This window comes from Styela clava, chromosome 10 (genome assembly GCF_964204865.1).
Source record: "Styela clava chromosome 10, kaStyClav1.hap1.2, whole genome shotgun sequence".
Lineage (NCBI taxonomy): Eukaryota > Metazoa > Chordata > Ascidiacea > Stolidobranchia > Styelidae > Styela > Styela clava.
The window spans coordinates 3,039,247-3,109,427 of NC_135259.1; the positions used below are offsets into that span (position 1 = coordinate 3,039,247).

Here is a 70,181-nt window from a genome sequence, read left to right on the forward strand (position 1 = left end):
ATATTAGAGGGAGGGACAGCGAAGATTCCGTTTTACATAGAGAAAACATGAACAGAATTCAAAGTAAATTACTGTATATATATTTGACTGTTTGGTTGATATTGAGTTATGTGGCTCAGTAAACAAGGCCAATGAAGGTTATCGATGCTCGTGAGCCACATTTTTCAAAGAAAACATTCAGCCATTCACGTTTGGAAGATTATAGATTAAATATGTTTATTATTCGTACCAATATTGTTTTTTTTCTCACTCAGTCTGAACAAAACAGTATAATGGACTGACTACCTTACAGTATTTGTAACGATCAAGAACGGAAATCTTTTTCATGGCGGGGTATGTTGTACGGAAAATCGCCGTACTGGTGCCATCGCATCTTTATTTAAGATAGCCTTTCTAGTAGTCGCAGGCCCAAAAAAATTGTTTCTTTTTGTTATTGATTTTTCGGCATTGTTAGGTGTCCGTGCAGAAATGGTGAGTTAAAACGCATGAATTTCTAGAGAAAACTGCTATTCAAATTTATTGTCACACCGACTTTAAACGAATTCTGTGAGAAACGTTTTTATAACATGGTGTATTTTGCAACATGATTTGCTAGCTAGTTTTGCTAATATGACAGTGGCACTCAGGTACTGGTATAGGGTTTGCAACGCAAAGGGATTGGAATTGCTCCCACGTACCAGATTCACTGAACTAAAAACTCGTTTCGCGGGCACACCATCCAAAATTGGCACTTTTCCGCGGGCCGCACAATTTTTCCTTGTGGGCCGCAGTTTGCACACCCCTGCCCTAAGCTATGTCATTTGCGAGGGTATTTAATAATGACATCATGAAATTTCAACTGTTTTTAAAATATATTTTGAAGTCATAAATAGATTTAGACTGTTCACCTACGCTAAGTATAGATTAGATAGAATTTTGTAATTAAAAATAGTTTTAGAAACTGAAGGCTGTAATGAAACGTCACGGCACCAGAAACCCCGAAGTCATAATACCTGTTTCTATCGCTGCCTGCCTAAATGACGGTTTAAAAATTTTCTTGGTCGGGCAACGTCGGGCAACTTTATGGGCATGTATTACAAACATAATGAGGCGATAGTTTGAAGCCTAACCTGCTCAAATCAAAGATCGTCAGCATAAACGAGCATGCATAATGAGTACGCGCCAACGATGCATTTTATGCGGTGACGGTACATCGTACACCGCAACGTATTTTGCTGAATAACTAGCTTTGTGGTGATGCAAATTCGAGAATGCTTGACTTTTAGAACGAGGAGATCATGAAGTGAATATAGTATGCCAAGAAATTAAGTTGTATGAGCTCAGTTTTATTCGAAACTTTATTTAACAAAAAAATTGTTAACCGATTAATAAGTTACACAGAGTTGATTAAATATTTTATCAATTAATACACATTTAATCTGCTGCGTATACGTATGAAATTGGAAACACTCCTGAAATAGGCGCGATCCAACTTCTCATTTATTCATGCCAAAGCGAAATTTCAGATGAATAAAATTAAATCACATCTTCAGTAGTTTTGCCTTCGGTGGTATTACTTGAATTTAAATCATTTCCTTGTTGTCTTCCGCCATGACATTTGCGAAGTGCAAAACATGGCAACATTCTGGTCTGCCAGTCTTCGAAACAAAAGAGCAGACACCATAAGCTAAAAGCTATATTCACATAATAAACCACCGATAATCCAGATAAAGATAACACAACAAATGCAATAATGTCGCTAAGAATTGCTATAGGAGTAATTATCATCGATCTTTTTAATAACTTGATGGAGTTTCCTTGTAAACTTTGACCTCTGAAAGATTTACGCAACGTTCTTCTGTGACGGAATAACGGAATTATGAACAGTGTAAGAGTGGATATTTCGGTTTCAATTTGATAAAGAAGAAAAGATATTGTCATCCATTTTGGAAAGCAAGTCAGTCTTACTACGCTTTTACGAATGCCTTCATATCCAATCGCAATACTCAGAAAAACATTGAAAAATAACATAAAATACCCTTGAAACCGACTGAAATTATGCAACGCTTCCGACGAGAGATGTCTCAGTGATTGTTCGCTGTGAAACATTGTCTGACGGAGCCACAGTATGATATACTGTAACATGAATACCCATTGTGACAAAAGCACGTCAGCTACGTAGATTGCACTATTTATATTTCGATGAAACAGGAACACAACAACCATTTTCGCTAAAGTGACAATGCCGGTGAAAACAAGTGTCAAATTCATTACAGATCGAAGGTTCGACGCCATCAAAAGGTCCGTACATTTTTCCATTCGGAGCTCAAACAATCTCTTTGAAATAAGAACGTAAATCTGACAGAACGTTATATATATCAAAACTATTGCAACAACTATATCCACGTAAAATTTCTCGTCAAGTATATGCTCCAAGGACTCAACGAAGGTGTGAGAATTTTTGTTCGAACAGTTCATACTGGATGGAGTTGTGATTCTGTCCTATAATATTGTGATAAAATCCTGATTTCAGCAGCGAATCTCTATTTTGACTGATAGTTATAATGCAGCAATCTGTTAAAACAAATAGAATAAGTATTGGATTTTGATGCCATGTAGGCGAATATCAAATAATAGTAGAACTCAACTGAATATGGCTTCTTATCTTAAGTCCTGTGCTAAGAAAGTGCGGTGAGACATTTTCTAAAAACCATTAGATACCTATATTAATTATGATTAAAACACATAATATTTTTCTAAACACGATGATATTTACAAAAATTTTCGGTTCTTGCCCCTCTGTACTCTACATGTATACACAGTGTAGAATCTCAAATAAATATTGGAAATATTATATTCCGATTCATATAGATCTTTATGCAAATTCTAATTTGCTTAACTCATTTATTGAACACACACTTCAAATAACTTCCTTGTCTTTTTCGCCAATAGAATTCGTGCATTGGACAAGCCTACCTCAAGCTTCTAGGCAGAAAAGTATTTTTGTTCAATTGTAAGCGAATTCGGTACTTCCATCATATGACATGATCATTTTCTTCGTTATCATTGCCATATATATATATATATATTCGCAAAGGAACCCAAACGCATATTAAAGAAAAATGAATCACAAAAGGACTTGCTATTTATTGAAACATCCCATTGAAGTCTAAACTTTTCAATTTTGTAATGTAACATTTATGTTATGCATTGTCTCTGCATCGATAGTTGCATCGCAAAAGATATATCGCCGACCTTTGACCCTAGAAAATTTTGCAATTTTCACCTGATTTGTGTGTTTTCACTCAACTACCTAATCTCGAATATTTGAAAGTAACAAATTGTATCAAAATACCCAATCTAATCGTTTTTGGTACCATTCTTTTGATTTTAAGTGACGGTAAACCAAAAACCATCTTACAATATGTGTGATTAAAAGTGTATGAGCGACCTGTGAACAATGGATCAAAATAACCATTGTTTTATCATTGTTATGATACAGATGGTAAACGCGTGACTGACCTTCTGTTCCGACGCTTTTCTTGTCGGAGAACGCTTAGGAATTTTTTCCTTTCCAGCGTTTTGTCCCGCCGTCCCGATAAGTCAGCCAAAAGTACCGCTTTTCCAGCATAATACACAAACATGTTCTCGGTACTGTTGTTTCTGTGTAGCGCAGCGCTAGCCTACTTACTGAAGGTGAATGCGTTCGTTTCCCGCTGATTCCCATTAATGGCAGACGTATCGCATGTAAAACCAATACTAATTAGTCTAAATTCGAATTATTTGTACCGGTATATTTGACGTCAATTTCTCCCTATTTTTCGAACTGAACCCGATATTTGCCTTTATTTGGATAGAGAATATGCGCATGAAATTTCGATAACAATATGGTCAATAAAGACAGCCGGGACAGCTTATTAGGAATGTAGGCCTATGTAGTAAAATCGGAAAATGTGAAGTTACAAAATCACAGCTAAGGAAGGGGTCGTTGTCTTTTGTGGCGTCCCGATTTGAGGTCACAAAAATATGGTAACCTACTAACCTTACATGTAACGGATTCTGGAACATTACGCCACACGTGAAACGAGCCGAACTTTCGAATGGATAAGGATTTTTCTGTTATGTAAAATTTACACGCCGATGCGAGCATTTTAGGAATCTTATCATATTAATTTAATTGTCGCGTTTGCGTCAACTTACGACAAAATAAAATCATAAGTACTTTAAATTACTGCAGCACTCTGCGGTCCTAAACTGTGTGTATAATGCCCGATTATAACAAGTTTTGATGATATTGACTGCCACTTGTGATTAGTTTCAAGATATCGCTGTTAATCCCAAGATCTGCGATAAAATCTCAAAATTTATTTTGGTACAAATAAAAAACCGCTTGAACATACCTTACATTGATTAGTTTATATATCAACATAATCAGGCCGCAGCCAGGCTTTTTGAAAATCGCCCGAAAATACACATTCAACGCCTTTAAATCCCCGCGGAACGACTTTTTAAACATCCTCGCGATTACACCACTCGCTAAAAGAGTTTGGTTACGTCAAATTAAGGACATAACTATAAAATGTCACGGCCGTAAGAAAGCGTGGCAAACTGTTCCATTACATTTGAACCCACGTACAACCTACGACAATTGCACCTGCATACTATTGCACCTATGGAAATTTGCACCCACGGATATTTGAGCCCATACTAATCCATGGATTTTATTGAACCCGCGGATATACGGGTGGAAATGTATGGGATCAAATGTGCTGTCACCGTTCCATTATATCTAGTTTTTATTCGCATTTTTGCGATGTTGTGAATACTACAAATCTGATCTGTTCTTGCAACACTGATTCCGCTCTAACACGACGCTGTCTCTCCGATTGTTTTTAAGATATCAACGGTAGAAATATCCCTAGGTCTGCGATAAAATATCGAAGACTACAATTGATTTTGGTACAATATAAATTGATTGAATGTGCATTACACATTATCGGTGGTTCCGAACTTTTTTCTCAAGCGACTCAAATTTTTCGAAAAACAGATTTTGTAAAATGCTATATATATATATGCTCAAATACTAGGTGGTATGTAATGTGTATTAACTGAATAATATTAATCAATCATTTTTGAGTAAAATTTATTTCCCCAAAATTGAGTCAAAGTGAAAAAGGTGCGCTTACTTGCCTGCCATAGCCAGTTTTTGAAATCGTGGCATAGGTTTACTTACTTAAAACAGCAGCTATCAAGTTTTTACGCCGTGATACTTCCCACATACATAATTACTATTGAGAAACACTTCGAAACAAATATCGAATAAATTAGAAAATAAAACCAGTATCTTTTCGGTTTTTGTTGAACAAACGAGCGACCCAAGAAAATTTTTCAATTTTGGGTCGCGACTCTTAGGTTGGGGAAAAGTGAGTGTTATATATCACAATGACCAAGGTAAAAGTTGCTTGCGGTTTAAAAGGTCTATCGAGCGCATAATTGAATGTGTGCTCAAATTCAGTGGCTATGGTATAGATATAGATCCCAAAGGCAATTTACCATAATGTGTGCCGTATTTTGCGATTTGAAATGTCTGAAAAGCGTTTTTAATTTGTTGTGGGCCCCCTAAAAAACTAATTTTTCCTCATTATTTTATGTATTCGATAATGCAGTAAAAAAAAGTTGGCAGGGGGAAATTAGGCGAGAATAAATGACGATGTAAAGGTGTTTACGGCCCAACGTTGCGGCTCACACTGAATTCGATCGGCGAATACAACAAAATACAATCGCACGCCTTTCAGACCTTTTCACAATCCACACAAATTGAACGGAAGCCACCCTCTAATCGCATATCACGCCTTGAATTTAATGTAGGATGCCACGCATATGCTCGCTCTTGTGACAAATTATAAATCTGTCCGAATACACCACATAACTTTTATTTTAACAATGTATATATTATATACGGACGTATAAACATATTTGTATTAAAATTTAACGATATAATACTAAATATTACGAGATTTGAGGCTTTTAATTCCACGCGATTCCGCCATACGAAAAGCATTGTTTGAGCGCCGCAGAATGTGATTATACAGAAAGCCACTCAAGCGTTCAACGTCTGCGGCGATGACAATGAGTTTTCCATCCATCGATCGATTACTTGGAAGTTGGAACGGAATTTACAATCACTAAAAGCGACTAACTGTTGCGTAGTTCAAGTTGGCTATATTGCTATCGTTTAATTCAAGTATATTTTGACTTCATTAGCAGCGTAAAGGACGATAAAATCGCGGAAACGGCATGACACAAAGAGACGACAAAGGTCGGTTGGATGAGTTGCATCTAATACAATGGTTCTTAATTACAGTGACACATTATATTTCAAAGATATTTATGGGTGGGACGGATATAACGGTACGTACTGTATATATCTCGGACTGAAACGGTGACTGGTGACGCGGTGTTTGACACGAAGGCGTCCCATGTACATTTAAGTGTCGTTGTTGGGTAGAGCAATACCCCTTTGCATTAAATGAGAAGAAGAGAGTAGCGATTGAATTTATTACTTGCATGCAGTTGCTTTTTGTGAAACAAGTTGATATATACACCAATGGTCGGAGCCAACATCGATTAAACATCTAAATTACCCCACAACTGTAAGTGACTCAGCAGTTTTTCAACATGTTTGTCCACCGACATTTAGGTCTCAAATCTTGCATCCTATTCAAAGTTAAACATTTATTTGAAACTCCATCTGAACATTCTAATATATCATGGGACTTATTACAACCCTTAGGCACAAGTTTAACTTCAGATAGTTGTTAAAAATTTAATATTTTTTAGGTTCAAGGGATGAGAAGATTGAAGAAATTAAAACAAGAATCAGAGAGTATCCAGACTTTCCTAAACCTGGCATCACATTCAGAGATGTCTTTCCACTGTTCCATCATCCTTCATTGCAACATACAATAGTGGAACTACTTAAAGGCCAAATCGACGAGAAATATTCAAATAGAAAAATTGATATGATTGTTGGCATAGATTCTAGAGGGTTTTTATTTGGACCCGAGCTTGCTAATGCACTGGGCTGTAATTTCATTCCTGCGCGGAAAAAGGGAAAACTACCTGGTGCAACCGTGACACAATCTTACCAATTGGAATATGGATCAGATACATTGGAGATGCAAAAAGAATATGTAGTTGCTGGAAAATGTGCTATAATCGTTGATGATTTGATTGCTACTGGAGGGACAATGGCCGCAGCATATAACCTTTTAACAAACTCTGGTGTTGAGGTACTAGAATGTCAATGTCTTGTTGAACTTCCAGAGTTGCATGGGAGAGATAAGCTACCAAAACAATGTCCAGTTTTTTGTTTAGTAGAATATGGAGGTTGCTAGATCAGGACATTTTTAACTTGAAAATCATGTCTAATTTCTTATCTGTTCAATTCATTTTCCTTAATTAAGCTTATTTTTACCATCCTGTTTTACCACTTGATTATTTTTAATTAAAATCTCATGAACGAAGCTGCTGTAATGGAAGGAAATTAATAAATAAGTGAAGACCCAATTAGAATGGATTTGAATACTCTGGTCCATAAATCATATTAGTGAAAATGCAATATCACATTACAAAGGGTTTATTCAGGTTTTTAAATCCAGACATTCATATACCTGTATATAACAACTTTACCAGGGATGGATTCTTTTGATGGCGACAGCATATATTATATCTCAAAAGAAGTTCTATATGTGGCGGCCAGAAATCATCTGTTATTTCCAGATAAGGGTTTTCAGGAGTTTGTATACTCAAGTTTATCAACTTTTTTACTAAGAAATTCAGCGATTTATAAGTTTCTCTATTTTTCTTAGAATTTGTGCTGGAAGGAAACCATTGATCTAAGAATCCATTCATTTTTTGTTGAAATTTCTTACGTCCTTTTGTATATGTTATTCGTTTCATTGTCAGCTGCTCCAAATATTCCTCCGTAAATTGCTCATCTGTTTGACCAATACTTTTGTGCTTTTCACTCATTTGTTTCAGTTTATTTTGTATTCCTTGGGATATTTGGCGTTGCTCTATCATCACACTGCTTTTGTCTTCCAATTTGGCTTCCATAGCCAACACAGATTTTTGCAACATTTCTAATGTTTCATCAGATTCTTTAATGGTGTTTTCAAGGTCTTTATCAAAGTTAGTGGCAACTAACAAAGAATTGTTTATTACTTTAAACGGTTCCCTTGCCTTCAAAGTTATTTCTTCATTTCCCAGAATTCTCAAGTTTTGTTTGGCAATGTCCTCTGCAGATTTAGGTGCAGTTTGTGAAAGGGAAATATTTTGAACTTCAGTTTTCAATGAATTCAACTTTTCTGCAAGCTGATGACACATGTCAAACAACTGAGTTTCACTCTCTTCAAGGGAAGAAGCCATCAGATTTATAGGTACCTGTATCTGTATTTACATTACACAAAATACAATATCAGTATGTATAAGTTTTTAAGACGTTGAGAATGCATTATTAGGTAGTCCCAGTTGCATCACAAATGGCACATACACAATCTAGGTAAATGCTCATGTCAGATGGTCATAGAATATAGTTCAAAACGAGAAGAACAATACCAGACATTTTATATATATCTAGTTGTGTTACTTGAAATTGATTGTATGGAAACATGCAAAGTAGTGTGCATTGTGATGAAATAGGCCTAGGACTACAAAGTACAAAACCTCAAATACTAAATTTACAGCATTATTAGTTTGTATCAAACTTGACCAGCCAAACGATAAATAATAAATCAATTTTTTGCGATTGATCCAACATCAAAATTTTAGTGTACTGTCCAACAAACAAATTTCAAAGAATGTTTCAAACAGTAACCAGAATATTCATATAATCATTTCAAGTTCTCTTGCATAATCAATAACCTGAGATGCCAGTTCTGAAGATGGTAGTGTGGTTTCCACCTCTTGTTGGTTTTTAGCATTGAACCTATATCTTTTATCAGGCCCTGATTGCCAACCCCTTTTTGTAGCATATTCGGCAAAATCAGATTCCGTTTCAAAGTACAACATGTGTAAAGCATCTTGAACCGCGATGTTAGGATATGCTTTCTCAATACAGCCTGCGATTTCATCCCTAATGGTGCCAAGTAAAATGTCTATAAAGAAGTTATAACTGGCAGCAGGTACGTTCCCTTTGGCCAAAAACAATTTATTGTAGCTCCCTTCCATTAAATACTGCTCCATTGAAATTGGGTGATGAATATAGATGTTGTTTTGAATGTCCGATGCTGGTAACCGCTCCAATTCTGTATGAAACTCTGCAACTCTATTTTGTGAAAGAAGGCAAAGTAAATTGAGCCCTAAAAGTTGGTGCTTATATGGAGATTCTGGTGCGTTCGTACCCTTGTCATCCAAATAATAACATTTCAACTGTGACATGTAACGCTCGAATCCTGGAATATCTTCTTTCATTATGCACAGCTGAGCTCCTGTTTCTAGAACATCTCTTGCTAACACAAATTCTTGTATATTTGGAGTCGCATCAGCGGGTAAAAACGACAATTCTGTCAAAGCAATTTTAATCGTTTTCAACAAGTCAGTGCATTTACCCAGATCAGGCTTCTTTTTATTGAATTGTTTAGTCAGATTCTGATATAGACCAGCGGCTTCTTTAAAAGTGGTCATTTTATACTTTTATTGATACACCACAAGAATACAGTATAATTATAATTTAGACTGTCGAAGATATTGTATATTAGCAATTCAACAAAATATTAAATACATATACAGATATACTAAAACAACCTGCGATGGTGAAAGTTTTCCTAACGCTCAACATGCAATAACAGCAGGTCTACCCACAGACATAAGGCCTATCGCTACGCCTACTATAAACAAACAGTGGGCAAACCGCGGCTCGCCAGAGTTTTCATGCGGCTCTTCTCGCTAGCAATAATTATTATCCACAAGTCAAAGCAATAGCCCTATTCGTTACCCCAGTACGTTGGGGCACAGTTCACCAATTTCAAGATGTACGGTACATACATTTGGTTCAATAAAACAAACACTCTGTTTTTCTCTGAAACGAGGGCGTCTGGCAAAACAGTAGACTGGTCCATATTTATCCCGGGGAGAGAAAAGAAAAACAAGGCGACTTAAACACATGGCACACCAAAGCCCTTTGACCTTGCACAGTTAACAGTCCATGGGATTAGTTAGCCAGTTGTTTCGGATGCATGGACTTGAGAAACTTCAAAAGGTCAATAAACAAGTGTTATTACAGTAGAGTGCCGATATAACAATATAGCCCTATACTAATGTAGACCTCAGCTCTAAAATCAGAACACCCACCTTCCAACAAAAATTAATCCATTTAGCCACTTTGTACAATAGCGTAAGTTATAACCTAGACCAGTAGGGTAGTGTTCACGCCACAAAGCTGTTAGGAGTCGCATAATTTGCTGACTAATTCAGATTCGTTCGAAAAGTGATGACCTAATTTTCGTCGATTTAGCACTGGAGGTCGTAGTTGCAGTCGCTTTTGGGAATAATTTTGTCCTCGCCCGGCTATGGACCTTTCCCCGAGCATCGTTTTCCTTGTTTACTTCGTGACATTGGTCAATCAGCAAGATGCAAAAAATGACGTAACAATGCCCCCTTTTCGCATCCGCTCAGACACTTTTCTCACTCAGACAGATTTTCAAGTGTGGTTGTAAACATTACCTCGTTTTCGCGTTTTTGAACTTTATTAGTTAGTTTTCAGTTGTGTTTCGGAAACTTAAATATAAATCAGACGATTCAATGATCACTCTGTCTTCTTAGGAGTTTTAATTTGATTGCAGTAATAAAAATTAGTGTAGAAATAGCTGTGATAGACTAGCCTGAAATTCTTTACCGGAACTTTCAAAAAACAGATTGTTGTAATCATAATCATGGTTTGAAACACACACCCCATTTTACAGGCGCCAACTCGCAAAAGCACTCTTAAAATAACCCCGAAAATTTTGCAATGGTAAAGTATAGGAAAAATTTTTCAGGGGTCAAAGGTCGGGGAAAGGTCCATACTGTTCTATATCTAGATTGATTTTATAGTTGATGCTATAAGTATAAGTTTACTTCGACTCCATAATCAGCATAACAATAAAATGATTGGTTAAAAAATTAGATAAAAACTGATTATGAAATCAGGAGAGCAAACAAAACCTTAGATAAGATTTAAAACGTACAGAATGTATACAAGATGGAAGGTTTTGCCAAGAAGAAGTGGTACGTGTTCACTCACCTAAAATAATGGAAATATTTTACACACGCTCACACGCACCCACACACACAACCATACAGAAGTTAAAAATTACATAGGGGTAGTTAAAAAAAAATAAATAAAAATTACTTGCCACACCATATTAATAAATTTATAACGTTTGTCACTGCCGAATTGATAGATTTTATAAATGGGAGTGAACAGTAGAAATAAACTTTTATGAAAAATATATTGCCAAGCTGATTATAGTTGGAGTCAATTGCCAAAAATAAGGTATAAGTTTATTTCGACTCCATAATCAGCATAACAATACATTTGACAGATAAAAACAAATAAATAAAAACTGATTATGAAATCAGGGGAGCAAACGAAATCTTAGATAAGGTTTATAACGTACAAAATATAAGATGGAAGGTTTTGCCAAGAGGAAGTGGTAGGCTACGTGTTTACTCACCAAACATTATCAAGTGATTTCACACACGCTCACATGCACCCACCAGCCACACACACACACACACACACCACTGAGAAGTTATTTAAGTGGCTTCTATTGAAAGTGTCTTCGATTTCAGGGGCCGTCAGTGTTTTTATGGTGTGTATTGCTTTCTCATATTTTACTGCCTGCCTTTCCGTTGCTTTGGAGTATTTGGTTGTGCTGGGATTGATGAATTACTTAGAATAGCATGGGTTGGGGTGAATGTTGAGAGGAAACTTGACGTCAGACCATATTGAAAGATATTCTGAACTTGGATAATTATTTCATAGACTGCCGGTACGCTACATTATGTTGCTTGGGTGGCGTTTCTTTTTTCACCTTTTGTTTTATTGGATCTCTTAGCAACTAAGAGGAAATGCTGTTCTGCTAATCACGTGAAACAACAACCAATGTGCTCAATACTGATGCCTCGTATTTCGACTGAAATGGGAGAACCTTGTGGGGATTTGCAATTTGCATTGATGGTACCCCTAAAATGCCTGTCAAATCGAGGTTGTTTGCCACACTTCGCCAGAATACGGATTCTGATCATGAAACTTTGCTGTTTCACACGGCTCTTAAATAGTTGTAGAAAACGATAGCTCGTGTTTACGAGATGGGTGCGGAGGTAAAGCTATTCCTCAGGGAAAACAGGATATTCTGTTGCCATTCTCGTCGGAGAGTTTTCAACTGGTGTTGGCATACCTCGTTGACATTTTTGGAGCTCTAAATCATATCAAGAATACAAGAGCCCGTAGACAAACGCAGACCAAAGAGTTTAAGAACCCTTGATTTTAGACAATAAGTTGCAACAGATTTTACAAAAACTGCAATCAGACGATGAACGCTTGTGTAAGTGAACAGCCGAAGAAGAGGAAGATCGAACTGGGAGCCGTTCAACATCGTTGTCAAAAAAATCACGCGAAGGAGAAAATTCAAGATGACAAAGTTTACCAAGCGAAAGCCGTTGAATTTGCAAAGAAAAACCAACGATAACCTGAATGAAATTTCACAGCAGAGAAAAAGCAAAAATTTTGAATAAAATTTATATCGTCAACTAAAACCAGAACTGAAAGGAAATTAACTGGACACAAATAAACTATCCGGCCTAATGTCAGTAGAGGAATTTATGAAAAAAATGGATTTTAATGGGCAGGAAATTATACCAAAAAAATTAACTCAAATGTATATTGCTGACGATTTCCTTCTCTAAATGGCGTAACTTTAAAAACTATATCGATTTTAACACGCAATCCATATACGAACAACAAAACGCATTGACTTTATCTATGAATGCGTGCAGTTGTTGCAGCACAATTGAATGTTGCTGTTAAATGAAAACTATAAACAATGCATATGAAAACAATTATCAACGGCAATCAAATATATAATCTCCGTATGTTACTTACCCAATTGAACCACGATTTCTTTTTTCTTATGTCAAAAATGCGTTAGGCGTAGAGGATATTAAAAAAATTCCAACTGCTTACGATAGAGAAAAGTCCATCATGAACGCCATTTCAAAACAAACTTATCTGACAAAAATTTTCTGTTTAATCAATTTATACGCGATGTCGAAGGGCGTCGCTGAGCGAACTGAAGAACGAGCGGACGGCACTGCCTTGATTCTATATAAAATAATGGAAAATTTTGAATATCATTTTGATCGTGCATAAATGAGAATGGGCACCATCGACTAAAGCCAGGACTGAAAAGAAATAAACTATCCGGCCGGATGTCAGTAGAAAAATTTATGAAAAAAGTAAACAGGAAAATGTAGTTCAGGGAGCAGGAAATTATACCAAAAAGATCAACTCGAATGTATATTGCTGAAGACTGCCAATCTGTAAATAGAGTAACGTTCAAAAGTATATCGAGGACATTTATCACGGAAGCCATATACGGACAACAAAACGCATTGACTTTATCTATGAATGCGTGCAGTTGTTCCAGCACAACTGAATGTTGCTGTTAAATGAAAACTATAAACAAAACAGAAAGAATCGAAGAGAGAGACTTTCACTATCAGAACTAAAAAAGACAACGAGGTAAGACAGAAAAATATGGAAGAAAAGTCAGACAAAAATATCACAGTTACTATGTTACACCGGCTCCTATTTCTTTGGGTATTCATGCGAAGAAACATATATCAATTTTTCACACTGAACGGTCGCCAAATTCAAATGTATAAATATTGCATTCTACTCTAATGAATGAGTATTCATATCTAGATGCAAATGGCCCAAAGTGTAAGGATAAATAGGTTCTTAAACTAAAAGAATTCTGGATTACTGCGGACAACTGGGAACAGAAACTAGTGGCCCTGCAAAGCGAATATTGACGGGACAGCTCTCGAGAAACATTCAAATCTCGAGAGTGGATTGATGACAGATGAAATAATATAGCTTTGGAGCAAACTATAATGACCTGCATAGCAAGTTTTACTCGTGCCTACTATTCTGCTAAGTTCATAACGAGAAGCGAGGCAATAAACCTCGAAATTTTAATTTTTGTGCTAAACAAGTCGCAATTGCAAAATTGCTCGAAAAGAAACTATTGCTGATTGACTCACTATTAGTTTAAAAAAAAACCGGAAGTTTGTTCAATTATTGTATATCGGTTATTGTATCTGCATATGTCGCTGCCGATAACAAAGTAATGGTACAGATTGCGGTGTTTACGTGATTGTTGGACTCCAGTCATACATCCAGTCAAAATTAGCTATCTAAATATCACACGCATTCTCAGATAATAAAGATGCAGTACAAGTAACAAGTATGTCTGTCTGGGCATTGGTTCAAATAATGTAAATAGAACAATCCTTGCTAAACGCCAAAAATCTTCAAAACACAATTCAAAAAGTCCGACTCCCGGCGTAGTTTTAATGACATGTCAAAATCATGGTTTGCTATTATATAGACTACCAAGGTCATTCATCGGGTTATGAAGACTCAGCCAATGTTAACAGTAAAAATCTCTATAAGTTGTTTTTCCGCCGGAAATCGAACTAAACAATGACACAAAGACACACTATGTCTAAATAAAATTAAATAAAAAAAAATTGCCCACTGGTACAATGGCAATAGATCGACCAAGGGACGAAAACGGGTAGAAAACGTTGCTTACAGGAAAACATGACAAAAATACTGTAAATATAACACAATTGTTATTATACGATACAACATTTGAAATGGAAAACAATGAATGATTATAATGTTTCATATTGGTTATGAAGAAAACAAAATTTGGTATGTTATTAACTCAATTATAGTTTAATTTATAATTACAGTTATAGTTATCACAGTTTGCTCTTTCCTCATGTCAAAAATGCGTGGAGAATGTTGAAAGAATTCCAATTGCTTTCAATAGAGAAAAGTCCATCATGAAAGCCATTTCAAAACAAACTTATATGACAAAAATTGTTCGTTTTAATCAAATTCTACGTGATGTCGAAAGGCGCCGCTAAGCGAATTGAAAAACGAGCGGACGACATTGCCTTGATTCTATATAAAATAAAGAAAATTGTTGAATGTAATTTTGATCGTGCAAAAATGGGAATAGGCACCATCAACTAAATAAAACCAGGACTGAAAATAAATAAACTGGACCTACCTAAATAAACTATCCGGCCCGAGTCAGTAGAGAAATTTAAAAAAAAATTAGACAGGAAAAATGGAATTCATGGAGCAAGAAATTATTCCAAATAGATCAATTCAAATGTATATTGCTGAAGATTGCCAATCTGTAGTTCAAAAGTATATTGGAATCCATATAACGGACAACAAAACGCATTGGTTTTCCAACACAACTGATTGTTGACTGTTAAATGAAAACGATAAACAAAACAGAAACAATCGAAGAAAGACTTTCACTATCTGAACAAAAACAAGACGGGGTAAAGCAGGAAAATATGGAAGAAAAGTCAGACAAAAAGATCACAGTTACTATGTTACACCAGCTCCTAATTCTTTTGGTATTCCTGCGAAGAAACATATATCAATTTTTGACACTGAACTGTCGCCTTGTTCAAGTGTATAAATATTGAATTCTACTGTAATAAATGATTATTCATATCTAGATGCAAATGGCCCAGAGTGTGAGGATAAACAGGCCCATAAACTAAAGGAAGTCTACTGAGGACAGAGACTTGTGACTCTGCAAAGCAAAAATTGACTGAACAGCTCTCGAGAAACATTCAAATCTGGAGAGTGGATTGATGACAGAGAAATTAATTTAGCTATGGAGAAAATTATAATCGACCTGCATCTTGTCGAGCAAGATTTACTCGTGCCAAATACTATGCTTATCTGGGCCGATGGGGATATGGGTGACTGGGTGTATTGGCTGAGTTCATTACGAAAAGCGAGGCAATAAAGCTCGACATTTTTATTTTTGTGCTCAACAAGTTGCAACTATTCGCAATTGCAAAATTGCTCGGAAAGAAACTATTGCTTATTGCCTCATTATTAGTATTGAACAGTTTCAAAAGAAAAACAGAAAGTTTGTTCAATTTTTGTCTATCGGTGATTGGATCTGTATAGCCGCTGCTGATATACTATGGATAAATATAGAAATAATGGGAAACTGTGATATAGAGTCGTCCCCGCAACAAAGTAATGGTACAGATTGCAATGTTTATTTGATTGTTGGAATACAGTGCATACAGAATGCAAGTTTTTTTGTTGCTGTCAAATGACGTCTGTCCAAGATGGTGCGACTACTTATATCTAAAAACGATCAGCGAACACTGCAAAACCTTAATGCGGAAAATTAAACATAACTGCGACGACTAAAATATTGAATAAAAAAATAATGAACAGCCATAAGGAACTCAAATGAGACTGTAAACATTGTAGGCTACTGCAGACCAAACCGAGTCATTTGCCGAGCGGAATGTGTTTAGGCGACGTTGCTAGCGAATTTTCCTCCTTGTGAACCATGTGTTTGCAGTTGGCATGAATTAATGTATAAACAATTGATTTATGAAAACATATTACAGCAAGACCTGGTAAGTTAAAACGGATAATAAAATAATTCACGTCTTCGAGAAGAGAAAAGCACAAGTTGATGCTTTACAATTCACAAATAGTTTTTGCAAAAGCACGAGTAATACAAATATATATTTTATACCTACTTGTGGCTGTATATATCGATATTAACATTTCATGAAAAAAAAACAGAGAGTGAAGCTGTTTGTTTCATACAAAATTTGACTTGCTACAATAGTAGGGAAACAGCATGTAAAAGGAAAAGATAAAAATTATTTAAAAAAAATATATGACAACCCCCATGGCGAAAACCTAGAAATCAGTCACTTGCTAAATTTGACACCTCTCCACCAGTCAAAATCTTTTTTTTTTTTACCAAAAAGGAGCAAATTCAATCATACAAAATGTATATATTTGGTTTTTCTTTTTGCGGGCTTTTAAAATTCTAGCCCGCACAACTGGAGATGAAATTTATAATGTAACAGAAATGTTTTTCTAGTAAGAAGAGCTGGAACGGAAAACTGCACGAGCGTGTGGAAAGGAAAAAATTGGACACAGGTCTATATTTTTTGGTACCACGATTCGTGTGAAAATGTAACAAAAGAGAAATACTGGGAATGCCAAATTTGTATTCAGTGAGTCCGTATAAAAAACTGTAAGTATTTCGTTCGTAATCTATTCTGATGCTCGTATGCGACATGAAGAAACGATACGCCCTCCAATTAACAGTATGAAAAGATACACTCTGCTTTTTCCTAACCATCTTCAATTTCAGAGCCGACCGCAGTACAATTTAACGTTCTTTAGCGAGAAAAAAAACACAGAGGTTAATATGAGCACACAATAGATGGTGATGCCAAAGGTTCGTATATTGTGAAATTGCACAATCGAATTGATCCAAATAGATAACGAAAAAATAGATAAATAAAATAGATATTACACTTCAAACCTTAAAGCAAGTATATATATATATGTGATGAAACCAAATTTCTGACTAACAGATAACGTTTAAACAAAGACGAGCAACACTTAAGCGAGGGTGAGAAATACGACATCAACTATTTGGCATGAAACGTTGCACTGAAATACCATAAAGGAAATAAATTGGGGCAACGATCTCGTTTCAGGAAACACAAAGTCAAATTACGAATATGTTGTAATCTAAATCCTCTTAGGGCTATATACTTATGGCCATTAAAATAATGACGGAGTTCCACAGAGCGATAAAGTTTATCGAGCCACTACAACAGTGGTTCCCAAACTTTTTTGCGATATCAACAATCAAAGTTGATGACATACAAGTCATACATAGGCTTACCATAAATCTGAAACAAAAAAACGGGACGGTGCGATTTGGCAAACATTCGGTCGATTGCCAGTCTTTGTAATATTGAAACGTCTCCATGCCATTGCGGGTATATACGGCTGTAAATCTCTACTGATCATTGAATTAGAAAAAAAAACACAAAAAACTAGTTTGTATTATTTATTTAGACCAAAAGTATTTGTTCATTAGTATTATCTTTTTCCAAAATTAAAATATTTTGTTGAAGTAAGTGAGCTGGCGAAGGCCACATTTCAAGTGAAGTTCGTACGCTGGAACATTTAGCATAGGACTATAAGGACTTCTTTTTTGAGAATTCGCGAACTTATCAAGCTTTCAAACATTTCCGTAATCCTTTGCAAAGCAGGTAATAAAGAGAGAAACCGAGTGTTGCCATGCTGTAATAGCCGTTGATATTCAATATCAACGAAGTCGCAGAATGGTTTCGGCTCTGTTACTCGGACAGTGTAAATGTAAAAATATTTTTTTACATATTTATACAACTCCAAAGTTGGTGTTGCAGTTATCCGCACAGAATCCAACAACTTTTCCCTGATGATTTTGATCGAGAACAGAGAGCAAGTATTCAGTAAACGTTTTGGCGGTTTCCCCGGGTAGAGATTTGAATTCTAATAGTTTTATCTTCACACCAACATCAGGTAAAAAATAACGAACCACAACTGGAACAAGCCCTATATGATATATCTTTTCTGTTTGAGGCATCGAGGGTTACTGATATAAAACTGGTTTAAAGTAAATCATCATTGGGTTCAGAGGAAAAAAGCGGAGCAATGCAATTAAAAATCACCGACTCTCATTTATTTCTGGGTAAACGTGCAAAATCAGCGAATTATCTTATCAGACAGTAAACATCAGAAATTCTAACTGTGTATATTTACAAGTTGATGCAAATTTAGGCTAAAAAAATTTTAAATCAATTTAGAGGTGCAGTCAAAACAGCAGTGTGATAGGCAAATGTCGACTGCCAACGACAAAGAATCATCCGAATTTGTTATCGCAAAGAAATTGGTCAGTCGAGTCGTTTTGTGCTTCCTGCTTTGGATATGATAATAATAATCTTTATTTTGATTTCCCCAAAAAAACATACACATAACAAATAATGAACACATAAAACAAACACACAGAATAATGGGAAATCGGGAAAACAGGCAAAACCTCGAGTAGGGTTTAAAACACGTATAAATACATGTGCCTGTTCACCCATGATATTACACTCACAAACATATTACAAAAAAAAAGATAAAAACACGAACGTGTTATCGTTCCAACGTTCGGGCGTCTAACTTGTGTTACAAACAAAATGCGGGTGCGTAGGTTCTAATTTAAAACTGTTTACGTCGAAACGGACATGATTCGGGCTGTGTTTATTAAATTGGCGTAAACAAGTGCGAACTAGTGAGTTAGATAAAAGCAGTGTCAGAATGAGTAATAAATAAATCGAAATGTCTTTTGGTTGATTTCCTCTTTGTAAATAAAATCCGACGTTGTGATGTGCTGTAGTGTGCTAGGTGCAATGTTTCATAGAAAATGCCTGTCCATCTCTTTTTCCTTAGTTCTTTGCGAAGCAAATATGTAAAATTGGAATCTTGGGTAGCCCGTACAGCAATTCCAAAGTAGTCTATTATTTCGTTATCCATCATTTAGAATGTTGATTGTTTCTAATTTTTGTATTCCATTTGTTTCCACTAACCAAGTTGTTATCTTCGGCGCTATTACTTTTTGTTTAGTTTTCAATTCTAGTATTTCACCTGTTTACCCTTCCATGCCTCTAGCTGAGACTTAAAACGAAGTCCACGACTAGATTCAATTCAATCATTCTGATTGGCAACGTCCTAATTTTTTCTCCATGTAATACGGGCATGTCCTCCAAATTATTTTGTGCACTAGATTTTCATGACCGTAATTCATCTGATCGTTGACATATGAACGACCGTCATCACTAATAGAAAAACAGATCTGCAATGCGTACAGTGTACCTTTCCTCCTTCAGTTTGCTTCAGATAAGGAAAATCTTTCTTCAACTCATTGAAAAATGTGTACTTTCTTTATGGCATTTCGACAACTTAACGGTATTGCAATAACGCCAGAAAACGCATCAAAACATATACCAATTGTGAAATAACAATAGAGCAATTTCACTCTCTCTGAACAAGCGAAGTGTGTCGCAAAACAGTGGTAAATGGGCTGCCACCGTTAAAAACTTTGTATTAATATTGAATATATATGAATATGTTACCCTTGACAGCCGTGCTGACAAAACGGAACATTTGAGTTAACCGGCCGGGACGCTGGGACAGCTTGTCAAATCCGTGACTGTCCGGCTAAACCGGGACGTATGGTAAGCCTAGTCATACAGCATCTCATATCATCGTCAATCATGAACTTTCTCCGATATTTTGATTTGTATATGATTGCGTGTATTGAAAGAATGAGATATTCATGTTGGAGGCCAAACTGAAACTCCTCCGTTCAGGAACCATTGCCCCACAACGTTTGCGTGACTGGCTGTCGAGTGTCGACTACCGATATTATCCATAGTTTTTTTTTTAAACATCGGTATTTTGCAAATGTGTAATTTTTTTCTCCATAACTTGTATAATTTATCCATAAATTAGTCGAAAAATGAAACTAGCCTAATGACGTTAAGATGCAAACACAACGGTAGCCTATGTTGATCCGAATGGCAAATCATTCTGACAATGTATCGGTATTCTGCTTGAACGCAAATGCATAATACACGCTAGAACAAGCGATTAGGAAGAGGTAGCATACATGTGAATCAGTCAAAACTGGCACTGAATTCCCCGAACGTGATGGAATATTTACATAACACTTTCGTATTCCTAGTTGCTCATGTAGAAGCTTCACCACTTTGTCAGTGTCAAGTGCTTCTCCCGTTTACTCCAATATGCCAATCGTTGTTTACCGTTGACTGACTGCTGGATTGGGTGAGGCGCAATTCTTACCACTTCATGGCAGCTCCTGCCACGAACGAACCACGACAGCTCTTGCCATGGTTTTTTAACGCTATTCAGTAATCAGTATTAACGGTATAATCACAAATTAATGTACCAGATTTTAATTGATCATAAGTATAAGTTTATTTCGACTCCATAATCAGCATAACAATACATTTGACAGATAAAAACAAATAAATAAAAACTGATTATGAAATCAGGCACATGCACCCACCAGCCACCCACACATGCAACCACTGAGAAGTTATTTAAGTAAGAATAAAACGCGATAAATTTAGGGTATAATATACAGTGAACAAAAAAATAAATAAATAAATACTAGAAAAGAAAAAAAATTATTTGCCACACCATATTGATATTTTTGTAATGGTTGCCATTGCCAACTTGATCGATCTTCTAATCGTTAATTAAAATATAAAAGGAAGATTCTATTGAAAACATATTGCCAAGCTGATTATAGTTGGAGTCAAGTGCCAAGTTGCCCAACCAAAGTTGCCAGAATTGAGTGCATGAAGAGGTGGGCGAGACCATTTCATTCCCCAAATTAGAGCCTATTATTGCCAAATTATAGTCCAGATTGTAATAAGTAATTAAAGTTACCGGTAACAGTAAAATTACTATAATTAAGTAAAGTAGGATGTGGAAATAAATTGGTTACAAAGGGTGTAAGTGAGGTTTTTCATTCTTGGGTATTGATTTCAGACAAGGATATAGAAATAAGGTTGTTATTTCACAGGATATCGGAGTCTTTTTTTGATTTTTTCCTTATGTGTTTTACTTCATTTAATTACTTTGAAGTAACCTGAAAAACAAAAAATAAAACCGCGAGTAGATGTTTCAATGATTGGGTGAAGGGGAACGCTCTGAACTATTTATTACAGGCAAAAAATAATTGTTTAATAGACAATAAGTTTATTTCGTCGTGCAAGAAATCACAATACAAATTCAGTATTACAGTACATTTCAAATACAGTAACGGATTTCATCGCAATTGACAGGAAGTCGCGAAGGACCAGGAATGGTCATCACAAGTCTGCGACACCAAGATTAAAAACGAGTCAATAATAAAAAATTGAAATAAGTGAAAGCAATATGCACAAAGAAAAGCTTATCCATTCATAAATTAACCAACAAGGTTGATATGAATCATTATATATGATTTGGGAGAGAAAGTAAAAATAAAAGTCGGGGAAATTCAATTGATATACAGTAATTATAAAAATAAATCACCATATCATTCAGCTGTGCTTTTGTACAATTGCAGCGATTAAATTTTTATATATTGTCATATGCAACATTAAATTGAGCGATCATTTTATTTGATGAGAAAAATTAAATTAAGCAACCTCTATGTACGAATTATAAGGCACAATTCATACTCATTCATACTTTAATTAAATGGGATGGCATGGGAAATGGCATCATGTGGAATTAGATCTACTTAAACCCTAACCCCAAATCCATCAAAACTGTATCCATAAGGAAAACGTTCCAACTTACCCAGTATTTGTCACCCTTAGGGACAGCCCTATTTTAACGGCCCACCTGCCGCGTTTACAACAGCAAAATTATACCTGCCATTTGTTTTCAATTTGCTGCCGCGGTAACGGCAGCTTGACATTGGTTTGTGACAGCTAAAAAGTCAGTCGCCATAGTGGGCGGGCGCGTACTTTTACGTTTTTTAACTTTATTTCAAGTTATGCTCGCCTTCCAGGTATCTCTGCATTTTGTTTGTTTGTCCAGTTTTTGTGTTGTTTTGTTTTTATGTCAGAGTACCGAAATAAATGATTGATTGATTGATAGGTTTGGCCGTAGCGGCCATGATACCGGTATGGAAATACCGCCATGGTTTTGCGGCAGCTGCAGACGCCAAAGAATACTGCACTTGGATTGGGTTGGCCCCCCTCTATTTTTACCCAACCAGTGTCGGAGTTTTCAAGGATCAGTGGAAATGAGGTCAAGGCGTAAAATGTTTTTCCTCTACGCAGCTAGTAGTCTAGTTCTAAAACCCTGTAGTCAAGATGAGTACCGGTAACTAAGCTAATACAGTGATATACAGCCTTTTCTGCCTTTGACTTTCAAAGTTTTCCTGATTCACTAGATTCAGTGAATATTGTTTTACCAATTCCAGGTTGATAGAAATTGATCTATATCTAGCGTTAGATTTATAGCCATCTGTAAATCTACTAAAAGCAAATTCCGGATGACGGACGAGAGAAGTCCATCAGGAAATTATATTGAAGGTGTGGGCGATGAAGTTGTAATTTTTTTATCTACTCTGTTGATGTTCATTTTGCCAATTTCAACATATCTTGTACGGTAAGCCATTTTTATTCTCTCATCCCAGTGTTTCTCAATATGGATGAGTTTGTAAAGCTGTAGAGGATAGCTTCAAACCTTCAGTCCAATTATTGTAAATAGTAGAGGACAGCTGGATGCACTCATGAAGCTTGCCTACTACAATCATTTATGAATGCATGATTTAAATATATTAGGCTCAAAATATGATACTGCTAGATCCAGCAGATGCTGATCATATCCATTTTATTGTGGTGGGTCTGGTGCATCAAAATTATTGAATTGTTTATAATAATAATATACCACCTATTTATAGCTGTATATTATTTGTGACATCCAGCATACAAATAGAATGATTGCATTGCTACTTATTTTTTTAGTAAATACAGGTCAGATTCTGACCACGAAATTCATCCGGAAAATCAAGAAAGAGTAAACACAACAAGAAGTCATCTCAATATTAATGAAAATGAGCAAGAAGATGATGCTTCGGTAAGAATGTCAATAAAACTTGTCATACTCCATTTATTGCATGTATTATGTGCTAAACAGCTCATTTGAAAAATCCCATCTATCCTTTTTCATAATCCAGTAATCCGCTTAGGTGAAGAAAACCTATTGTAAATTTTTTCAATTTATTATATGGTTTACAGGATGGGGAAGGAGTTGATGATCGGAGAAGATTTTACAGTGATCAAAGATGTCCAATATGTTTGCAGGAAGCAAGATTGCCTGTTGAAACAAATTGTGGACATCTATTCTGTGGTATGTGAATATAGCAGGGCATTTTATATGAATATTGTATTATCAAGGTCTCTCGAACAGCAAAGAATTATTTCCAAATGGTGCTGCTTGTGATGGCTATATGAAATTAGAAAGGAGACAAAATAAAAACAAAAAAATGGAATACCCGTAATAATTTCATAGCCGATGGTGTTTCAGTGTCCAACTGACCATATAACAGAGTAGTTCAGAAAAGTTAGATAAAAAATGCTTTGATTGGTTTACTATTTCTGTTAAGTTATTAGGAATTGAATTTCCCCGATTACCAGATGAGAGGTCGAGATTAACCGTCTTTCCTCTTTCCTGGGATAAATATGTAAATCCTATGACCTACTGTGGCAAAAATATTCTGAATTTACCATTTTACAGCACACTGCATAATAACATACTGGAGATTTGGGAATTGGCTTGGAGCTGTCAATTGCCCTGTCTGTAGACAGCAAGTATCGCTGCTGTTGAGAAATTTTCAGGCTGGGGAAAACCACTCGGAAGCAACTCGTGACGCTTTGACTAATATAAACGATTATAATAGAAGATTTTCTGGACAGCCTAGGCCGGTAAGTATATGAAGTGAAAATATACAACTTCTAACGGATAGTGTTGATATCAAAAAACAATTTGAAATGAATTTAGCTCGTGTTCAGAAGTACTTTGCCATGCTTTTTATAGTTTATCGCTGCATAACGTTGTGCTGTGCTAGCTTATTTGGTTAACACACACGGGGTGACTATTCCATGGCTGTTCGGTTTTGCCATTACACTGCCTGCTGTTAACCATCCAATGAGTATTCGTTTCTTATTTACAGATTTTGGACTACATCAGAGATATTCCTGCATTAATGAGACATCTTTGGAGTGAATTTTTCTCTATGGGAGGACTTGTTTTTATGTTCAGAGTACGTATTGTACTTTGCGCCATTGCAATACTACTTTACCTTATTTCACCTCTTGATTTTTTGCCAGAGGCAGTTTTTGGAATAATTGGACTACTCGATGATGTTTTCGTCCTAATGCTAGTATTAATATATATGACCGTAATATATCGTAATGTTGTAGCAGCCCGGTGAAGTAAATTTCTATATTGCTCAAATGAGAAATTATTTGTGGATAATGTATTATCCTTTACTAGTCGCTATCAGATCAATATGCATTATAGATATTACGGTATGTGGAACCGATGTGATTTTTCTATAAACACATTTTGAATATAATCAAGTCATACTTAAGGAAGGGCAATACAGAATTCTTGCGAGAGAGAGAGAGAGAGGTCATTGAATCTAATCCATACATTTCTATGATATAGATACCTATTTAAACTGCCATTATTAAAGGATTCTAGGTATTTCACTCTTCTTTTTTTTTGATTTGTTCTTTAACTTTATTTACTTTTTAAAGATTATATAAAATATAGTTGAACTTTCAATGTTGTTATATGTTTTTCAGCAGTTACGAGTACACTACAGGCATTAGGGCTGGGAATTTCAGTGACAACATTCAAACTGTTAAAATTTAGAATTATTATTTCACAATGGTCCCAGAGCAAGTTTGCAGTTCTGGCCCACTGGGGAGGTAATAGATTCAGATGCAAAGATGAAGCCAGAATGGCGCAACAATATATGTGTGTACCTGCTACCAATCAGAGTATGTATGTATTCAGCATGGCGATAAATATTGTTAAGTTGAAGCGTTCGTCACTACTTCCCTGAAATGTTGATATAATACAGAATGCGCAATTGGTGGATAGATGCTCTTGCAATGAAATAGTGAAAATTACATATAAACTTGTCATTGTCAGCAACACTTGTACTTCAATTATTTACATTTTCTCAGAATTAGTGATATCCTTTTGAATTGAACACCACAGGAGATAAATTTAACTAATCATTTTTGAAGAAATTGTACAGTATAAAGGTGATTAATATTACCAGAGATGTCAGTTACCAGTAAGAAAAAAATCGTAACCGTTGACCATTCACAGGCCTTAAAGCCATATATGCAAGTCTTTCATTTTTCAGGTCAGATGTCACTGAAACAGTCTGACCCTACCCGTCAGCATGTCTACTACTGTACTATTAAATCAAAACACATTGAGAAACATAGATGTACTTTTATTATATATGATAAAATACACAAACACTGGATGTTTTCCTTAACAGTACGCAATTGCATTGTAATTGGCACACTCCAATTTTCCAAGATACAATAAATTGGTAGGTATTGTTACTAGACTAGTGGCACTCACTTTAAAATTCAACCAGCCCCTTTATGATCCCCATATTGTCCAAATTTTCTCAGTTTGTCAGAGCAACTCATCTTCTGGATATAACACATCTTCATGAGGGTTGCAAAACTAAGTGAATTGACTTCAAAGTTCAAAACACTTCATATAAAATATTATACAACACAGTAAATATATAAACGGTCTCCACAATATCGAGAGTAAAATGTATGATCAAGACTGACAGAACCTTATTTTACAGACCATAAGGCGCACTTTAAATCCCTTTTTGCTCAAAAATCGATTGTGCGCCTAATGTATGGATCAGGTAGTGCTTCATTGCCTGCCCTCAAAACCAGCTCCAGCATTGCTTCAAAAACGTTGAGTCTTATAGCCTGATGCGCCTCTTGTATGAATAAAGACCCAATCTAAGCAATTAATTCAGTGTGCCCGAAGGTCCGTAAAATATGGTAACCATGACTATTACAGAAAATTCATTATTGTATTGTTGTGAAGCTGCAAAAAAAAAGGGACTGAAACCTGACACCATCACCTGACGAGACTACTATTTTGGCTATCCCAGCATGTATTCATAAATTACAAATGCCATGCCTATAATACTGAACAGTAGTCATGCTGATGGGAACCATCGATTCATTTCAACAACATCAGCTAAACCATCCAATAGGACTGGCAAAGTAGTTTGGGAAAGGCAACAAACATACTATATTAAAGTACCGCGACACATCACAGGTAAAAAGAAAAAGGCCTCTCATAAAAGTACAGTCCATTCTAAACGATGAAAAAGGTAACAAAATACAAAAGATTACCTTCTAACAGAAAATGACATGATTGAGATAAAAGAGCTTCAGGTATAAACAATCAAAAAAACAATGTCAACTGCAATTCAACAACTTTAAGATACTCTACCACGTCCAACCCCTCGCAAATACAAAGTCTGATAAATTAGTGTAGTTGTAAAAAGTTTCTTTCCAGAAAAGATCATCTATAATAACGGACATGTACTTTTGGGTTTGAACGGGTTGTCTGGAGGTTTAACAACAAGATAATCCCGCTGTTCATTCTCAACAACAAATTGCATCAACTGCTGCGATGCATCAGAAACCTGAAAAGTGAACATAAGTATATATATCAGTATATACTGATATAGGACATGGTAAAACATAAACAACTCGAGAATCAAAACTATTAACAAGATGTATATGCTCTATAAATATGATATTAGCGACATTCGACTGACTGATGGCATTTCTCTATATGCAGTACGGCACACTATCCAAATTCTCTCCATTTGGTTCAATAAAACAAACACTCCATGTGTCTCACAAACGAGGGTCGTCTGGCCAGGTGCGTCATATCATGCCATGCTTTTCTCAATAATATTCTAAATTATTGGCGATCGTCACATGACCAAAATTGCCCTTTTTTGCTAAAAACTCTCGAATGCTATGGTAAAATTTTTTTTCCTTTGGTAAATCGGATTATTTTTTTACGAGGAATTCAATGATGACGTTATGAGATTGCGCTTTTTCGTGGTTCTTTGCACAACTTTATTATACTGTATTTTTACCGATAATGAGAAACAACAATGTCCAGAGGTCTCCCAAAGGTGGGGTGTATAATCATTGATAAAATGGGTTTCTTTGAAACGAGACAATGCCGCTCGATCTGTATAGTGTGCCATACTGATATGAGACTTCATCAAGCCATGATTGCTCATGCATGCATGATTGCTCAAAACCAATTGCTGAATTGATGGGAAACCATGTCAGCATGTGTACCGGTATTCGATGTAAAGTTAAGCTTAAATAAAATACAAATCTAGTCAAATTTCAATTCTAAAATGGTCACTGCAGTAAGTGGGAGTTACGATACCGGCATATGACTACTGTCAGTTTTACGTCAAAAGAAGAAACCTGCGAGATGAACAAATACCTAATACCGTACAAACATAATTTAGAATTGATAAAACATAAACCTGCAATGAGGTTAATAATATTAGACTGAAAGACTGTCCAGAAAACTGGTACTGCAGTACAGGCAGACAGGTGCCATGACTGGTGGAACTTACCATCGTTCGTCTTATGTTCATATGACAATTTAATTCTTCGATTTGTCGCCGAAGTTGAGAAATATGATTAGACATCTGTGCAGACATGACTTCGATACTTCCCTTGAAGTTCTTTCGGAAATATGCGACCAAATCAACAGTAGCACAAAAGCAGTGAAAGTACGTATAAATTATATTGCCAGAATGGAGTAAAGTATGGTAACTGATACGCTGAAAAGAAACAAACGCCACACCTTCACTAAGTCTGCCTCGGGGCTAGAATGTTCATTCACCCGTTGCAGATTTACACCTTGTACAGTTTAAATTTGAGTCTAAAGCAGGGGTATTCAACTTCCAAGATAAAGGGGGCGGATTTTGACCACAAAAATGCTACGGGCCACAGAATATTATTACCATGTATTTGTGCTATTTGATTCATTTGTTAGTCCGATACTGATGTATAATATGCTTTTTGGGCCGCGGGTTGAGGACCTCTGGTCTGAAGTATAGTTGGCCATTTTCGAATACTTGATGATTTCAGAATCGCATCGATTATTTTTTTTAATCGAATCTCGAATACTTGGTAGATACTTGAATTCATCGAACGACGTATAGCAAAGGGTCATCCGTACCAGTCATCAAAAGAGTCTTATGTCACAATTGCATTTTAAAAATACGCCTGAAATGAAGGATTCACCTCGATCTTCGGCGGACAAAAAAAACGATTTGAGTTATTTACTATCCGATTCGAAATGCCCAGCCCTAGCCCGACGCAGTGGCTCTCAATTTCAAACATTAAACTTGTAAGGAGCCGGAAACAAACAACATAAGTTAAAAGAGTAACAAAACAATTTCGTTTTGTGTTTTGAAATTTTTGGAGAATGTGTTGTTACACCACTTGCAAAATAGATTTGCCACAGACAAAGTTTTTAAATAAAGGCCGATGTTGTGTTGTACAGATGTTGTGCACAGCTTCCATATAATGTGTGATTTAACGAAAAAGTTATGTGTGGTGATATCGAAGGTGAAAGCTAAATCAGCACCTCATTCTTTTTTTGCCAAGCCGATGGATGTCCTCCTTTCCTTCGACAAATGTTTCAATCTCCTCAAAATGGTCATAAAATCTTTTGAAGCATCTGACTGATTAGGCTTTTATAGTTACACCCAGCTTTCATTAGGTTTGATGGCATTACCACCATGCTTGCTTTCTTTACTGTGGTTTTCTGTTACTGGTTCTTTTTCACAATTCACTTTCTATACTCTTCACCCTTGAATTGATTACCCATGATTTGTATTTCTTTTTTTGATACACCCATTTGTCATTTCGTTATAAAAGTCTACATTATTTTTTTTTCAAATACTTCACTGTTGCATTGCTGTTGATTTCAAAGCTTTGCCGCGGTAGGGTATTATTGTATTTGTTATTTAAAATTAGGAAATGGATAAGACCAATACTGTACACTGTACAGTACCGTACTATACAGTACGCAGTACGCACTTACACGCAAAGCCATTGGTACTATTGTGCGTCACATATGCATTGTGTCGTCACATATACCCTGACGTATGCCATTTAGCCACGTGACTACTACCCGCGAGCGATCCTGGCCTAGGCTTCGAGTCTGTCAGTATGTCAGGTAAAATGGATTTCAGCAAACAGGTTTCCGCTTTGAAAGTACGAACCTTGTTGACTGCAGTATGTTGCGTTTGTGTAATATCTATTGGTTACTCATACTTCTTTGTACACAACTTCCACTTTTTGAAACTGTCGCAGGATAACATTGATAACCAGTTGGAGAATATCGAGACTTTACTGGTTGCTTCGCGGACGCACACTGTGCCGTTACTCCTGTTTGACATCGATATCTTGCCAAACATTTTTGTACCAAGATCCAAGACCTGGAAGGATACTCTGCATCAGTGCAAAATACTATGTAAGCATCACCCAGAAGAAAAAAATGTGATTACATTTGCAGCACTTGCCACCAAGTTTATAGCTTCGAAAGAAGATTACATAAACTCTCTAAAACACCTCGGATTTACGGTTCATTTGTCAGAAGTAGCTGACCCTAAACAGAAGGGACACTCAAATCCAGACATGATACCAGCTTATTTATGGATGGCACGAAAGAAACATGTTATACACATTGCATTTTTACATGAACGTGGTGACGACATAAAATATATGTGGGTGGGACCAGTTACTGATCAAGACTGGATGGACACCGTAGCAGCTATAACACCAGCTATAGGCGAGGGATGGCATTCTATTGATGCGGTTGGGGCGAAATTTCCTCGATATGCACAAGGGTATGATCTTTCTCATAGATTTACAGGCTTGCCAATATATATAGACAACCATAGAATTTCAGTACCTTATCATATCCGCGCTTTTCTAGACGAATATGCTAATTCACGTTTCATAGAGTGTGATCATGCAAAAGCTGAAAATTTCGTGGCAAAGTACGAAATCGAAATCCCCCAACAAGATAAACTTTTCCAAGAGGCCGCGAAAAAAATGCTAGTTGAAACAAAAAAGATTTTTGAAAAAATAAAAGTTCCGTTTTGGATTACTGGAGGAACTGTTTTGGGATGGTACCGTCAATGCAACATAATTTCTTACGATACAAATCTTGATATTGGCGTTTGGAAACACGACTACAAAGAGGAAATTATTTCAGCAATGGAGGAAAATGGATTTTTCTTCAAAAGTAAATTCGGAACGCTGAAAGAAGGCTTAGAACTGGCGTTCTTGGATAAATCAGACACGAAGATAAACATACATGTTTTCAGCAATGGTCACGATCACGTTACCCATCTTCGTACACGTAAAGACGGAAAAAGATTTCTTTTTAGTTATCCTCCATTTGAACTTTGCTGGTCGGAATTTGTCGGTATAAAAGTTAAAGTTTATTGCGATTCTTTGATGTATGTCTCACTTTACTTCGGACCTGGATGGTATAAACCACAAAAAGATTGGCTCTGGTACGTCAACTCAAACCATGCCATTCCAATGGGTCATTGGACTCAACACGAATGGAAAAGCGTAATGCAAGTTCACCACCGGGAATCGAAGAAGGAAAATTTGAAGAAATAGTTATTTGTTCAGAAAAGACTATTTCTGTAATTATGTGACGTATAAATTTATTTTTAGTAAGTGCTTGGAACTTATTATATACTCACATTGTCATTGTAAATTTTCTGTTATTCGAATCCTAATAATTTGGCCTCGATAATGGATGTATCTGTTAAAAAAAATGAGTCAAAGCTGGGTATTGCGCATGATAGGATTTTACAATAATTATGTCAAACGATTCAAGTGTGTATAATGAGCATAAAATTGAGATCGCAATTAAAATTTATCTAGTGACTTCCGGTTTGCAAAATCTGTATTAAAACTAACTAGTTAGTCATTTTTTAGTAAATATTAAATTACTGTGATATTTTCTGGTCAAGCTGAGATAATCGAGTCTCAAACATATTGCAAGACGCACCACATTGGTCGTTCTAATTATCCTGTATAGTTATTGGTTAGACACGTTTTTATGGTCATTTTACTCCGTAGATGCACATTTACTCGTAACGGTTATGAAATTAACACAAATGTTGAGTAGTATTTTTGTATTATTGTTGTTGCGATTTATGAAGTTGATTAACATCTTTTTTTTCGTTATTTTATTGCTTTACAGATGAATGCATCGTTGTATTTAACATCAATTTAGCTAGAAACTAAGTAGTATAGTTGTCAGAAGGACATGGGTATGACCGGTATGTTAGTCGTTGGGTATGACGGAACAACCGCCTATTAGAGTATCCTGACATACCACCTATATCGAAAAACTGGAAAATATGGTTTCATTACATTTGAACCCACGACAATTGCACCTAGCCACCTAATACTATTGCACCTATGGAAATTGTTTTGTTTTACGGATATTTGGACCCATATTAACCCTAACCCATGGGTTTTAGCACCCGCATATAGATTGAACCCGCGGATATACACATGAGTTCAAAAATGTACGGTCACCGGAAAATATATGCAACCATGCGTATTTCAGTTCAGAACTTGACACTTTTTAAGAGGGAGGTTAGATGGTTTTCGCCTGGAACTAAATCAGGCAATCGATAATTCAAGTCGTGTGTTACAGCCAACAAATGCGTGTCAGACTGTAACAGGGAATTTGCTTCATTCGTCATGCGCCAATTGTGTCTTCAATTACACGTGTATCGATCGAAGTACATGTATATACTGTATTCCCTCTATTTATACAGAGAGATTTCAGAATATAGTTCCGAATTTTAAATAGATTTTGGGAAAGAATATTCGACTAAGTCCATAGCGCTGCAGTACCAATGCCTCTCAACATTATATTGTATTCGTTCACGTATAATGGAATATTTAAGGGAAATTTTCTAGCAAACTTCTTCTGTTCATAGCTAGTGGAAACAAAGTAGACGGATTTTAACGACACTTTATTTTGTAGTAAGTAATATATAATTACCGTATACATTTAAAATGAGTAATCTCGTTCTAGTCTACTGGGACTTGAGAGGTCTTTGCGAGCCTGCAAGGATGATTTTAGAGTACGGTGGCATGGAATATGAAGATAGAAGGTTAAAAATAGCAGAGGCAAAATCATGGTTTGCTGAGAAGTTCTGTTTGGGAATGGATTTCCCAAACTTGCCGTACCTAATTGATGGAGACATAAAGCTTACCGAGAGTTGGGCAATTTACAGGTCTGTAAAAATTTTACGTAAGATGTGAGTTTACCGAAAACTCATTTCTATTTATAATATGCAGAGTGGACAAATACGCCTGGTACAAAAAATGGTATTTTGCTATTGACTCAAAATTTTCAAATCGTAACGCAATTCAAAATTTTGTCGAGTAATCATCATACTCCTTTTCCAGATATCTAGGGAAAAAGTTGAATCTATTTCCATCATCAGATGAAAATCAACGAAAGACAGATATGCTTCAAGGCGTCATTAATGACATCAGATGGGCATTTGCTAGGAGCATGTATAATGTTGACCTCTATGATAAAATTGATGAGATCCGTAAGAATCAGACGGCAAAGATAGATATAATGGAAAAATATTTTACAGATCGGAAATTTCTGCTCGGAGATGATTTGAGTTTCCTTGATTTTGCTTTGTACGAAACTTTTGATCATCACCGTCTTTTCTTCACTGATATTTTTGACAAATCACCCGGTATTCAACGATTCATGGATGAATTCGAATCCATGAAACCGATCTCCGAATATTTAAAGTCTAATAGATACAAAAAATTCCCGATAAATGGTCCCATGGCTACTTGGGGCGGAAAATCGGAAAATGACAGGAAATAAGTTGACTTATAGCAGCGAGTTATCTTTCAATAATGTTCATAATATACAAGAAGTCTGCTTTTATACTCCGATATTTGTAAGAATTACATACTTAAAAAGTTAAAAATGTCAAAAAAGAGGCTAGAATAAAAGTATTTGTAACAGTTTGTCCGTTAATAAAATTTACATTGAAATATGTTGATACCGATTAGTGATCTAACTCTTACAGGGTCGATATAAAAAGCAACTTGTTATGTTTTCCATGTATTTATATACGAAAATTTGAAGGTCACATGGGATCACGAATAAAATGCGTATGTTTTCAGGTTATATTGGAACGATATTCCACAAATTAACTTTCGAAACGCTAAACGAGATTGAACTTCTAGGTTAGGTCACTGCTCTGAAGTACACGGGCGACATTTTAATCATCTGTGAGTGTAATGTACAGGGATGGCCAATTCGAATATCGGAATTCACGTTCATAAGAATATCGGATATTTGTGTGACGTCACACATTTTCGACGCTGCTTTCAAGACCTTTCCGTTGAATGAAAACATTCTCGATAGAAACTTGCGCGTGATTGTTTTCATCACTCATCAGCGTAACGTGTTATTTAGGCCGTAAACGCCGTTACGATTGTATTATTTTCTCTAAAACGAAAATTTTTCACAAATTCGTTCCACGATAACGATAACATTTATTTTATTTTTGTACGCGCACGGAATTGTGAATCTGGTAAATACGTTCATTGGCGGCGAGTTTCTAAAGACAACGCAACTTTTTGATTGAAAAGCGGCAATTTAAAATACTGAAAATAAAATCGTAAACAATATAAGTTTTATTGAGGCCCGCGAAAATTAAAAAAACGCTCTTCTAGGCAGTGAAAATCGCAGAATTTCGTGTTTCGTCGCACACATTATGTTTGGTCGGCGTTTAGGAACATATCGTCCCTAATTGGGGGGGGGGGGGGGGGGTCCTGATTGTCCATTACTTTAAATTGCCGTCGAATATTTTCGTGTTAACACGATACAAGGTAATATAATCAATCTAAAGTATATTCAATCAATTTTATTGTGATGAAATAAATTTTACCCTGAGATATTACTGCATATTTATGGATTTGTCGAACGGTTTTATCTAAAAATAATCAGAGTGGCAGCATTTCGATCGAGCGGAGTCACTGTTAACAAGTACATCTAAATATTTGCCCAATTCGCATAATAAGGATCAAAACAATATTTAATCGGACAGTTTACCTCACGTTTTTATTTTTATAACCGCGGATTGCAATGGTATATAAGAGTGGTGAGGATTTTATTTTGTCGACGCAACCGCAGGTCAAATTGAAGACAATTAAATTAATAAAACAAGACATTTTAAATACGCGTGTCGGTCACGAATTCAACACTTTGCACAACAGAAAAATATATATTCGTTGTTATATTATTTGTTGTAAAAGTCGACTCTTTTAACAGGTGGCATAATCGCGGCGATGAATATGTATTTTTAATTCACTGCTAAACTTTATATGTATATTCATTGTATGAAATGAATTACCCTCTACAGTACACTTAACAGGGTTTTATATAATTATTTGAGATTTTTCTAACGGCGATAACGAGTTGGCAAGATTGCAAAAATACGTATTAAAATAAAATACATCAGGCAGTTTATCTCGTAATTTTAGGTCACAGATCGCCGTGGACCGAACAGTAATGTTTTTTTTTTTTGACGTAAGAAGAAGCAACCGCGAGTTACGTTGGACACATTAAATTAATATATAAAGATATTTTAGAATCTCGTAGATGTCATGGATTGAATACTTTACGTAAGATAATGATCATTATATGCTGAAAAGAAGGCTCTTTTAACGAGCGCGAAATCGCGGTGGGTGTTACAGGCGGCAATGGGAATTTCCAATTTCGAAAATCCTGGCTGCGCGCTGGCAGTGGTGGTCATCTATTCTCTATCTCTACTAATTTATTTCTAATTCCAAACACAACAATATGTTACACATAATAACAATATGGTTCACATAAATTAATATACAAATATACTGGTAGGTAGTAGAATACCTCAGGCTTAAATATTAGAATTTATAAATGCATAATGGATTTTCGATTGTTGTTGCCTGTATTGCCAATAAATTTTTATTACTCTCAGAAAATATACACAATTATCTGAATACAAGTAGTATTTTTGTCAATAGACTTGACTATTATCGTAATATCATGGTACCAATGATAGAAAGCGTCAGACAACTCCTTGGCTATCTTTTCATATGGTCATTTGTACAAAGTGAATAATTTTAATAAACTGACGGTGTCACAAGTTGCTATTATTTTTTATTGATAGCTATGAACTATCAATTACTTTGTGTACATATACTGTTGGTTTGTGGCTTCATTCTGATATTTCTATTGAAGCTTATGTCCTAATTTACTGGGTTTTAATCAACTAAACCAAAAATGTGTTATTATCGATTTTAGAATGTATTCGGAATTCCAGATTCGAAAACATTATTTTAGAATGTATTCGGAATAGTTTAGTATTCGGAAATGGCCAACCCTGGTAATGTAACATATGCCCTAACAAAACTTTGTAAATTTAATTCTTGTAAAAATAAGTAGCCGTGACCCCCCTGTATATGTATATATATATATATATAACTCTATTACGGTAGTTAAACGGACCTGCCATAATTGCAGTACTTAAGCGGACGTCGTTCCTGTGCCCGTATCATTGTTTTTAAATACGTGCTTGGAGAGGGCGAGAGCCGTTGACAACTACGGAGAAAAAGAGTCAACACAATCCTCTCGATAACAGATATAAAATTTTTGTCCGCTTAATTCGTCCACTTAATTCAGACCACCAAATGTTTTAGCCTATTTCGGCACTAAGCCGGACCCCTCTTATATGTCGCCCTGGATGTCTACATAAATGATGTTGCTTTTATTTTAATACGCATTTTAAAGCGTATGACCTCGCTTTAATTTCCGATGGATTCGAACCATTTAGCAATACTTATCACAAAAAATAGCATTTCTTTTTTCAATGTCCAGTCTTTCGTGCAAGGGAGATGCACTGTGTTTGGTGTTGGAAATAATCTTCCATATCAAAAAATACTCGGAAATGCAACGTGATGGTAGACAAATCGAAACAAATTGATCCAAACGTGTTATATATTTGAAACTGAGAAATACACAGAGCATATCACAAATGTTCGCCTATTCCAACCCTATGGTGCAACATATAGATTAAACAGATGCTATGTTGTAAGTGTCAAGATATCAATACCAAGTCAAAATTATGGCATTCCAATAATATTGATAAACATTGCGCAAAATATACCGCAAAAACCCGCATATCTATATGGCTATAAGCGTATTAAACATATAATTGAAAAACAAAATTTTGAAATGCCATACATAGGGAGAAACAATACACAAAATATTTTTCAAACGTATCACCAATCTGATTGCTAAAGTGTGAAATATTATTTTAAAAAGGAAGAGTGGTATATAATAGTAAAATAAAATATGAAAGTGCTAATTATTTTGAGAAACAATAAAAGAAAATTATATATACGCAGAAGGTAACCGCAGAATGAAATTCGGAAATGCCAATAATATTGAAAAAATATCACACAAACTTTATCTCAAATGTCCACCTATCCGGCCTTTTAAGTTATACAAATAATTGTAAATGGGAATTCTGGTATGTCATTAATGAAGACAAACATCACACAAATTGGATTTCAAATGTTCATCTATCCGGTCACTCAAATATGGCACGTAATTGAAAAATGAACACCAGCCCTATTGAGAAAAAAACTCAAAATATATCTCAAATGTCAACTTATCCGACCACCTAAGGGTGGCATACAACAATTGAAAAAAAAGTCTTAAATCATATTGAGAAACATCACACAAAATATATCTCAAATGTCAACTTATCCGACCACCTAAGGGTGGCATACAACAATTGAAAAAAAAGTCTTAAATCATATTGAGAAACATCACACAAAATATATCTCAAATGTCCACCTATTCGGTCATTTAAGTGTGGCATACAACAATTAGAATAAAAACTCGGAAATCATATCGAGAAACATTACACAAAGTATATCTCAAACGTCCACCTATCCGGCCACCTAAGTGTGGCATTGAACATTAAAATGAAAATTCTGAAATCATATTGAGAAACATTACACGGAGTATATCTCAAATGTCCACCTAACCGGCCACCTAAGTGTGGCATACAAGAATTGAGATAAAAATTCTGAAATCATATTGAGAAACATTACAAGAAATATATCTCAAATGTCCACCTATCCGGCCACCTAGGTGTGGCATACAAGATTTGAAATGAAAATTCTGAAATCTTATTGAGAAATATTATACAAAGTATATCTCAAATGTCCACCTATCCGGCCACCTAAGTGTGGCATACAAGATTTGAAATAAAAATTCTGAAATTATATTGAGAAATATTACACAAAGTTTATCTCAAATGTCCACCTATCCGGCCACCTAAGTGTGGCATACAAGATTTGAAATGAAAATTCTGAAATCTTATTGAGAAATATTATACAAAGTATATCTCAAATGTCCACCTATCCGGGCCACCTAAGTGTGGCATACAAGATTTGAAATGAAAATTCTGAAATTATATTGAGAAATATTACACAAAGTTTATCTCAAATGTCCACCTATCCGGCCACCTAAGTGTGGCATACAAGAATTGAAATGAAAATTCTGAAATCATATTGAGAAAAATTATACAAAGTATATCTCAAATGTCCACCTATCCGGCCACCTAAGTGTGGCATACAAGAATTGAAATGAAAATTCTGAAATCATATTGAGAAATATTATACAAAGTATATCTCAAATGTCCACCTATCTGGCCACCTAAGTGTGGCATACAAGAATTGAAATGAAAACTCTGAAATCATATTGAGAAATATTACACAAAGTATATCTCAAATGTCCACCTATCTGGCCACCTGAGTGTGGCATACAAGAATTAAAATGAAAATTCTGAAATCATATTGAGAAATAATACACAAAGTATATCTCAAATGTCCACCTATCCGGCCACCTAAGTGTGGCATACAAGAATTAAAATGAAAATTCTGGAATCATATTGAGAAACATTACACAAAGTATATCTCAAATGTCCACCTATCCGGCCACCTAAGTGTGGCATACAAGAATTGAGATGAAAATTCTGGAATCATATTGAGAAACATTACACAAAGTATATCTCAAATGTCCACCTATCCGACCATCTAAGTGTGGCTGGCATACAAGATTTGAAATGAAAATTCTGAAATTATATTGAGAAATATTACACAAAGTATATCTCAAATGTCCACCTATCCGGCCACCTAAGTGTGGCATAAAACAATTACAATGAAAGCTCTGAAATCATATTGAGAAACATTACACAAAGTATATCTCAAATTTCCACCTATCCGACCATCTAAGTGTGGCATATAAGATTTGAAATGAAAATTCTGAAATTATATTGAGAAATATTACACAAAGTTTATCTCAAATGTCCACCTATCCGACCATCTAAGTGTGGCATACAAGATTTGAAATGAAAATTCTGAAATTATATTGAGAAATATTACACAAAGTTTATCTCAAATGTCCACCTATCCGACCACCTAAGTGGGGCATACAAAAATTGAAATGAAAATTCTGAAATAATACAAAATATATATCTCAAATGTCCGCATATCCGACCACCTAAGTATGGCATACAACTATTGAAACAAAATTCTGGAATCGTATTGAGAAATATTACACAAAATATATCTCACACACTTATTAAGTGTGTGAAATTTAACTGAAATACGAAATTTCGAATACTAATCATATTTTGATGTTGTGGAAAATTGCTAAAATTTATCTCTATTGTTCACCTATCCGATAACTTGAGAGTGACAAATATTATAAAACAAAATTTTGAAACCATATTGAAAAACAAAACAGAAAATAAATCGCAAATCGTCATCTTCTCAGCTACGTAAGTGTGTCATGTAAATGCAAAATGATATTTTGGAATGGCAATAATATTGAGAAGCATTCAAAAAAAATTTCAACCATCCGACCATTTCAGAAGGTATGTAATTAAAACACGAAATTATGAAAAAAATATCGAGAAACATTACACACAACATATCTCAAATGTTCAATAAAGTGACGTTTTCAGTGGGGCCTATAAATGCAAAACGAAATTTTGCCATGTCAACTAAAATGAGAAACATTACACCAATTATAACTCAAATGTCTGCCTATCAGGGCGCCTAAGTATAGCAGTGATTATACAGTCAACTATACAAGCGATCAAAATGAAATTATTGAACCTCTATATCAATTTAGAATCTTTGCACAATTTATTTAAAATTTTTGCACCAACTCGGAATACAAAAACATGATTGTTATTTTGAATTTATAATTAAATAGTGAAAATGTATGCTAAGTATGTATACGAATGTGGATATGCCCACTGGATTAAGTTGTTGAGTAGAGACATAATTATGCTCACTGCCGGTTCATCTTTATGAATTATACAGAGATGTCTTAAAGCTTTACAATAAACTTCTCGCAAGATATACAAAGCCGTGCAATTATTTTTCTTTTCGTCGTTTCTTTTCTGGTTCGCGTTTGTTTAGAAGCTTTTTTTTTTGAATTGATTCACAGCCTTTTTCTTTTCCATATATATGGTTTTCTTTGAAATCACTTACATTGCTTATTGAAAGTGATTCTGAAGATGGTGCGGTATAGTCTGTTGACTTATCTGAAACTTTGGTCAAAAATACATGCATAAGCCACAAAACATCATCACAGTGTTTTAGTCCAATTCAAAATTACGCTACTCTTGATTGATCGAACAAACGAAATGTTTGAAACTGGGAATTGCATTATTACTCAAATAAACCAGAGTTTCTAAACGGTGCACTACAATTATTCGTAGATAGCTGCGCTATTTGTGATGGGCTACAAGTGATATTATGATTTGATTTATTATCATTCATTGGTATCAATTTAAGATACCGTATTTAATAAAAAACTAGCATAGCAAACTCATTTAGTCACCTCCTGGCACAGCTTTCTCTGAATCACTACCCGCATTTCCGTCTGCCAAGTTCTGAAACGTAGGCCATCTCGTTGGAGAGTCACCTACATGTGAACAAAAAATACAGCCCAGTAAATAACTAGATGAAGATGGTAAAATAACACAGGGATATGTGCCAAATCACAAAACAAAATTGCTAGCAATGCAATTCTTCAAAACTGTTTTCCGAAGATAAAATATTCTAATCTAATATGAAGCGGTGTATTAGATATTTTTATTTACACCAAACTATACAAACATCTACTGAGTGGCGTCAACCACTCGCTTCTCGTATATCCTTCTGTTTCGAGAAAAAATTGAATTCATTGAATTTTCACAATCTTTGTTTGTATTTTTATCTGGATTTAGAAATCCTTCTGAATTACACACTCTTACAAACGCAAACCCAGTCGTGGCACTATTTTGATGGTCAGATTAGGACTACGACCAGTAAAAGCATAACAGTATCAGTAGTCTATATTTTGATAATCTGGATTACGTGAAAAATCTCAACACCAAAAATATAGTAACCCTAATATTAAAAATCGTTATGACTAATCACCTTATCCGATGAGTGATGATTTCCAGCAGCATTCCTCGTGACCATGAAAACCTTGTTTCAAGTTATTATGACTCGACTCCAACTCACTGGGTAACTAATAACACCTGACACAAAAGACTTGCATCTCTTCTCCAAACACAACTGTTCTATTTTATCTAAATTTCTGCAATCACGCACTCATGAAGATCCCAATCCCCTCACGGCGTCCAGGTTACTTGCGAACAAAACGGCAAACGTGGTAAAGTTCTCGGCGAACCCGACAGTTTTACTATGCGTCACAAAGCCTCTTTAGTACGGAGTTGTGAATTGAGGTCCTTTTCAGTTTATTGAGCTTATATTGCAAAAAATCAGAATGGACGATCTTCATGTTCTGCCTGGTTATTGTATCAAAATTATCAAACCTATTCTCCAAAAATCGTAAAAACATATACCGAAAAATTAAAAGATTTTTGCATAAACAAAATGTCCACTTTATGTACGAAAATTAAACCCGTTGATTATAAACCAGCAGCACCATTGTCCCCTTAAAGTTGGCGAAAATGTGCAGATATTTGAAAAATATTAAAGGAACATATTATTTTTGATACTGTTTTATGAGAGAAAAAGAGATTTCAGCAAAATATCGCAAAACTTTTTAATTACGGAACGTGGAATAATTAAGCGGACAGGAAAATGTCTACCCAATTTTTCCGTCTACATAACTGTCGCTTTTTTAGCGCGGTATGTCTACTTAACTACCGTATTAGATATATATATATATGTATATATATCTATATATATATATATAGTTCCACAATTAAATTGATATAATCTAAGTTATAGTAAATGACAATACACTGAAAACTTTGATGCATGTATACAATGGCACTTAAACTACTTCGATAGCTAAATAATATTGACCAGTTCTTGAATTTGGGCAAGTATTACGTGATCAGCCTTTTTTCTTGCGACGTAAACATTCTCATAAAAGCTTGCTGACGGAGAATTCTTTGGCTACGACCTCCAAATTTTCCATGGTAGGGACTTTTGTTGAAGATGCCTAAGAATCCCAATACCGCTAGGCGCTACTAACAAGCATTTTGTCAATGCGCTTGCACAAACAAAGTTATTCACAATATTCGTTTTCTTGTATATGATTACCATACTTTCTGCCATGAGAAAAAAGTTGATCAGGCCATTTATCAAAACATGCCATTCCAATGGGTCATTGGGCTCAACGCGAATGGAAAAACGTGATGCAAGTTCAACATCGAGAATCGACAAAGAAAAAATTAAAACAACAGTTATTTGTTCAGAAAACACTATGTCTATGATCATGTGACATGTGAATTATCTCTAGTATGGTTCTTAGAACTTAATTTATATATATACCTTGAAACATGGTTTGGTATTCATTAACTTGGCCTCGATAATGCCTATTTCAAAAAATAAAGTCAAACCTGGGTATTGCAAATGATAGGATATTAGGTTCCCGTACATTTGAACCCACGACAATTGCACCTGCATACTATTGCACCTATGGAAAAAAATTTTGTTTTGCGGATATTTGAACCCATACTAACCTAACCCATGGGTTTTAGCACCCGCATATAGATTGAACCCGCGGATATACACATGGGTTCAAATGTACGTGGGTTCAAATGTACGGTCACCAGGATATTATAATAATTTTGCCAAACGATACAAGTATGTGTAATGAGTAGGGTTGGGAATTTCAGGGAAAAACCTTAACCGGGTAAAATTAACCGATTAACCGTAGCGTGACGTTTCACATAATGATTTTAGCTTGTTACGTCACAAGGGTTACAAAGCTATTTCGCGTGATCTTATCCCGGTATCGCTTAAAATTATCCACGAATCGAGATAGTTTTGTGATCGCTCTGCTGCAAGAGATATGCAGCGTGGGTAGGACATATGGAAGTATTTTAGTAAAACCCGATTCCGTTATTAAATGTCATTTATCTGCCAAATTTTCAGTGTTTGATGTCCAAATTCTACTTTGAGATATATAGAGAAAAACAGCATCAACTACGCACTTGTTGGTTGACATTGAATATACGATTTTAAAATAAAACCGTGAACAATATATTTCGACCTAAAACTGATTCATATTAAATATTGTCAAATTTTCATAATCAGCAATGTTGGTACTTCAATTATTTTTCACATTTATTGGGTCCTCACCAATACAGTTAGCAATATTCTTTTGAATTAAACGCCACGGAAAAAGGATTTGAGATAACGTAATCATTTTTTAAAGAATTGTACATTATAAAGATGATTTAAACCTGAGATGTCAGTTAACGGTTAAAATAAATCGTAACCGTTAACCATCTAAATCGGTTAACCATTCCCAGCTCTAGTAATGAGCATATCTAGTGGATTCCGGCTTGCAAAATCTGTATTAAAACGAATTAGTCATTGAACTTCTCTACATTTAGTCATTGTTTAGTAAATATCAAATTACTGTGATCTTTTCTGGTTAAGCTGAGATAATCGAATCAAAAACATATTGCAAGACGCATGTTCGTCGTGCTGATTATCCTGTATAGTTAGTTGTTAGGCACTTTTTATGGCCATTTCACTCCGTAGATGCACATTTTTTCGTAACGGTTATAAAATTAACACAAATGTTGAGAAATATTTCTGTATTATTGTTGTTGCGGTTTATGGAGTTAACATATTTTTTTTCGTTATTTTATTGCTTTACAGATAAATGCAAATGTATTTAATATCAATTTAGCTAGGAACTAAGTAGTATAGTTGTCAGAAGGACATGGGTATGACCGGTTTGTTAGTCGTTGGGTATGAGGGAACAACCGCCTAGCAGTGATTCCCAAAGTGGGCGATATCGCCCCCAGGTGGGCGAAAACGATACAGAGGGGGGCGAAAAAGTCGAAGGGGGCGATGTGGGGGCGATTTCGCAAAACCTGGTTTTGTTCGGCGCATCGTGCACTTGATTACTTTATTCTGCGTGCTTTCGTAGGTATGAATCATGTGGGAAATATCATACGCGAGAGGACTCGTCTCCGCCGTAAGGCACGGCGTATCCCAGTGGTCGGCAAATTACGGCCGGAATAAAATAATCTGGCCAGGGACGATTCACTGATTGGATCTTTCCCCGACCTTTGACCCCGGAAAATTCTTTCTATATTTTACCATTTTAAAATTTTCGGTGCTTATTTTAGGAGTGGTTTCGCGAGTTGTTGCCTGTAAAATGGGGTATTTCAAACTATCATTCTAATTCATACCATTCAACAATCTGTTTTTTAAAATTACCGGTAAATAATTTTAGCCTAGTTTATCACAGCTATTTCTACTGTAATTTTTGATTACTGCAATTAAACTGAAACTCCTAGGCAGACAAAGTGATCATTAAATTATTTGATTTTGATTTAATTTTCTGAAACACAACTAAAAACAAACGAATATAGTTCAAAAAAACCGAGAAATTGAGGTAATGTTTACGACCACGCATGAAAATCTGTCTGAGCGAGAAAAGCGTCTGAGCGGATGCGAAATGGGGCATTCTTACGTTCATTTTTGCATCTTGCTGATTGGCCAATGTCACGAAGTAAACAAGGAAGTCTATGCCCGGGGAAACATCCAATATACAGACAAAACGGCGTTTTGACGATGAATTGATTTTATTTATAATCTACGCTCAAGGAGTAAATTACATTTTTTACGTAACAGAATTTATCGTGAGACACGTTTAGACTAAATTATATCATATCCTAACAATTTAGTGAACAGCTAGCTACTCGTTTAACGAGCCTACAATTCAATTATAATTAGACAAGTGGCAACACGCAGAAAAGTTGAGGCTGAGTGAAGGGGTTTAATATCGCAGTAAATATTCAAATATATTGCAATGCAATAAGGAAATAAAATTCATATTCTATTCGAGAGATTCATCACTGCTTAATTTTTGTAATAATGTAACTTCTTGAGGAGAATCTTTATCAAAATTTCACAAACCATGCGAAAATATTCACTAAGATGTTTGGAAGTACATATTTGTGCAAAAAACTATTTTCGAAAATGAACATTACAAAGAGCAGGCAAAGAACTAGGATTAGTGATGCCCATTTAGAAATTGTTCCTTGGCGTCGTAATGCTATAAAGCGTGATGCAGCAACAAGACAGTGTCACATCAAATGTCATTGTAATCATTTTTTAATAAGACGACTGAGTTGAATTGTCGCAGTTTTAGCGCGCTGTTCCGTTTTTAACCTTTAAAAAATATATGCGACCCGCAAAAGACTATCAACCCTTAATTTTGTCCCGCGAGCGACATAAAATTTGCCGACCCCCGGCCGTAGCATAGTCGGTCACGGCTTTTTCCACATCCGAGTCCATGAATCTAAAGCAAATGGCTAATTAATTATAGGGATTGGTGATCGAACTGGAGGACGTGGTAGGATGAGAAATCGAGGATGAATTTTAACGAAGATCGTTATATATCATGTATTTTGGTGCAGGTCATCAGGCTATAGGGATGAATGAGATGTACGAAAATCATTATTAGAAGTTTGGGAAAATTAACTTTGTTTTCATTATTTTAATGTGAAATGGGGTGAATTTAGGGAGTTAAATGTCATAAGGCAACTACACGGCGGTTTTTGAGGAGGTGGAACCCTGGATTCTTTCATTTCCGACCTCTTATATGGTAAAAAGGGGTTTACAGCCGTGTTACTATTGCTATCAAAACAACGAAATCGCCTTTTCATCAGTAAACGGGGTGATTTTAGATTGTGTCTGACAAAAATGTCACCAAATAATAAACGAGAATATTGGTCAGAGACCGAAGACTTATCGATCGAAAGTTAGGGGATCCCCCAAAACAGCGCTCTTACTCCATAGTGACACCTTTTGTCCCATCACTAATTAAATAATAACTCTCTAATTATACGACATAATCCATCTAAAATCAATGGGCTTCTGCTCCGACATATGATGATTGCACATGCAAAATCTGGAGCAGCTTCAATCTCGCTTTCGTGCTATATCGCGTGCATCCAACAGACAGGCAGACAAATACCTATGAACATGCTGAACGATTAAAATCGATAAGTAATAAAACCCGCTGAAGAACACCAAACTCATCCATCTCATTAAAAAAGACTATAAAATATGATTTGTCTTCCTATTTGGTCTGTAATATATTCGTTTCTGACTTTAATTTTTTTTGTAGTGCTGGGGGGGGGGGGGGGGGGGCGATGAAGTTTGGGAACCACTGTATTAGAGTATCCTGACATACCACCTATATCGAAAAACTGGAAAATATGGTTTCATTACATTTGAACCCACGACAATTGCACCATACATGCTATTGCACCTATGGAAATTTTTTTTGTTTTACGGATATTTGAACCCATACTAACCCTTCCCCATGGGTTTTAGCACCCGCATATAGATTGAACCCGCGGATATACACATAAGTTCAAATGTACGATCACCGGAAAATATATGTGTTCAGACTGGTGCGGCTATAAACATGGCTATATCAAGTCAAACTACGGTACCGGTTTTGATAGATGGATCCAGTTAGAGACAAAACCATTTTTCAGTTTGTGTTTCATGTATCTATGTAGAATTTTGGCTGAAAACTTCCATTAAAAATGGTCATGGTTTTGCCACATGTATTTTTATGCGAATTTGAGGAAATCTATTCACTTGGATACCCAAGCAGCTCATATGATACAAAATCTTAATGACAATTAGGGGTGGGCAAAATCGAATATTTTTTTTTGAATCGAATAGTTCGAATATTTTTAACGAATACCGAATAGTCGAATAACGAATATTTTTTTTATACACAACAGGAGGTCTACAACGTCGGTCGATACTCCTTTGGAAGTTAATAAAGACATTGAAAAATCGGCTACAAAGCGTTTTTTTACTGGTTAATTTCGTCATAATCGCTGATTGTTTTTGTCACCGTGACCGTTTTTGCGGCGATATATAATCTATAATACCGCCCTTTCTGTTATTTGCAAGTATTAATTCTTTCGGGTCGGCGGACATCGACGTTTATATTTCGGGTTTACCCGTGCGTTCACGTCGGCAACAGCTGTTAAAATCATTAAGGATTGATGTAAAAACCCAAATTAATATTATTCTCATTATTATCATTTGCCTTGGCTTTCATATTACTTATCAACGTTTGTAAATTTACCGTCACAATATTAAGCGAACGGTAATATTATTATCGATACCGGGATGTAGATATTTATCAGGACAATACCGTAATTAACTTTGCTATGCTTTTCTATGGTGTCTATGTTACTTTACAGATAAACCTCGCAAAACGAGGCGATTGCGTCAATCCCGAATGTTGATTTAAAATAGTGACTAAATAATTCGACAATAAAGGCATTTCTGCGTGGCCATATGACGAGATGACGTTAATAAACAGCGCTTCTTGAATAATAATTTACATATGCGACCTAATGCTGAAAAAAATTGCGCTTTTTTACTTTTGTGCCTAGTAGATGGCCAGGCGCTAATTATAACTCTTCCAAGTTCCGACGTTTTCTTTCAACAAACCGCGCGATCATTATAGCTACGGTAATATCGTTACCGAGTAATTCACAATTTTATTTACGGAATTTGCGAATTCCCCTCTACTTCTCTTGACAATTTTGATAATGTCACGCCCTATTTATTAGTGCAAAAAGGCTCAAAATATAACGAATGTAATCATTTCCGACGATAAAACAATTCGTAAACGAGACAGTGCGCGTTGTTACATCGAAATTCACGATTGATTTTACGCCATACTCCTGTTCACGATTTCTACACTCCACCCGCCATGCATGCCCGAGTGAAATGTTTACACTTTCGAAACATTATTTGGTCAAGAATTAAAGGGATCACTAAAGAATTATTTGAAAGTACATTAAAAGATCTATGTCCTGCCATTTCTTTTCTGGTCATAGATTGTTCGTGTTATACTATGTATGGTTTCACGCAAAAGTTAATTCAACTTTTAATTTTCGTTAAACAAATTTATGTTTGGTTCATGCATGAAACGGCTAATCACGTGCCGCCAATCATACGGAGTTTAAAATCTGGAATAGTTATTTTAAATACCACATCTGATTTAACGTTTCTAAATTTAGGGAACGGTGTCGGTACCTCTTTGTGCAACATATGGAATTGAAATGAACGATCGAAACGCAAAGACGATTTTTCAAATTTGTCGCTTTTGTCTGTTAGCGAGCGTTGTAGGTGAATTCTCGCGCAATTCACGATCGGTTCAGAGACGTTCTGTGTCCAAGTGAAGCGACGCAGATCACGTGGTACCCGATATACGAATAGTAAAATGCCATTCGAATAATTTAATATCCGATTCGCTATTCGTTATTCGAATATTTTGCCCAGCCCTAATGACAATATTCTTACGCAATAGCAGATGTTGATAACCGTGGTTAATATTTGGCCCACACCCATACATCCTCGAACATGATCAGAGCAGTCAACCATGCGTATTTCAGTTCAGAACTTAACCCTTTTTAAGAGGAAGGTTAGATGGTTTTCGCCTGGAACTAAACCAGGCGATAGATGATTCAAGTCGTGTGTTACAGCCAACAAATGCGTGTCAGACAGTAACAGGAAATTTGCTTCGTTCGTCATGCGCCAAATGTGTCTTCAATTACACGTGTATCGATCGAAGTACATGTATATAGTGTATTCCCTCTATTTATACAGTGAGATTTCAGAATATTGTTCCGAATTTTAAATAGATTTTGGGAAAGAATATTCGACTAATCCACAGCGCTGCAGTACCAATGCCTCTCAACATTAGACGGATTTTAACGGCACTTTATTTTGTAGAAAGTAAAATATAACTACCGTATACATTTAAAATGAGTAATCCCGCTCTAGTCTACTGGGACTTGAGAGGTATTTGCGAGCCTGCAAGGATGATTTTGGAGTACGGTGGCATGGAATATGAAGATAGAAGGTTAAAAATAGCAGAGGCAAAATCATGGTTTGCTGAGAAGTTCTGTTTGGGAATGGATTTCCCAAACTTGCCGTACCTAATTGATGGAGACATAAAGCTTACCGAGAGTTGGGCAATTTACAGGTCTGTAAAAATTTTACGTAAGATGTGAGTTTACCGAAAACTCATTTCTATTTATAATATGCAGAGTAGACAAATACGCATGGTACAGAAAACAAGAGAGCTACGCCCAAATATATGGACACGTCTGTTCGCAGTACAGTACGGTTTACCGTACCGTCAGATCACAGTCTACAAATATATTCACACCAAGCGAAGCAGTACAGTAGGACACAAAATGGCATCCGATGTCCGCAGAACGTTTAATGACGTCATAGCAAACAAAAACAAATCTCACAGAGCTAACAGAAAGATTTAAAATGAATAAAAGTAATAGCCTTCTGGGAAAATTTTTTATCTTCAACCACTGAAAATTTCAAAGCAATTGGTCCAGTATTCGAAGAGAAAAGCGATTTTTTTAAAAATGATGGAGACAAATAATAATAACAATAAAAAAATTTGAAACGATCGTTATGTCCACTACGTGTCCAAAAATTTTGTCGAGTAATCATCATACTCCTTTTCCAGATATCTAGGGAAAAAGTTGAATCTATTTCCATCATCAGATGAAAATCAACGCCAGGCAGATATGCTTCAAGGCGTCATTAATGACATCAAATCGGCATTTGCTAGAAGCATGTATAATGTTGACCTCTATGATAAAATTGATGAGATCCGTAAGAATCAGACGGCAAAGATAGATATGATGGAAAAATATTTTACAGATCGGAAATTTCTGCTCGGAGATGATTTGAGTTTCCTTGATTTTGCTTTGTACGAAACTTTTGATCATCACCGTCTTTTCTTCACTGATATTTTTGACAAATCACCCGGTATTCAACGATTCATGGATGAATTCGAATCCATGAAACCGATCTCCGAATATTTAAAGTCTGATAGATACAAAAAATTCCCGATATATGGTCCCATGGCTACTTGGGGCGGAAAATCGGAAAATGACAGGAAACAAGTAGCGAACTTATAGCAGCTAGTTATCTTCCAATAATGTGCATAATATACAAGAAGTCTGCTCTAATACTCCGATATTTGTAAGAATTACATACTTAAAATGTTAAAAATGTCAATAAAGAGGCTAGAATAAAAGTATTTGTAACATTTTTTCCGTTAATAAAATTTACATTAAAATATATGTTGATACCGATTAGTGATCTAACTTTTACAGGGTCGATATAAAAAGCAACTTGCTGTGTTGTCGATATTTTCCATGTATATATATACGAAAATTTGAAGGTCGCATGGGATCACGAATAAAATGCGTATATGTTTAGGTTATATTGGAACTTTATTCCACAAATAACGAGCATTTTGTCAATGCGCTTGCACAAACAAGGTTATTCACAATATTCGGTTTCTTGTATATGATTACCATACTTTCTGCCATGAGAAAAAAGTTGATCAGGCCATTTATCAAAACATGCCATTCCAATGGGTCATTGGGATCAACGCGAATGGAAAAACGTGATGCAAGTTCAACATCGAGAATCGACAAAGAAAAAATTAAAACAACAGTTATTTGTTCAGAAAACACTATGTCTATGATCATGTGACATGTGAATTATCTCTAGTATGGTTTTTAGAACTTAATGTATATATATATACCTTGAAACATGGTTTGGTATTCATTAACTTGGCCTCGATAATGCCTATTTCAAAAAATAGAGTCAAACCTGGGTATTGCACATGATAGGATATTATAATAATTTTGCCAAACGATACAAGTATGTGTAATGAGAAGAGTTGGGAATTTCAGGGAAAACACCTTAACCGTTAACCGGGTAAAATTAACCGGTTAACCGTAGCGTGACGTTTCACATAATGATTTTAGCTTGTTACGTCACAAGGGTTACAAAGCTATTTCGCGTGACCTTATCCCGGAATCGCTCAAAATTATCCACGAATCGAGATAATTTTGTGATCGCTCTGCTGCAAGAGATATGCAGCGTGGGTGGGACATATGGAAGTATTTTCGTAAAACCCGATTCCGTTATTAAATGTCATTTATCTGCCAAATTTTCAGTGTTTGATGTCCAAATTCTACTTTGAGATATATAGAGAAAAACAGCATCAACTACGCACTTGTTGGTTGACATTGAATATACGATTTTAAAATAAAACCTTGAACAATATATTTCGACCTAAAACTGATTCATATTGAATATTGTCAAATTTTCATAATCAGCAATGTTGGTACTTCAATCATTTTTCACATTTATTGGGTCCTCACCAATACAGTTAGCAATATTCTTTTGAATTAAACGCCACGGAAAAAGGATTTGAGATAACGTAATCATTTTTTAAAGAATTGTACATTATAAAGATGATTTAAACCTGAGATGTCAGTTAACGGTTAAAATAAATCGTAACTGTTACCCATCTAAATCGGTTAACCATTCCCAGCTCTAGTAATGAGCATATCTAGTGGATTCCGGCTTGCAAAATATGTATTAAAACGAATTAGTCATTGAACTTCTCTACATTTAGTCATTGTTTGGTAAATATTAAATTACTGTGATCTTTTCTGCTCAAGCTGAGATAATCGAATCTAAAACATTTTGCAAGACGCATATTTGTCGTGCTGATTATCCTGTATAGTTAGTTGTTAGGCACTTTTTATGGCCATTTCACTCTGTAGATGCTCATTTTTTCGTGACGGTTATTAAACTTGTATTCTTGTTTTGAAGGTCGGTGTAAAGTTTTTTTGCGCTTCCATATGGAGCCCGCTGCTGAATTATTTCTAAAATCCATGGAATAGGGTTAGTATGGGTTCAAATATTCGTTGGTGCAAATTTCCATAGGTGCAATAGTATGCAGGTGCAAATGTCGTGGGTTTAAATGTATCTGGGTTCAAATGTAATGGAACCGAACCGTCCAGCATGGGTTAAAGCACGGATAGCCCTGTTTTGTAAAACGTTGATGCGGTGTAACAAAGTGTTGTTAACTGATCTTCAAGTTATGATACCATATGAGACTGAAACAAGGCGTAGTACACCATGCGTAGGGTAGACAATGAAGTATAACGCCTACGGCAATAAAGCATTTCTATCGCCTTGGCTAATTTAACAGCAGTGTTGGCAGTGGCGGTGCGTCAATAAGGCCAACCGGGGCAATGCCCCGGTTGTTTTTTCGGTATAATAAAAAATATTCGAAAAATACCTCAATATCGGTTGCACAGACTGTCTACACTAGCCATATTCTCCCGACATGGTTCATTTTTCGCTCGCAAAGCCTTCGCCGAACGTCGACGGGGCGACGCCAATTTTGCCCCGGTTGCTCATTGTATATCGTATTCTCTCTTTTATCTTCCACTCGCCGCGTTTGTCTCGTTTGTTTTCTGTTTCTTTTACTAAATCATCGGGGCCGATCGGGGCTAGCCCCGAAATTATGACGACACAATGCCGACGTTTCTTACAACAACGTGTTGACATATTCACGCATTCCTTCTCGTTCGTTGGTTGCTTGAAGAGTTGATAGACGCAGAGCGAACATTCAGCACGCTGAAGCGTATTAAAACGTGTCTCAGAAACACAATGAAGCAAGATAGATTAAATTCCTTGGCTGTTCACAGTGAATGTTCCATTCACAGAGACGTTATTTCTGGGATGCATGACTTTAATCAGCGCGTTATTGAGCATTTTGCTTTCAAGAAACCGCGGCGTGTTGCATATATGTTCAAGCAGTAGAAGTCTAGCAGCATATATATCTATGAGTGAGCGACGCATGTCCTTATCTTTGCATTAACTTTCCTTTCTTCATAGTAACGTTTTAAACCTTATTTTAGGTTTTGTCTGCTTTCCCGAAGTTTCTGTTAATATGTCATTCTATTTATCTGGGTAAATATTGCCTTTCCTTTTGAAAGAGGTTTCAAAATAAACTATGTCTATATTTATTAATCCCTTGACTTGGACCGGTTTTAAAGACATTTTTTATCGTTAAAAATTGTCGCTTTTGCCGATTGGTTGTTACCGATGGAATGGTTTTTATACTCATAAAATGATGGGAGAACTTACAGCGCTCATCCTGTCCCCGTAGATGGGGGTGACTTGGTCCCGCAGTAGCTTGCCCCGGTTGTCAAAATGACCACGCGCCGCCACTGAGTGATGGTTATTTGAATGTCCCATTGCAGTTTGTTATCAATGTGGATGCCAATATATTTGAATGAGCTAACGTTATCAAGAATAGTTCGTTCAATCTCAATTTTCAAAGATGTATGTGACCTGGTTTTGATTGGGGCCAATAGCATAGTTTTTGATTTTTCTACATTTAAAGTTAATTTGTTTATTTTCAACCAATTAGCTACTTTTTTTTATTTCGGTGTTCACTCTGGACTGAAGTACATCAGGAGACTTATCACTATCTAGAACAGCGGTTCCCAAACTATGGGTCGCCACCCACTGGTGGGTCGCAAAAGGAATCTTAGTGGCTCGTGAAATAATGTAGAAAGCTTTGATTAATTATACTGGTTATTAGGATCGGTGGCGACTCGAATACGTGAATTTTCGAAAAAACAAAATAAATTAAATTGAATTTAAATTTTAATACGTGAAAGTTTCCCTTTTACGATCTTCTCAAAGGAACAAAAGTTTGCTACACAAAGAATGACCATGTGGCTTTTTTACGCATAGCAGTTTTGTACTCTGTACAGCACTTCTTGCCGTGTTTCCTCGAAATTTAGACAGAATTCAGATTTATTTTCTTTTGAAGAATAACACTAGGGTTTTTTTTTGGAAGAGGTCTTTTGTGTTCATTTATCAAAAATAAAATTACGCTGTACAAAATCTAGAGATTTTTTAATAAACATTGTTCAAAAACCGATATCCATTGTTTTTATTGGTATTTTCTATACAAAAATCAAGTGACAAATATCTTGAATAGTGGTGTGGAACCTTTCCTCTTCAACACATTTTAAATTTATTTTATTAATGGGTAGGGTTTCAAATTAGGTCTTATTTTCAGGCCAGGTCTTATTCTCGTTTCCTCCATCAATTTTATTAATTTATTAAAGGTAAATGGGTCGGTCGCCTTAAGCTGTGGTAATAAATAGTGAGTCCCAACTCTAGGTTGAAATCATCAGCGAATAATTTTGTAAATAATGTGCAGCTGTGTGCAAGATCGTTGATGAAAATTAGGAATAATGTCGGGCCCAAGCCTGATCCCTGTGGGACTCCATGAGTCACATGTAAGGTAGGGGAACGGTATGAACCCATTTAAACAAATTGTGCTCTATTTGTCAAGTAATTTGCCAAGAGTTGGTTTGCTACTCCTCTAATTCCATATTGCCACATATAGACTAAGATTTGGTGATTAACGGTGTCAAACGCTTTCTTAGGACCTAAGAAAGTTGCACTCACATATTCCTTCTTATTTATTTTATCGTATATATGGGATATAGTGTCCAGAATTTCATGCGAAGTAGAATGTTTGGCTTGAAAACCAAACTGTATTTTATTATTAATTACATTAAATCCACAACTAAAGAGGTAATTCTTTCCTGACGAGCAGGGAGAATGGGATGAATAAGTTCCTATTTGGGCTGTTTACTGGAAGTCTCATCCAAATCGCCGTGATTATTCAGTTCAAACTGATGGTTAGCCTACAGGCCTTCTTTTGATGTGTGCTGAAAGATTACTGGTGATAGCATGGTAACTAAGCTTGTCCCCGCATCTTTTGCACACGACGTACTGGCGTTCGTCATCGTCTTTAGCTGGGGGAGTAAAATAGCGCCAAACAGGTGATTTCCTATTCATCATAATGCTGCACAGGTACGCTATGCAGAGTATACATTCGTGAAGGTAACGATTTAAAAATACACAATATACCTGCAAAAGTGCACGCAAATAAATAGTCTTCTATTCCCCTTTCAATGTCGGCAATCTCAAAAACAATACACACGTGTAAATCTGCCTGCAGCTGACGGCGCAACCGTTCTTTCCGCATTTTAAACAAATAACACGTCCTAAAAGCGTGAGAAACAAAATCACGCCGGCGTAGTACCCACGAGAAATAATAAAAGAGAAGAGCCTTGCCGTCAAAGAGAAGTGGCAAGTCTGGGTATGTTCCACACGCAGCAAAGAGAAGTGATAGAAATTGAAAGAACACAGTCATCGGAATGACCCGACGAGAGATGGCTTCACCTCGACCTCAGTGGACAAAAAAACAAGATGGCGGCGATTCGAAATTTCCGTTTGTACCGATTCGAATAATGTACTCTTCGATTCAACTGCCTGCCCTGTTTAGCAGTTATGTTTATTTTAGCAAAAACAAATTAAAGAAATAGATTAATGAAAAACGCGTATTGCATATATAGGTAACAGGAACATTTATATACACAAAAATTACTAAAAATTGTTGAAAATAAAAGTTAATATATTGAAATAATATTGTTCATTTGATTAAAATAAATTTCAAAATTAATAAAGTTTACAATGTGATTCGTTCAATGACTCCATCAATTAAATTGAAAATCAAATCAAAATAAATTAGAAATTATTAAAAAGATAAACGCTAAAAATTATTTTATTTATTTCCTAATTTGTGACTTTTGGAAAAATTCATCAAGAATAAAAAATATTTTTTATTGTATGATATCAACAGATGTTTTACTTTTGCACGTCAATGCGCTCCAAAACTTTTCAAATGCCGTTTTCTCGGACTTTGTAACATTATTATTCAACCCTATTTCGTTTATGCTATATCTTGGATTAGCATTTTCGTCATGTTTCAAAGTGTTTTCTTTCTGGCCTATAAATTCATTGCTGTCAGAAATTAGGTTTGGATCAATTATTTCATTACGCTGACGAAGAGGAACATTATTCGATACGTTTTTCTCAATTTCTTCTTCTGTTAGTTGCGTGATTTTTCTTCTCGTGCGAAAGATGAGTTTTGATTTTTTATCGATTTTCTGCCCCTTTAATATGCATTGTGCTTCATAAGGGAGCATAAACCATCTCATATCTCGAACACTAGAATTTTCGTATTTTGGTCTTTGGTCTTCCACGTTCTTACCGACAATCTAGGAGAAACAAATTAAACCATAACATGAAATATATTGAACTGCAGTATTAACACAAATCAAATTCTATAAAATGTTTTAGTGCATTCTGTTATAATACCTATTTAGCAATTACTGAGTCTTATTATTAAAACTGAAGTGGTAAAATTTGTTTTCATACCTGCTTGGCATTAAAAAATATTCTTTCAGCTCGTTTCAAGCAGTCGATTCGAGAAGTTGGTAATCCTTTTTTTATTGTAAGTGGCTGTCGGTTTTGAGAAGAGTGTAAGCCATTGGGACGAAAAGATAGATCGTCAAGCTTTTTGCACGAAAGTTCCTTAAAAATGATAAATAAAACTTTTACAAGCAAAATTAAAATCTAATTGCTGAGCACTAGTTGTTGTTTTGAAGTAAACTCTAGTTCATTTCACCCTTTGGTACTTACATCGATGTACTCAGTATGTTTCCACTCCCCAGAACGTGCACCATACTGATATTGAGGTAACAATGTCCAGCCGTGCTTTGCTATCATTGATACAGCACTTATGATAAAATCAGCATCTTCGTCGGACAAAAAATAAGTGAAATTCAGACGGGTAAATCCTGGCCTCAATACTTCATATTCTGTCTTCTCAGTGTCATGTCGCTTACGCGTTTTTGTTCTCTCCCTAAAAACCGATATTTTTATATGATGAGTTATCACTACATTTATTTCGATTTGATCTGAAGTATTTTGAAAGCTACATCCGATATTCTGACGATTGATATCTTGATCGTGAACAGTTAGATCGATATTTTTCTAAATTAAATGGATCGTAATTTATCACAAATGATTTATTTAATTTTTTACAACGTTTGATTTGTAAATACTAAAACATTCGTTATATAAAATGATTTGAAATTTCTATCAATATCCAATTTATTATATTACGATGAAGATAACTGCAGTGGGCAGACGCCTTGCACAAATGACGTAAAACTTACGGATCTTCAATTAAAATTCCTTCGAATTTCTTCTCGGCTACTCGATCAATTCCTAATAGATGTAAGGCATATACTCCAGCACAAGCACAACCTCCTCTTGACTACATGAAAAAGGGAAAAAATATATCTGAATACGAATGAATGATAACGAAGCAATATGTATTATCAGTATCAGTACCTGTATTCCAAACAAGTCGTTCAGTAAAGCGGCAACAAAGTTGTAATGTAGGTAGTATCCACTATTAACGTTTCTTATTAGAAAAGAAAAAACTGCAAGTCTATGCTCATTTTGAATATGTATTGATAATTTTTCGTTCAGGATTCCAAGAATCTCCAGTTCTGGTATATCTTTCCACACTTCCATTGCTCTTGCATAAAGTTCAGTTTCACGCTTCATGATAACGTCGCATCCCACCGACTAAAACATAAAAACCATCAACGTTTAAAATCTGTTATATCATCACAGGCCATTACAAAAGAGAAAAAATGTAAAAATAAATGATAAAAACTTCATATACAATTATAGCAAACGTTTACTTTTTTACCATTTTGAGCTTAAATGCTAATCCCGCTCTAATAGAGCCTACGATTGCAGGTGTACCACCTTCTTCTCGTGATTCAATGTCTTTTAAATAGCGATGACCGTTTTCTGATACGAACAAAACAGTTCCGCCACCGCATCTTGAAGGGACGGCGTTTCAAAATAGATGCTTCGATGCGATAAGTAAACCTGCATATTCAGAAAGTTTATGTCATGACGCAAATTATGCCAGAAGATTGGCCAAATTTCATTACTACCTTGCGATATTTATAGGGGTGTTATCATATAGAATTTTTGGTACTCCCGTAGTATGTGTACCAGGTTAGGCCGTGATTTTATTTCGATTATCCTTATTTTAGTTCCAGTACGAGTCGGCGACTGTCTGTGCCAGCCAAGTGAATATACCTCCTGTACATAGGCTTCCGTCCCTTTACACAACTTGATGTTAAGTAGGCGAACGAAATTAGTTACCTCCATATTGGTACACATATACTTCCGGAGTGCCGAATTTTTAATAACAGATTAAAATCTAATTTCGAGCATATCTAAGATAAAAAAAAATAGAGTTTATACAAGATTCGAGATATAGACATCATACCGACATATTGCAGAAAAAATTGTATGTTAATCAGGGGTGTGCAATGTTTCATTTATTTATTTGGGCCACACCAATAATTTAGTTTTTCCATGTTCACAACAATTTAAAAAATCTTTCAGCGAAATAGCACTTTGATTTTGTTAGATTAAATTCATTCAAATATGACTCATGCATATACCCAAATATTTTTTCAGTACCTGGAGCATCTGGACTCCCAACAAATTTATGCATGGATATAAACACAGCATCTTTCGAAGTGTTATATTTTCCAATTGGCTCTGGGTGCATTTGAATGTCCATATAAGGTCCTGCCGTCGCATAATCCCACAGTGATATCGCGCCATATTTGTGAAGTAATGCAGCAACCTTTCGAGTGTCCGTTGTAATACCTGACCAAATCGAATTAAACATGGATAATTGCCGGAACAAATTACATCTCAAATCATGGTTTTACGATTTAACAATGTTACTTTACTATATGACGAAGATTTTGTTGCAATGCAGAAACAAAATGAAAGTTTAATTCTGTATTTTAATCGATTAATTCACTAATGCCTATCTAAAACTCATTTGGCGTCTGATTGTCAATTCGTATGGTTGATGTACTTGACTAAGATTATGACACTTTGAGTTTGTTAAACTATAAATATTACATATAAATAATCTACAATAGACGTGATATTCATTGAATTCACATATTATTATCAAATGTGTAAATTTAAAGACAATAATCATCCATTGTTGACTGTTTGGAGAAAGTGATTTATTTGTTGCCATTCCCGAAGTGGCGTAATATATAAAGTCGCTCAAATATTCCGTCGTATCAGTGTCATACTTTGATTTAATATTTTGAACCTCTACTTTTGCTAGGCATATATATACTTTGCATTCTTTACTTTAAAATGAGTGATGCTCTAATCCTAATATATATGCATGATGATGTCAAGGAATTCAACATAGATCAACGTGATATTTAATATATCATGCATGTCGTAACTCGTAAATATTCTGTTTTGATTTGGGTAGTCTTTAAACATCTATTTTGCGTGGTCGAATTTTCATTTGGAGAATAAATTTTATTGCACTTATCAAGTTGGGTATATATCAGGGGTGGCCTAACTACGGTTCGCAGGCCAAATCCAAAAGTTTTGCCCACCCAGACCGGCGGGCCTTGTAAGTGTGACGCAAAAATTTACAGTTTATGAACAATATTTTCAGTGTTACAAAAGAAGACGTGGAAAACAATAAGCTTTGTGCCAAAACTAAATTTAATCGCAATCTCAACAAATTTCTTGTGTTATTTTTTAGTTAAAACATCAAAATTAGTTTTAGTTCGGTTGTGGCTGTATCAGGAGGGCCAGATTGAATTACCCGCGGGCCGTAATTTGCCAATGTCAGATCTATAGTCAATACAAGTAACACTTTTGCTTTTGTAACACTGTAAATATTGTTCATAAAATATAACTTTTTACGTCACACTTATCACACACAGGAGGGCGCCAGTTTGAGGGGACGAAATTTTTGTCCCTCGATCCACAAATCTTGCCCACCCCTGGTATATGATATACTTTATAACACCATCTAGTCTTTACAGTGTACTTGCTGACATTCTGGGAAAGAATGAATGTATTCAATGAATATATATTAATCTCATTCCATTCCAAGCAGTCAGTTGACAGTCGAATGATTTTGACGGTGAAATAATATGAAAATGTGATATTTCAATTCACCGTGTTATTTCCTTTTACAGATCTTTAGATATCAATATAATATTACGTTTGAATATGCTTACCAGTGATATTCGAGGCGGCACTAAAAGTTCCTATCAGCGGTCTTCCGGAGTTTGCCCAGGCTCGCAAAGCAATCTCTAAATGTCTCAGGTTTATTCTACCGTCAGCTGATTTGCTTATGTTGACAACCTAAACAGACAATGAATGAATCATGTGTTGCTGTATCCTTCCCTACAGAACATCCTGAGGCAAAATCACAATGTATCTAATATCTTCAGCTATGAATGCATTAATGTAGGTAAATTATTTCCATCCTCACTCAATAATAATATTAGCATTCTATCCACTTACTTGACTATTCATTTCTCGCCATGGCAACAAGTTAGAATGATGTTCAAATGGGCCACAGAAAACAACCGGAGGTTTAGGTAAATCCAAAACAGAAATGAGTTTATGTACAGCACCGGTTACGCCACTTCCAGCAAATATCACAACGTCATCGTCGTCTGCCCCAAGAGCGTCGCGGATAATTTCCCTGAGAAAATGAGGATTTGTGATTTCAATTATAATGAAATTAACTGGTTATTAAGAGAATATCGTGAAACAAAAACGTGTTCATAGTATAATCCTGTAAACGTAAATGTAATCCACAAAAAATTACAATATTTTTCTGTCTGTTGCAAGAAATCTGCCAAAGAAAATAAATTTAAGATTTGATGTCATTTCCCAATATTTATGCTTCGAAAATATTTGGTCAAATTACGAAGAAATTCTTTTTCGACGTGAATGAAGAATAAAGCTGAGTCCTAAAATGACTTATAGTAATTTTCCTGATAGTATAGATTTATGTAAAATTTGAACTGAATTTTTCACATCGGCTTTTTAACGAACATATAAGACTGGAATTTTCAACATAAAAATGGACATTTCCAGTGGGTGGTCCAAAACTGAACTATAACTAGATTCCCATGAAGAGAGAAATGTTCACATAATAATAAATTTTTTGCGCTTATCCTTTATTGCTTATAATATAAAATGATTTGTTACTTGGCTTCTTTTCTGAATAAAGTTGTTTGTGATGACGTCACTGTTGTAGTGGTATGAGTATTTGCGTACATTGGTAAAACTTGCTTCATTATGAAATTTTCAATTGAGTGTAAAGCTTTGCCAGAGGCGACGTAGTCGCAATAAAGAACTTTTCGAGGTCCAAAAGGTCCATCAAAAATTGCATCACGTCCGATTATATCTTTTTCAATAAATTTTAATAAGTTTTCTTTGTCTTTTTCTGTTAATTCTTCACCGGGATCATCTTCGTCTGATTTGATTCCAGAAATTCTATTTTTCCATTCAAATCCTTCCCATGCCATTTTGTCTTTTATTTGAATTGAAGTTCAATATTAACTGCAACTTTTCAACCGTAAGTTTATTCTGTAGATTTATTCAACTTTATAAAATGTATATTGTTTAGTCTATTTACTAAAATAAAAAAGCTCAAAAAACAAAAGTTAATTGTGTTAAGCTCTTTCATATTTGATTTAACAATGTTGAACTATTATCATTTTACATGATGTACCAATGGAAAATTACGCTCACTAGGTAAAAATTGATAGTATTGCCATTTGTTACATGGTCTAACGCAGTTTATGCCGAGACTACGTAGTATCGAATATGTCAGTTATTACAGTAGCCAATTCTTCAGCCTCAACTTTCTTATGGTTCTTACTGCCTTCTTCTTAAGAGTTGTTTCCGTATTCTTCCATACATACTTCAAATGCAAATTCCATGAAAGAGTATTACAAGTTTAGAAATTTCTATCATATCTTACCGTTACACCATTTTTCCGACGACGTTCAATTTAAACTAATAGTTAAAGTAAGCTAAAGGCAGAACAAATTCGTCGTAAACTAACAACTATGCTATTACGAGAAATGTGTATAATATACAATTCTTTCGATAAAATGGTTTAAGAAAACATGAAATTTCTGTACATTAGATGAAATATTGCTGTTTTACATGTATATTTAAATTCTCACAGTGATTCAGCTTTCACAAATAGAAAACTAAGACGCAAACTTGCAAACATTATGAATGTATAATTTGCTATGTTACTTTCTTTATATAGAATGAAGGATAAGTTATTTGAATTTTCCGTATAAATCACAGTAACGCCGTAAGATCAATGTCAACTATGCTATTTTAAAAGACCTATGTTAATTGCATGCAGTTAGAAGCGATAAGGTCACGAAAATACCTCTAGCACAACTATTTCTATTACAAGCAAAAATTGTTTGTTTTAAATGATCGCAATAAAACAATTAAAATAACTATTTAAAAAATATTGTAAAAAGGCCACATTACATAACGTAATATAATAAAAATTAACAAATTGGGTCAAAATAATAACCAACTCAAAAAGATTTAACCGTTCAACTATTGAGCTTTTGTGAAGTATCTGGAATATTTCTAGCCATAGCATCGTGATAAGTACAAAAAATGAAGAAAAAAATTTTTAATGTCAACTAGACAAACGATTCAAATTATTCGTAATCGATGAATCTGCAAAGAAAGGTAACGTCAAGAGTAGTGTCTGATCAACTGAGGAATCATATATATATATATATATATATTACAGTTGAGTTAAGTAGTTCTTTGTATCAACTTTTTATCCTGAAGAGCTTCTCACACAACCTCTTTTCAAATAGCTTTTCTAAAGGAGGCTATAGGGCCTGCCATTTGGAAGTAAATTTAATGATTCGACCCGTGCACAATATAGGCACCGCCAATAAAGAATATGTAGGTTTGTGTTATTAATAATATTGAAGTGTTTATAGCCTGAATGAAAATTGACAATGTGTTGCAATCTAAGTGAATTTCAATAAACACAGAATAGAGTCATCAGTTTAAGTCTGCATTACTTTTGCAACTCACATCCCATATTTATCTGTCATTTCCAATTATACCAAACTTTACTCAACATCATAAATATATGATTTGAAACAATTTGAAGACTAAGGCACCAGATAAATTTACAATTATAAATTACAAGATAAGTTTTTGGTTGAATCAGTTTCAGATTGTGTTGAGTCCCAAAATTTAGGTCTTTCATCAAACCCAATAATGTTTAACGGTGTCGTCTTGATCTAATATAGACTATTTTTAGTTCTCAAGTATCTGTGATAGTCGATAACAGGTCATTTGTGGATCATATTATGTAAAATCTGTATACATTTAACTGGCCGACCCCATATGTTTCTACTATGGAAAAGTATGCGTAGCTTTTCGAGGTTAACAATCTGATTTTCGATGTACAAAGGAAACACGACATCACACAATACAAGCATACATGTTGTTAGAATTTCAAATATTTAATCCTATGCTAAAGTCCGGAAGGTTTATCTGTGGAGAATTTCATTATGTAATCAGATCAGTGTTCTTAGTAAACGTACTCGACTATTGTTTAGTTTACTAGTTACATAGTTTACTAGTTACTCAGAATTGGTCCAAAGTCTAGACACATGGTGGAATCTTGGTGTTGACAAACTCTTTTAGAGTGTTGATATGACGTGTATTCACATGGGGGAACTCGTACTCATAAAAAGTATTCATTATCTTCATCAATAATAAAAACTATTGTCGATTCTCGAGTTCTTTTAAAAATAGATTCACTGGTTTCATTCACGTCAAAAGTTAAAAAAATGGAATGATTTTAACGCAGTCGGAGTCGAAATTTAAAATTAAATCCAAAGTAATTTGCGTAATTTCGTCTCACTATTTACTTACAAAAAACTATTGATTTTTTCACATATATATATATATATATATCTAACTTTTTATGAATCTTTTTATACAAAAATGGTGTTTAATTTTATATTAGAGTTCAGAATCTCACATTTTACTGCAGAAGTACGCTCGCCAAAATTTCTTCGCCAAAGACCTTGTTTTAAACTACCTCGCAGCAGCGCTTCAGCTTCTTATATCGAAGAATTCGACAATTATTCAGTAAAATGCTATTTACGCTTCATTGCTCTATGAGAAACACTTTACATATCATTGGCAATCGTGAATGTAAAAAAAGAGTTTAAATAAATAACGAATTGTTAACAAACATAATGAATAAACGAACACCCACGCGTGCCAATTGGCACGCGTGACAGGAGTTGCCCACCTGATCTAACCTAACTTGCTCTATCTAAACACGCGCAATTTAAATAACGCTACTCTTAAATTTCTTAAAACTTGTACGGCGATGTGTATGACGATTACTAAACACTACATTTCATTTAGTTGGGGACGTCACAATCCACAATCCCTGTGCTTGTGCGCAACAATACGACTGCAGAAACTACCATAATTTGTTCAAATAAAAAAGTGTTGCGGCGAAACATTACTAGATTGCAAAGCAATTTACGGTGCAATCGATTTAAGTGCAACCGACACATTCCGTGCGACCCGCAGAACAATGTTAGCGTACACTACTAAACCATTTGCAGATATCTGTATTTATTAGCAGAACAATTTTGATTTATTTTTAAACGATTCCAACTGGAAATATAGTCCTTTTCCTAATCCCGATGTCAGGATTGATGTTTGTAGCTATATGTATATATATGGGAATGACGTACTGTGATCGGTAAAAAGAGAATGAATTGTCTTGTCAAGCAGGACCTAGCCGATGAGATGAGCTCACGTCAAATAACTCCTCATTTGGAGAGACGATTTGTGCCTTCATAGTAGTCAAAACACTCCTCTATAGTTTCAAGCGTTGGCCATATGACAGCAATGACGAACCGCGGAGCTGACTTAGAGCCGCGCGATCCAGTTTTATTTTTAACCTGCTCTGAGGTCTCAACTTAGACGGACTTGGTTGTTTTTTGACGGCCAGCTCCCGCTACAAGTAATACATTCATCATGCAATAAGTGTGTAGAGAAAAGATGCCGAAAATATCACGATATTTCGCGGAAAGCAATTTTAAAATAACTAAAGTCGTTATATAGTTGAAAAACTGATTAGAACGATAAACTCTCCTTTTAAGTGTGTGAACTCGCAAGATTTTGATCACTATTGGGTTTACTCCAACTGCGGCCCGAGAGACATCCTCAAAATTTTTTGCGGCCTTCCAACCTCGCAACCTTGGACCACCCTGATTTAAGTAGTTTAAACCAAGGGTATGCAACCTTTAATACAGAAGGGCCAGATAAAGATAACTGAGTTAAACCGCGTGTCGCACTTTCATTCAACATAGGCTTCCTTGCAGTAGCAAGCAGAAAATTTTTGGTTATTGATGTTATGACATGCGGATATCAGTACCGGAATACCGGGTGGTTCACGTAACCGCTGGTCGGTTACGGCTTCCTCCACCATCAAGTCAATGCGTCGAAAAAACAAATAACTGGCTAACTAATCCCATACCCGACCTGGACTGGTAACCGGACGAGAGGCAGTGGTTCGCCATATGATTAAGCCGTCGTATCGGCTTTCCTCTCCCCGGGATAAATATGTAAATCCTATCCTATGTAGCCGTGTCGATTACGGATCGGAACCGATACCGGTGATAAAAGCGGTATCAGTATATCTCTGTATGTATTTCAATTAAAAAAATTGAATTAAGAAACATTTTTTATAATTATTTAATGGGACACGTGTTACAAGTGGGACACGACATTTTGAAGACACCCGAACTTTTGTGTTTTGGGACATGTTTTTTTTTCTTCAAAATGCTTACACGTGGGGCATGATTTCCTGTTGCATTCACTAAATCTTGATTTTACTTCTCTCCGTGTTTCTGGTTTCAGTTTATCTCCAGTCTGTATTGTAATGATGGGTATTTTCTATAAACATTTCGAGAGGTGCGAGAAAAATATGTTTCAGTCTTCAATTGTTGTGTAGTACAGTGGTTCTCAACCTTTTTCAGTTGGCGGACCGGTAAAATTTCAAAACAAATTTTGCAGACCGGCAGACCTGCAAAATTAACCAAAAATGTCATGAACACAAAGCATAATCGAAAGAATGCAATTACGACAAAAGTAGACAATCCGATTCAATGAGAAATTTACTGCTGTCTTTTTGATATCACACGTGTTAAACGCCGTTATATTTAAGTTTCTGCAAGGCGAAGTAGACTTGTTTGCCACCATTTTATTTTCAAACATCGATAAATTATATGGCTACTGTCAAATTTCGAACCACGAAGTTCTCAATCAGATACCGCACTATGTGCTATGAAACTCCTACGCGTTATGACGTTGATTGCCGTTATGAGGTCATAGACTTAACGAACCTCCAGCCGTTAAGGGCTTGAAATGGGCAGAGGACCTTTCACCAAGTTTGGTTATTAGACCAATACGGTAGGCTTTACGAATCAATAGGAGATTAAAAATCACGATATTAATTAAATACTTTGTATTTTGCAATTTGCTTATAATATATTAATATTGGAATATATTTGGCGGACCGACAGCAAGGTTGCCGCGGACCGGCGGTTGAGAACCACTGGACTGTAGTATATATATATACATATTATTCGTCAAAAAAAATCTTTCTTAAGTTTAGTTGGTTTGGATGGTAATTGGTAACGAATGGCAATTGTTGTTGATGTCTCGATTTGTTTTTGATGTTAGAAGCGAATCTCTAGTCATTTCCTTTCATCAGATAGTTTTTCTTTTGTGTTGACAAATTCGTATTCGTTCATCTCATTCGTATAAATAGATCTTTTAGTCTAGAATGTTTGCAGTACCATGCTTGGGGTGGCACGAGACGGGGGGAAGATATTGGCGTGAGTCCGTTCCGTTGGGGAAAATTTCAGTTTCCAATTTGTTGTGTATGATATAAACTTTTATGTCTAATAACGCGATGTTGTCCGGTGATATAATCGAATATAAACTAAATGGTGTAGGATTATTGAATTTGCAAGTGTTATGAGATCTCCGATATCGTTTAGCCGTGTGTCTGAATCAGAAGGCAGTTATCAAGTTATCTGAAGTAGTACTGACGTTTTACCTTGGCTATTTGTAGCATTACTGTATTTAAGGTTTCCATGAATTTGTTAGCTTATTTAGATCCCATTATGGTCCACATTGCTGTTCCGTTGATTTGAAGGTAAAGTTTATTATTAAATACAAAATTGTTGTCGCTGAAAACCACATTAACTGCTTCTTTGATCCAAAGGATTCGCTTTCCTAGTTGTTGTGTTTGTTGAGATACTTCAGGATGCATTCTTTATGCGGGATATTTGAATATATATATATATATATAAGGACGTCACGTCCATGGTTACTATAATCCATATAAGGGATCCTGGTGGAATAGTACCGATTTTTTCCAAGATCCAAGTCCATACTGTCTCTAGCATAAGACGGTATTACTTCTTTGCACATAAGGTCTGTTAATTTGTGATCTATATTTATTCAGAAAGTTTTTCATTTGCTGTCCCCACTGCTGATATGATTGGACAATTGGGGTAATTCTTCTCATGGACTTTTGGGCTGTGATGGATGTTTCGAAATCATTTCTTTGAACAGTTCGTCATTAACAATGCCGGTTTTTTCTCAAATTGTTGCATGATTTGGTCATTTTGTAGATATTATATTAGATATGTTTAATTGCAATTCCTACGATATATACAGAACACAATCTTATAACTTTTATCAAGACTAGCTTAACATAGAAAGGTATCGAGTTGTATTTATACGTTGATAATACATACTAATCAAATACTGGATACGGGAGCTCGCGATTCACGTTATAAACAGAAACTCCTATGATCCTAATACGGGTAATTAAGTACGTCGTACGGGTGGGAACTTACAAATATTTATTTCAATCAGTGCTTAAATAATTGAGAACATAAATTTTAATTCGATGGATGAACTGAAGAATCTCCTCCCCAGGCGGGTCCGCGTGTCAGTTGGTCTTAGTTGGGGTGGAGATTCTTCAGTTGATCCTGTTTCCTAACTGAAGAATATCCCCTTCCCCTAGCCTAGCCCACCTAAGCCGATAATACCAGTTGATCTTCAGTTGGGTACCTTATAGGAGAGATTCTTTAGTTGATCCAATTTGATAATGACCGAACGAAACATGTTCCTAAAAGCTGAAGTTCTGTAATTTAATTCCTATACGAAAGTCTCTGTTAGAATTGTAAGAAAATTAACTTTGTTTTTATAATTTCAACTGAAATTGTGGTAAATCCATGCTTAACTTTTTTGCCTATTTTTCGAAAGATGTCGTCGTGAGTGTATTTCTAAACCAAACTTCCTGCAATATGCCGCATGCCTTCAGTGATATGATCGTGTCGAGAGAGAATGCACGGGTCCTATCCTTTGTCTGCAAGGTTATGATAATGTCATTTGCTACTTTTTGTTCGAATTCTAAAGCAAGGGCTCCATCTTTAGTGATGTTGGAACACCATTATTTATGTGCATAAGAGCTTAGAAATTACAGATGTGGCATTTTGTTGTCATTGCACAGTTTCACCTCATGTCATCGTCTGTACAACATTCGCTCCGACATATCAGAGTTATAGCGTTCCATACTTCTCAATTTGCTTGGCCATTATTACTTGTAGGTACATTCAATAAAGTGCCGCTTCATACCTTCTATAGGGCTGTCGCTACGCTAGAGTCGCGTGCCTCCAGGTTAAGACCTGCTTAATAAACTTCACAGTATACATTCTAACGAGACGCAATGTTTTTCAAGATAAGGTATTCAAGCAAATGATTTCTCAAGATGGCAGAAAGCATTATAATATGTTGAAATTTTTATATTTCTTTATTTGTGGGATTTATCTCCCTATCTAAGTTAGTCAACATAACACATTTCAAATATATATGGAAGTATGAAAAGTGTATTTTTGGAATGAAAACGTGTTCTCAATAAGGTGCACACTGCGTGTAGATGAATTCAATTGCTACTTTTATTGCTTTCTACAAGATTGCTGTACACATACGCATGTAGTTCAAGTAAAATATTCTATTTTGACAAGCTTACCTGACTTTATCTTTCTGAGGAACTGTTTTATGAAAATTCCTAGCGCATATTGGCTATTTCATTCTATTCGTGAAGTATGATTAATTTAATATTGACTAGAATTTTTTGCGTGGATTGAAATCATTGACTACATGTACAAGTGCAACATGTTTACGATATACAACACAACTACAGTTTCGCACCGTGTTGATGATTAATAATACACCATCGAGAGTTTTAAAAAGGTAAATACAGCGAATCGGGATATTGAAATTCCTCTAATTAACCAATCGGTCAATCAATTATTGTAAACGAGATTTAACGGTAAATGTTAATATGTAAACAATGCAACGACGTACCTATCGTCGTAAGTCGGCGATGTTTGTCTTTGAAGAGATGAACACTCCAATGCAGATTTAGACAAGGAATCGACATAGATTAGATATGAAAGAGATAACCTGTGATGCGTGGTCATACATGATGCAGTTAAAATCGGGAGTTTTGCTTGGAAAAAAATGACCAGTTTAGTGTCAGCCTAAGAAATCAAAAAATGATTAGAAGAACACTTGCAAAGCGAATAAATGTATCAATTGTGTTGTTTTCGTGAATTTTTCAACCAATCCAGATTTACGTTTTTGCTTACGTTGTCTGAAAACTCAATAATAACAAGCGCCACAAATTTAGTAATTTTTTACATATTTGCTTATGGGGGCTTGATATAGAGAGTGTCTGGGTAAGACTGTATTGAAAGTGCAACATCACAACATTCATATATAACCATCATCATATGTTAAAATGTCCACTTGTCCACAAATATTCCACTTCATGTAACTGAGTGATTATACCGTGTTCGGGA

At 35.5% G+C, this 70,181-nt stretch overlaps 8 protein-coding genes, 1 long non-coding RNA gene and 1 pseudogene across 11 annotated transcripts; 5 read left to right on the top strand and 5 right to left on the bottom strand.

The window, feature by feature from the left end:
* The first annotated feature begins 6,074 nt into the window (after window positions 1-6,074).
* Window positions 6,075-7,505, top strand: LOC120337544 (uncharacterized). Of its 2 annotated transcripts, none has more exons than XM_078116909.1 (2): window positions 6,075-6,390; window positions 6,820-7,505. In XM_078116909.1, exons 1-2 carry the CDS (start codon window positions 6,327-6,329, stop codon window positions 7,374-7,376), a joined length of 621 nt encoding a protein of 206 aa, XP_077973035.1. In that variant the 5' UTR covers window positions 6,075-6,326; the 3' UTR covers window positions 7,377-7,505. The 2 variants fall into 2 exon arrangements, with proteins under 2 accessions (XP_077973035.1, XP_039261300.2); XM_039405366.2 differs by having other exon boundaries at window positions 6,080-6,298.
* Window positions 7,506-7,564: 59 nt separating this feature from the next.
* Window positions 7,565-8,409, bottom strand: LOC120337543 (centromere protein K-like). Its single transcript, XM_039405365.2, has one exon. It carries the CDS (start codon window positions 8,407-8,409, stop codon window positions 7,645-7,647), a length of 765 nt encoding a protein of 254 aa, XP_039261299.2. The 3' UTR covers window positions 7,565-7,644.
* A 20-nt stretch (window positions 8,410-8,429) lies between these two features.
* On the bottom strand, window positions 8,430-9,746 carry LOC120337542 (26S proteasome non-ATPase regulatory subunit 8-like). The gene has a single exon (XM_039405363.2). The coding sequence runs from the start codon at window positions 9,664-9,666 to the stop codon at window positions 8,866-8,868; it is 801 nt and encodes a 266-aa protein (XP_039261297.1). The 5' UTR covers window positions 9,667-9,746; the 3' UTR covers window positions 8,430-8,865.
* A 13,392-nt stretch (window positions 9,747-23,138) lies between these two features.
* Window positions 23,139-25,531, top strand: LOC120337710 (E3 ubiquitin-protein ligase RNF170-like). The gene is made up of 5 exons (XM_039405584.2): window positions 23,139-23,347; window positions 23,707-23,818; window positions 23,980-24,091; window positions 24,479-24,666; window positions 24,915-25,531. Exons 1-5 carry the CDS (start codon window positions 23,232-23,234, stop codon window positions 25,173-25,175), a joined length of 789 nt encoding a protein of 262 aa, XP_039261518.2. The 5' UTR covers window positions 23,139-23,231; the 3' UTR covers window positions 25,176-25,531.
* Window positions 25,532-26,200: 669 nt separating this feature from the next.
* Window positions 26,201-28,670, bottom strand: LOC120337711 (guanine nucleotide-binding protein G(I)/G(S)/G(O) subunit gamma-12-like). Its single transcript, XM_078117082.1, has 2 exons — window positions 28,419-28,670; window positions 26,201-27,452 (listed from the first exon to the last, which is right to left on the bottom strand). The coding sequence occupies exons 1-2, from the start codon at window positions 28,503-28,505 to the stop codon at window positions 27,333-27,335; spliced, it is 207 nt and encodes a 68-aa protein (XP_077973208.1). The 5' UTR covers window positions 28,506-28,670; the 3' UTR covers window positions 26,201-27,332.
* A 1,328-nt stretch (window positions 28,671-29,998) lies between these two features.
* Window positions 29,999-32,004, top strand: LOC120337999 (ribitol-5-phosphate transferase FKTN-like). Its single transcript, XM_039405914.2, has one exon. It carries the CDS (start codon window positions 30,028-30,030, stop codon window positions 31,492-31,494), a length of 1,467 nt encoding a protein of 488 aa, XP_039261848.2. The 5' UTR covers window positions 29,999-30,027; the 3' UTR covers window positions 31,495-32,004.
* A 792-nt stretch (window positions 32,005-32,796) lies between these two features.
* On the top strand, window positions 32,797-34,050 carry LOC120338387 (glutathione S-transferase Mu 1-like). Its single transcript, XM_039406373.2, has 2 exons — window positions 32,797-33,137; window positions 33,313-34,050. Exons 1-2 carry the CDS (start codon window positions 32,917-32,919, stop codon window positions 33,752-33,754), a joined length of 663 nt encoding a protein of 220 aa, XP_039262307.2. The 5' UTR covers window positions 32,797-32,916; the 3' UTR covers window positions 33,755-34,050.
* Window positions 34,051-38,773: 4,723 nt separating this feature from the next.
* LOC120336678 (uncharacterized) lies at window positions 38,774-41,824 on the bottom strand. Its single transcript, XR_013478221.1, has 3 exons — window positions 41,431-41,824; window positions 40,850-40,933; window positions 38,774-40,556 (listed from the first exon to the last, which is right to left on the bottom strand). It is a non-coding gene; the product is annotated as an uncharacterized LOC120336678 (long non-coding RNA).
* A 7,452-nt stretch (window positions 41,825-49,276) lies between these two features.
* Window positions 49,277-50,650, top strand: LOC120337852 (glutathione S-transferase Mu 1-like). The gene is made up of 2 exons (XM_039405753.2): window positions 49,277-49,525; window positions 50,030-50,650. Exons 1-2 carry the CDS (start codon window positions 49,305-49,307, stop codon window positions 50,484-50,486), a joined length of 678 nt encoding a protein of 225 aa, XP_039261687.2. The 5' UTR covers window positions 49,277-49,304; the 3' UTR covers window positions 50,487-50,650.
* A 5,084-nt stretch (window positions 50,651-55,734) lies between these two features.
* On the bottom strand, window positions 55,735-61,738 carry LOC120337998 (uncharacterized; annotated as a pseudogene). The gene is made up of 10 exons (XR_013478213.1): window positions 61,411-61,738; window positions 60,715-60,898; window positions 60,426-60,552; window positions 58,831-59,022; window positions 58,040-58,224; window positions 57,673-57,912; window positions 57,495-57,595; window positions 56,956-57,178; window positions 56,692-56,847; window positions 55,735-56,531 (listed from the first exon to the last, which is right to left on the bottom strand). The product of XR_013478213.1 is annotated as an uncharacterized LOC120337998 (transcript).
* Between the last annotated feature and the right edge of the window lie 8,443 nt (window positions 61,739-70,181).

What these genes read in the sequence shown, in the direction of transcription:
- LOC120337852 (XM_039405753.2), top strand. Translation starts at nt 49,305, where the DNA reads ATGAGTAATCCCGCTCTAGTCTACTGGGACTTGAGAGGTATTTGCGAG. An exon ending in GAGAGTTGGGCAATTTACAG is followed by an intron (nt 49,526 to 50,029) that starts GTCTGTAAAAAT and finishes CTCCTTTTCCAG; the next exon opens with ATATCTAGGGAAAAAGTTGA.
- LOC120337544 (XM_078116909.1), top strand. Translation starts at nt 6,327, where the DNA reads ATGGTTCTTAATTACAGTGACACATTATATTTCAAAGATATTTATGGG. An exon ending in TGGGTGGGACGGATATAACG is followed by an intron (nt 6,391 to 6,819) that starts GTACGTACTGTA and finishes AATATTTTTTAG; the next exon opens with GTTCAAGGGATGAGAAGATT.
- LOC120337542 (XM_039405363.2), bottom strand. Translation starts at nt 9,666, where the DNA reads ATGACCACTTTTAAAGAAGCCGCTGGTCTATATCAGAATCTGACTAAA.
- LOC120337999 (XM_039405914.2), top strand. Translation starts at nt 30,028, where the DNA reads ATGTCAGGTAAAATGGATTTCAGCAAACAGGTTTCCGCTTTGAAAGTA.
- LOC120337710 (XM_039405584.2), top strand. Translation starts at nt 23,232, where the DNA reads ATGACGGACGAGAGAAGTCCATCAGGAAATTATATTGAAGGTGTGGGC. An exon ending in AGCAAGAAGATGATGCTTCG is followed by an intron (nt 23,819 to 23,979) that starts GTAAGAATGTCA and finishes TATGGTTTACAG; the next exon opens with GATGGGGAAGGAGTTGATGA. An exon ending in TTGTGGACATCTATTCTGTG is followed by an intron (nt 24,092 to 24,478) that starts GTATGTGAATAT and finishes ACCATTTTACAG; the next exon opens with CACACTGCATAATAACATAC.
- LOC120337543 (XM_039405365.2), bottom strand. Translation starts at nt 8,409, where the DNA reads ATGGCTTCTTCCCTTGAAGAGAGTGAAACTCAGTTGTTTGACATGTGT.
- LOC120337711 (XM_078117082.1), bottom strand. Translation starts at nt 28,505, where the DNA reads ATGTCTGCACAGATGTCTAATCATATTTCTCAACTTCGGCGACAAATC. An exon ending in TGAACATAAGACGAACGATG is followed by an intron (nt 27,453 to 28,418) that starts GTAAGTTCCACC and finishes TTCACTTTTCAG; the next exon opens with GTTTCTGATGCATCGCAGCA.
- LOC120338387 (XM_039406373.2), top strand. Translation starts at nt 32,917, where the DNA reads ATGAGTAATCTCGTTCTAGTCTACTGGGACTTGAGAGGTCTTTGCGAG. An exon ending in GAGAGTTGGGCAATTTACAG is followed by an intron (nt 33,138 to 33,312) that starts GTCTGTAAAAAT and finishes CTCCTTTTCCAG; the next exon opens with ATATCTAGGGAAAAAGTTGA.